Raw genomic sequence first — 72,089 nt, forward strand, 5'->3', positions numbered from 1 at the left:
ATATATACATGTATATAGATTCGTAGGAGGAGCATATGACAGTGTGAACTCTTTTGCCTTCGTATCATCTTAGACGAAGGAGTAGATATCCCTCACGGGATAGGAACTCCGACAACACTGAATTAGTCATATGACATTCTACTTAGGTAGTGGAATCTAATATTAAGAAATTTTTGGCTTCTATGCGACAAAATTGATACCATTGCCGACTAAAGTAAAAATTCTGTATCTTGCATTTGATTTGTCAGCATAAGACGCGATATTTCAAGTGGTCCAATCAAATTCAATGATCATGCACCTTCATTTAGTTGATACTTTTTTTAAGCAAGAATGTTCTTATTTATCAAAATATATCGCCAAGTCTACGATTCTAATTAGACTACGAAACTATAATCTTTTTTTTAAAATAATTCTATGATGTATATTGTAAAAGATAGCATTAATTAAATTTCTGTCTGACGTGGTAAATTTTAAAAGCTTTTATATTGTTTTGAAAACATATTTGTATAATTTGATAACGAAATAAAGCGGAACTATATGCAGTCGCTGATGATTATTTAAATCTAATACCGCAATGGTCTTTTCTTAACTTGAAATGGAGTATAAAATGAAAAATCTTTCGTACCAGGTTTTGCTCTTTTCTGTTTTGTTATATAGACCTTCAGCCGTGAACGTCATTATAAACACGCCAGCAAAAAAAGTCTGAATAAATGCAGCGATGTCAACTGGTTTTGTACTGATGGTTCATAAGAAATGATACAATACACCATGACCTTAAAATAGATGCAATAGACAAACATATAGCTAAATTAAATATCAAATTCTACGGAAAAGCCACCTCTTGCTCTACAGCAAATTTCAATGAAATATTTCTATTTGAAAATTTAACTGATGACAAGAACATCAGACCAATAGCAGCATACTATTGCAGTGATGCATCATATTCCTGACATCAATAGCATATACATAACCTCATTTTTATCATATCAGCTTAGTTAATGTTCATACTTTTACAATATAGTCTTATCACCCTACTGCATATAATTACACTGTCAGAACCTCAATGATTACCATGAATACTCCTTTACTTCATTTGCATTCCACAACCTCATCGAAGCACCACAAAGATCAAGCTAAAGATGAATGGGAAAAGGGCCGCAAGTGGCCTTAGGCATCACCTCCTACATCAAGAAGCCTCCACACGGTCTTTCGTAAGTAGTCCGCGCAGACTGCTTAAAAAGCGAACCAGTTGTGCGCATGTACCCAAAACCTTTTATAAAAGTAATTGAGAGAAATTTATCTTATATATTTGAGAATTGAATCTGTAGTGGTTGACAAGTGAATAAGGCAAGCCAATAATATTCATAAATAAAATAAATTTTTAGTCATATATTTGCTACCAATTTCCTTTTTAAACTATATTCGGTATTAAATGACTCGTTCGGTAAGTGGATATCCTTCACAGTGGTCTGATCGGACTACTTATAAAAAACCGTATGGAGGCTTTCAGTTATAGGAGGCGTTGCCTCAGGTACCCAGATGTTTTATACAGTTTAAGTTTCAGGCTCTTTTGAGGTGAGATGAATTTGAGTCTCTAATCATGCTTACAGAACCAACGCCTCCTATAACTGAAAGCCTCCACACGGTTTTTTAAAGGTAGTCCGATCAGACCACTGTGAAGGATATCCACTTACAGAACGAATCATTTAATACAGAATATAGTTAAAATAAGAAAATGGTAGCAAATATATGACTAAAAACTTATTTTATTAATGAATATTATTGGTTTGCTTTATTCACTTGTCAACCACTACAGATTCAATTCTCAAATATATAGGATAAATTTCTCTCAAATACTTTTATAAAAGGTTTTGGATTCATGCGCACAACTGGTTCACTTTTTAAACAGTCTGCGCGGACTACTTATAAGAGAAGAGACCGTGTGGAGGCTTCTAGATGTAGGAGGTGATGACAGTACACATACATATATAACAACTTTCCTGCTTCATTCAAATAAAATTTATTCAAAGTTAAAAAGTGGTAAATTGAAAGAGTGACGCTCTTTACGGAAATATCAACGAACTTAGCAGCGATACAATTAAAGGTTTAAAAGAAAGCACTGATATCCAAACTATTTAGTTTTCTGTCTTTTTATTGTTAGGATACCAAAGTTTCAAATATTCACGATATTCACCACTGCCGTGGCGTCTAATGGGATAGGGCACTCCTCTTCCCATGAATGACCCAGATTTGAGTCGAATCAATGGTTGGTCGATACGAATTCTGCCCCCAGCTCTCACCAATTATAGTGCTGATGTAAAATATCCTCAGTGATAGACGGATCATGGGGTAGAGTCCCCTTTCCGTCACACTAACCATGGGAGGTTTTCCTCTCCATGTAGAGCAAAAATCAGGTTAGTTCTATTAAAAAGTCGTCCACGAAGGTAATTAGTCCCAATACTTCATCTAGGAGTTGCGCTGTCTCTTAGATTGGATTCAAAATTATAAAAGCTACGTAATTGAACATTAGTAGCCGTAAGCTCAAAAATTGGGTCGGCTGCTCAACAACGGTTATAAAATAAAATATACCTATACCTATATAAATTTGTTTACATAGTACATAACCTTGAGGGATAACTACTCCTTCAATCTAAGAGGTATGGAAAAAGGACACAGAAAAGGATGGAGGTTTGCGGAGGCAGGTCGATATTCGTGAAAATTTCCCTACAGTGAATTGTTATTGTTGAGAATAGATTAACTCCTCCCGAATATTATCTATAATACTGAAATAGTTCTTCTACCAGTGCTTTATCTTTTCCGTCCCGCTTTCAGGCGCAACACCCGGCGTGAACGTGTTAAAGGAGTAATTTTCGACAATGGTAGTCTAATAGCAATAAATAGTAAGTGATTTTTTTTCTTCAAAGCTGGTTTAAGCATCACCTCCTACATTAGAAAGCCTCCACATGGTTTTTTAGAAGTAGTCTGAGCAGACTATTTAAAAAGTGAACCAGTTGTGAGCATGAAATCAATTTCTATTTTAATAGTACTGAAGAGAAATTTATCATATATATTTGAGAATTGAATCCGTAGTGGTTGACAAGTAAACAAAACAAACCAATTATATTCATAAATTAAATAAATTTTTAAACATATATTTGCTACCACTTTCTTACATTTACTAGATTTTCTATTAAATGGCTCTTTCGTAAACTGATTTACCTTCATAGTGGTCTGATCGGACTACCTATAAAACGCGGCATGGAGGATTTCAGGCATAGGAGGCGTTGGCTTAAGAGAATGGACATAGCTCGAAATGCGTGTTTTTAAAAAAAATAAAAGTAGTTCTAAATGCGTGTTTTTAAAAAATTGAAGAGTGTTTAACCTCCTCTGATCAGATATTATCATTCTGTAAAAGTGGTAACTTCGTTTTGAAAAATATACATGCTATAAAGTATTCATATGTGCTAAAAAATAATTTCACTTCGTTCACTGTGAGTTGAAAAATTCAAAACTGATCTTATAAAATTAATTGGAAGTTAAGTTAATGAAATTTTCAGCAGTCTTGAGAAAAGTTCGCCACCACTCTTTAATTTTTCACAAGTTTTGGATACTTTGGATCTGAAGAGGTCAAAATGCATGTTTAAGAAAATGGACATTGCTTGAAATGCGTGTTTAAAAAAATTGCTCAAACTGCGTGTTCAAAGAAATAGACATCGCTTAAAATGCGTATTTGAAAAAATAATAATAAATAAACGTTGCTCAAAATGCATGTTTCAGAAAATGGACATCGCTTGAAATGCGTGTTTAAAAAAATTGCTCAAGCTGCGTGTTCAAAGAAATAGACATCGCTTAAAATGCGTATTTAAAAAAATAATAATAAATAAACGTTGCTCAAAATGCATGTTTAAGAAAATGGACATCGCTTGAAATGCGTGTTTAAAAAAATTGCTCAAACTGCGTGTTCAAAGAAATAGACATCGCTTAAAATGCGTATTTAAGAAAATAATAATAAATAAACGTTGCTCAAAATGCATGTTTCAGAAAATTCACATAGCTCGAAATGCGTATTTAAAAAAAAATATTGCTCAAAATGCGTATTTAAGATAATGGTCAGAATTTTAACTGTAATGTGTCTACCACTACAAAAATACAATTCCAATTCACTAGTATATAAGACATGTTAATTCGCGTTAAGTACCTTTCCATGGAGGAAAGCCGACATTGTCGATCACTACTATCCCCACAATACGTTAAGAAACTACCAACAGAAAATATTTATTCACAGTCTGGAGCAATCTCTGGTTTATGTTATCATGAAGTTTTAAATTAACCCCTTGGGGACGGGTGATTCAGAAAAGCATTCGTACAAAATCAGAATCAAGTTGCAATTAAATAAAAAACGGTAACTTAAATGTAGTCGTTACTAATTTGACAGACTTACTTTGCTTTTATTTTAATTATTGTTAGTGTAATCATATATATAATCAATGTTAATTCAAAGTACAACTAAATAGTTTTATTTTGTACAAAGTAATGGTGAATTAAATAAATCAAACAATTATAACTCCGCCCACAAATAAACTGCTAAAGAATTATTTTGATTACCAGTTTTATCTTCTTACCCTGATTGATACGGTTTTTTGCTGTCACGTATTTGTGACAGTCGGCGCGAAAGGGTTAATGTTTTTTTAAAAGTTAAAAGTGACGGGAGAGTTGTTTGTTTATTGTTAAGAAAATTGATATATTCGTGATTACCACAATTAATAAAAATCTAATATATGGAAGAAAAAAATACATCTAACATGCCTGTTTTAAACGGTTAACGCCCAGCGTCATATATATAGCACAGTTCCTTTTTTCAAAGACATTCATTGTGGTAGGAAACTTTTTTCAGCATTTTCATTTATTTGGGTGAATTAAAAGATTCTCAGATACCACAATGATTTAGCTATTTCTGATTAGATCTAGAATTATAAGTAGAAAGGACTTTTTGATCTATCAAAGACTTTTTGAATACTCTAACAGCATACCTGCCAACTCTTCCGGATTTTCCGGAAGATTTTATTTTCATATTTAATGTGGTAGTAAGTATATACTATTTTTTCTTTTATAAACTTAATTTTCAGATGATTTTGATCACCACTATTCTTACAAAAATTAAGCACATATATTAATATGCGTTACTACCATGGTTGTCAACTTAAGTTTTTTCAATTACAACGTATTTGTTTGTTTAAAATTGAAGTTTTAATTCCATTTTAATACCACTGGGAAAAATGATAATGGAAGGGCTTAAAAGTTGGCAGGTATGTAACAGTAGAAAAAACAATTAATTTCGATAATATATTATACCACTTTTTTCATAAAACCACTTTTTGTATCATTTCAATATATAAATTCGGGACAAAACGGGTTAATATGAAATTAGCGGCTAGTTTTAGAGAAGTAAAATTATTTCTCTCAAAAAACACTTCAGCAGGTCTGCTAACTACTACGCTTTTTGCAAAATATTTTTTAGAGTAGTAGACATTTAAAAACTATGGCTCTCAGAATTAGTGGCAATTGTGCCTATATTTTAAAACCCTCCCCTCAAGAGAGCTAGAAAAAAGCTTTTCTTTTGTTTACAAAACATTTGCATCATTTATGACAAGTGGTAAGGAAAACAGCTTTAAATCAAATTAATAAAATAAAGAATCAGACATTGAAATGCAACATATACTTAGTTTCTACTAAAAGAAAATTTTACAAAAAGTGTAGAAAGTTGGCAGCCCAGCTTCAGTAAACCATTCAGTTTCTTTTTATTTTATTTAAATTTAGTTAACCACTTTTTATTTAATTGATTTTTGGATTATTGATTTTTTGGATGTCAAAATTGCCGAACCCTGGTTAAAAATAAAAAGCAAAAAACGTTTAAAAATTTAAGATAATGTAATTCACGTGAATTACAATACATTATCCTCTTTAGTCGGTAGTCCCTTTCTCTTAGAAAAAACATATCTAATAAGTCTCTTTCAATATACCAATCTACCAACTTCCTACACTTTTCGTAAAAAATTATTCTAGTGGAAACTAAGTTTATGTTTTAATCTATCATTTTTTAGACATTTGAACTTGTTTTCCGCACCACTACATGCAAATGATTTAAAAGTGATGCAACTCCATTTCGTTCTTGCTCTTTCCTGGTAAGACTTTTAAAATGTTGGCGAAATTACCATAAATTCTAAAAGCTTTGGTTTTTGAACGTCTGCTACTCAATAAATTATTTTGAAAAAAGCTTTGTAGTTGGCAGGCCTCGAAATTAGTAGCTAATTTTTTTTTTCCAATGCCCACCTGTGTTAACATCCGTCAATTCAGGCAGAACTTGTTGGCCTCTCTGTCAGGGGGACCATATTAGGTGAGCCAACGTCGCTCCCACTGTGAGGACAGATAGTACAGAGAAGGAAAGAACATCCATGTCTTGCCCGGGATTCGAACCCAGACCCTTTCTGATGCAAGGATAGTTCCCTGCCCCCTACACAAGTCGGTCGGCCTAGAAGCTAATTTTAGAAAGGTAAAATTAGTAGATTCAACTACCATCTTAGTTAACCACTTAACTTGTGAGCTCGCGTTAATTCGAGCACGCTAAACAGGCCAAACTGTGCACAATCGAGATAATTAGAGTGGCGTTGTATTTTATGCTGCTATAATTTTTTCACACGCAAATATAATCGAGAATTGAAAATAACACGGTGAAAGCTAAGAAAAAAATCGCTTTATTGATACTTATCGTTTACATAGAATTGTTAGCTATGACACTTATTTATTCAAGAATAAAATATACAGAGATGCCAGATGGAAAATCCAGAGATGCCAATTTGCTCCGGACAGCAAATATATATTTTAAAGTGGTTGTTTATCAATTGCGATTCTTGGTTTAATAAATTCAATTTAGTAGATTTTAATCCACCACTATTTCTAAATAATTCGTAGGCTAATATTATTCACCACTTTATAGTACTTATGTCATGGGAACACGTGCCATACCACCAACAACAGGACAAAGGTTGGTTACAATAATTAAAGAATTGCAAGAACTTTTAAAAAATCAAGAAGTGCTTCAACTGCTTCAGAAGATTATGGGGGAAGCCACTCTTGTACAGTAACATCTTTTTTGACTTGATTTGAACTTCTATTTGAACTCTTATTATTATTCAGAACTCTAATTTTCCATACAGATTATTAAAATAAATACTGTATACTGCCCTTTCAAATTAAAGTTGATCATACTAGTTGGCACCACTAAGGCTTGACAAAATTTATGTAAAACCTTCACGCCTATGAATCACGGCTTTTGTATATATATAATCATCATTTATTCATGCTCATATTCAATTTTCTGTACATATTTATGGCAATTAATGTAAATATCTCTGTTCAAGTTGTAATGTTTTCTAATGAAGGTTATATTTTCTATACATTTTTTCATGGCAACTACTGTAAATATCTCTGTTCAAGTTTGTATTTTCTCTAATCATGGTAATATTATTGTAAAGCTACCACAACGACTGCTTATATTCAAAATGTTTTTAACTCATCTTTGTAGTTTCATGATGAATGGGATAGGGGCCGCTGCGCGGCCCAGGTGCCCAGCTGTTTTTAAATAAAGTAAGTAAGTAAGTACTTATGTCATGCTATATCTTTTAAAAAGGAAGCAAAAATAGTCAAACATTTGAAAAATTTACTTTGTAGTTATTTACCGTTTTTTAAATTATTTTGGCATGTCCGGAGCAGTTGGCATCTCTGATGAACGAATACATATAACAGTACTTACAGAGATGCCAACTTGCTCCGGACATCAAATATATATTTTAAAGTGGTAGTTTATCAATTGTGATTCTTGGTTTAATACGTTCAATTTAGTTGATTTTAATCCACCACTATGTCTAAATAATTCGTAGGCTTATATTATTCACCACTTTATGTTAGCAAAATTTACTTAGTAGTTATTTAGCGTTTTTCTTTAAAATTAGTTTGACGCATACCTGCCAACTTTTAATCCTTTCGAGGATGGTTTTACCCAGTGGTAGCAAATTCTAATTTAAATTACAATTCAAGGTGGAAACATGTGCTGTTTTTGTACAGAGCTTTGTGATTATTTATCGTTTTTTTTAAAAAAAAAATTTTAAATTATTTTGGCGCGTCCGGGGCAGTAGGCATCTCTGAATATAGCCTTTTTCCACGAAACAAAAGCACAGTATATCAAAATTGTCCACCAAAATAAAAGACACTGTTCTAAACTGTGTTTTTTTACATAAAAAAAATGTTTTTTTTTTTGACCGGTTTTTTTTTCAAAAAATCTGTGCGTTAAGGGGTTAACCACTTTAAGTTTTTTTTATTATTATTACTTAAGTTTAGTTAACCACTTTTTTTCCCAAAGGGCCCCTAATTAAAAATAAAAATCAAAAAACGTTTGAAAATTGAAAATAATGCAATTAACGTTAATAGCGAAAAATTTTTCTCCTTAACGCATCAGTCCCTTTCTTTAAAAAAAAAAAAAATCATTTTAATTTAAATCGATACTACTAGGAATAAAACAAGAACAACACACGCTGCTGTCTAAATCTATTTTTTTAATGTCTTGCAAGGAGATTCTTTACGGTTCTCATCATTTTTATCCAGGATTCTCTTTTTCTCTTTGGTCTGCTGGCCGGGCACCCCCCCCCCCCTCCATTTAGCGCATGCGCATCATCTTCTTCTTCACACAACAGCATAAAGTAAGTGGCCTGTTTTGTTTACCGTCATTCCCTATGTGATGCTTTTGCTGCAGGGATTCAACACTTCTACTGTCAGTGATATTCAGTAGCAAGGTAAGTGATTTCTGACAGTTTATCACTGTTTTATACTGTGTTCAATCAACAACAAATACTGACAAACGTGACCTTATCGTCAGTAGTTCTGATATCTCGTTTTTACAAGAGAAAGTGATTGGCCTGTGTTCCTCTGTAAAGGTTAAATCGGCGAGTTATTAGGCTGAAGATAACTTTCGTTTTTATCTAACTTTCACTGAAAATGTTTATTTAAAGTATGTCATACAATATAAACAAACTACCGATAAAACAATCAAATTCTTCGAGATGTAGTCTCACTTATAAGGATTTTTGTATTATAAAATTTACGTCATCGTGTTAAATAATGAGTGTTAAATATGTGAAAGTATTTCACACTTCTTTTGGACATCTGGCGTTATGAAATTGAATCGATTTTCACATGGGTTATAGAAATTATTATAATAGGGGTTATTATTTTTTAAAAATTTAAAACATTATACTTTTTTAGCATAATAGTTGTATTTACTATAATTATACTGAAATAAAAAATAATTTTAATAATCATTATGGACATTTTTAAAACAAATTGCGAAATCTTAATACAAAAATTTAGTTTAAAGGATTAAAAAAAATAAACAATCCACACAAGAAAGTTGAAATTCAATAACAACACAGCCTCATTGTTAGACAAAAATTATTTTATTGCTTTCTGACAATGTAAAGATGATTTTTAAACACTTCTTGTTAGCCACAAAATGAATATCAATACTTAGTTAAATTAGTTCATAAGTTTTCAAAATAAAAAAGCATAAAAAATAAATAGGTTTTTCATTTCGAAATAGTATGCACTAAGATGAAATACAATGGTACATTATACCATTGTATTTACAATGAAATACAATGGTATATTATACAAGTACTTCTACACGTATTATTACAATATACAGTTGTAAATTTAGTACGTGAATATATAACTATTCGAGATAATATCACCTCGATAAGGTTTTGGAAAAAAGAAACTTAAAATTTCCAATGGAAAAAATATGAACACTCTGTATTGTATTATTTATAGAAAAGTATTGATAAATAATTTTGTTTTGCATATTGTTTTGTATGTATTGTTTGGTCTGTGTGTTTTTGTAAGGTAAACTTAAAAAAGACTTTTTAATCTGTAGTTAATCCCATAATTTATGATAAAAATGTTTGTATTTTTTATAACGTATGTATAATTAGGCTGCGTTTGACAGATTTTATGCTTATTCAAATTATATATTATAAATTTTCTTTCTTTTTCATAGAATTAATTTAACCTTTTGTCCTTGAAGATCCCCTGTGTGGGAGTACATAGATACTGTTTCGTTTTGTGAGGAAATTTATTTTCCAGTGGTAGCAATATTTATGTTTAATATTTATTTCTCGGTTCAGTTAATTTACGGATAATTGATTTTACCCGCACTTACACATAAATAAAGTAAACATACTTACAGTATGCCACTTTCTTTCAATTTTATATAGTAGTTAGGTTTTTAAAAAATTTTCATAATAAACCCATGCATGAATATTGTTGTGAAAAGGCAACACTTTGTAGTGTTGTAAGAAGTACTTTTTTAAAAAAAAAGTGACAGGACATCAATGCTCAAACCATACCTTCCAACTAGTACAGAATTTCCAGAATTTCAGGAAATATTTTTACTAGAGGTAGCCAAAGTCATAAATTTAATTTAAAATATTTTTGTTCATCACTTCACATAAATAATTTAAATTTTTATGTAAAAGGTCATATACACAGATGGTTGCACTCTTAATTGTGATGAAAGTTTTATAAAAAAATTTTGTTTAAATATTTCTTCTTTACTTTAGTACCACTGGAAAAAAATTTCACATTATTCTCAAATGTAGGAGAGACTGGAGTTCGATATTTTCTAGTGTTGGCTACCATTTAGAGAAAATCTTAAGAAATAGTATTTTAACCAAATATAACAAGATTTAATAACATCAGTGTATTTTTTCTTTCCTTCTTTTAATTATGGTACCTTTACTATTTTAAAGGTACTTATTGTACCACTACAAAATGTTGCGATTTCTCGTTTATGTTTCGTTATCACTTTATTCCATTGCCAGTGTTTTGATTCCATGGGAAGTATGATTTATTTTTTATGAATAGAAAATTTAGAACATACAGATAAGATATATTCGAAGTAAAGTAAAAGCAATAATGATTTTGTTATACCTAAACAAACACATAGTATTTTTATTTATTTATTTATATTTTCTCTGATTGTCGCTGCTTTAAGGTGGCTCATAACATTGCTGCTTATTTTCGGAAATCAGAATAAAGTTATTCGAAGCTCATTTCTAACTTTCTCTTAAGAACAGTAAACAAACTGTGATTACCATTACCCAGTAACAATTATAACATATACAAGCCTGTCTACTACTACGCATTTCAACATTCTATAGAGTGGTAAACATTTTAAAGCCAAAGACTTCAAAATTTTTGATAATTTTGCCAGCATTTTAAGAGCCTTACCACGAAAGAGTTGGAACAGTGGAGTAGCATATGAACTCTTAAATTATTTATGTGCAGTGGTGTGGAAAATAAGTTAAAATGGATAGAAAATAATGCATTAAAACATTAACTTAGCTACCACTAGAATAAATATTTACAAAAAGCTTAGAAAATTGGTAGCCCTGCATATAGGCTTATTCATGAATGCCAGGGATGCCAACTGCTCCACTTTCAGCAAAAGTTTACTTAAATAGTAAAATATTCAAACATTAAAACTTGCAAAATAAGGATAGTTACGCCTACTTCAGAGATTCCAACTTGTTCCAGACAGAAAATAAGTATATTCGAGTGGAAGTTTATTAATGTGTAACTCCGGGTTTAATAAATTCAATTTATTAGGTTTTTATCCACCACTATTTCTAAATAATTCAGAGGCTTATATAATTCGCCACTTTTGTTACTATTACCTGCCAACTTTCACTCTGTCCGAGAATGGATTTTCAGAGTGGTTGTAAAACAATAAACGAAAAACAATCTGACTCAAAAATATATTTATATTTTGATCCCGTTGAAATTCGCTTGCGCAAGGATTATTATGCATTCATATATATTTATTGTAATTATTTATACGTAGTGGTGGTCAAACTCATTTATAATTATCATTATAATTCAAAAAGTTAATTGGAATAACCCGAGTATTGCTACCACTTTAAATATGATGTTGTTCGTTCTTTAAATATGAAAATAAAATCTTCCGGAAAATCCGGAAGAGTTGGCAGGTATGCTATTAAGGCATGCTACATCGTTTAGAAAGTAAGCAAAATTAGTCAACAAATATTTGCAAACTTTAGGTTGCATTTGTTTACCTTTTTTTAAATTGTTGTGGCCCGTCCGGAGCTAGAGCCCCAAAATTAGACAGGCCAACTTATCATTTATTGTTGGAGCAAAGAGCTAACATAAGCACAGCGAATAAATATTTTCAAGTGGTAGTTTATTAATTGTAATTCTTGGTTTAATAAGTTCCATTTAGTAGATTTTAATCCACCACTATTTCTAAACAATGAGTTGGCTTATATAATTCACCAATTTATAGTACTTATGACAAATATTGCAGCAGAACAGAATCGATGAATCGGTTAGTGGCGCTTCGCGCCAAACGCCGAGATAACCCCAATATTGCTTGATAGGTCAGCTCTGATAGTATAGGAGCCTTATCCGGAGCAAATGGCATCTCTGCTACATCTTAAAATAGTCCCCATGAGGTAACAGGAATGCCAACTGCTCCGGTTTCAGTAAAAGTTTTAATAGATTGGTAGAGAATTAAATAGTAAATTTTGAAAAGTAAAGATAATTACGCCCACTTTTAAAAATAGTCACAATGGGATCGTAGCAATAAAGTTGCATTTCATATGATACTTTGAACATTTGATTTGTAGTGGTTAAAAAAATACTTAAAATGAAAATTACTAAACTAAAAATAACTTACATTTCGTCACCACTAGAAAATAATGTTTTACAAAGGGGAGCAAATTGGCATCTCTGAGGTAATTGGAATATAGTTGTGTTTAATATAATATTTCGAATTTTTGATTTGTAGTGGTAGAAAAATTACATGAAAAAATACAGAGCTAAAAATAAACTTCGTTACCACTAGAAAATGTTTTTTTACAAAGCTGTGAAAAAAAAAGAGCAGTTGTTGTAGAAAGCTGAGAATTCAACATAAGATTATTGATGTACATGGCTTTATAGTACGTGGCTACACAGTGCAGATGAATTGGTTGATGGCGCCAAACACTGAGTTAACAATAATATCCAGAATGCTAAGGTACCAACAGCTCCGGATTCCACTCAATATTTTAACCCTTTGCTCCCGATGTTCTTTTTACAGTTTAGGAAACAGGCGCCTCACTAAGAGTTTACGAAGCAAAACCGACTGTTTGCACAGTTACTATAAATTGTATATTATTTCAAACAAAAAACTCTTTTACTGGATATGCCAATTACCATTTCTTTTTAAAAAAAACTGATTTCTAATCCTCAATATCAGATTCGTAAGAGGGATCATGCATCACCTCCTACATCAGAAAGCCTCCACACGGTTTCTTATAAGTAGTCTGCTCAGATCATTAAAAAAGCGAACCACTTGTGCACATGAACCCAAATTCTATTTTAAAAGTACTTGAGAGAAATTTATTATATATATCTGAGAATTGAATCTGTAGTGGTTGACAAGTAAATAAAACAAACGAATTATATTCATAAATTAAACAAATTTTTAGACATATATTTGTTACCACTTTCTAATTTTTAATAGATATCATATTAAATGGTTCCTTCACTACTTGGTTTACCTTCATAGTGGTCTGATCGGACTACCTACAAAAAACCGTGTGGAGGCTTTCGGTTATAGGAGGCTTTGGATCATGTCTAAAAATTTTTTTAGCTCAAAAATCCTTAAGAATCACTGAATTAGGAGTAAAGGCACGAAAATTTTCATGACCGGGTAGACACCATTAATTAAAATGGTTATTAAACATTAAAGTGTACAAGTTTTAACATTCAGAGTGGTAGATAATTTATGACTCCGGAGTGGCGTCTTCGAGTGCAAAGGGTTAACAAACCTTAGAGAACTATAAACTGAAATTTGGAAATTTGCAATTTATTTTGCCAACTTTTTAAAGGGATTCACACGAAGCATTATCAGAGATGACAACTGCTTCAGATTCTAGAAAAACGTGTTTAAAAAAACGGTAAAGAACTTTAAACTAAAATTTGTAGTTTTTTGGTCTATTTTGTCAAATTTTTAAAAAGCTCAACACGGTATTACCACAGCCAAGTGTCGATTTATATAAACCTTTGAATTATTTAGAAATAGTGGTGAGTGAAAATCCAATAAATTGAATTACTAATCCAAGAATCATGCATTAAAGCATAAATATTGCTACCACTAGAAAATGTTTAATCACAATCTGGAGCAAGTTGGCATCTTTGTATACATATTATAATTTATAATAAATAGTGGTTGTCCCGTATTATTTATTTTTTACTGAGAAGAAAGTAGAAACAAACTGTGCTTGTTACTAATTTTTTGTTAATTTTCCCGAAAATATGCATCTGTGATTAATATTTGAGAATTTTTTGTAAGTAATGGCAAAAGTTCTTTTAAATTCAATTTTTTCATCAATGAACAAATATTGGAACATGAATTTAAACACTTCCCGACTAAGGGATGCCAACTTTCACTCTTTCTGAGAACGAATTTTCCAAATGGTAGTAAAAACACTGCATATCTGCCAACTTTCACTCTTTCTGAGAATGAATTTTCCAAATGGTAGTAAAAACACTGCATACCTGCCAACTTTCACTCTTTCTGAGAACGAATTTTCCAAATGGTAGTAAAAACACTGCATACCTGCCAACTTTCACTCTTTCTGAGAATGAATTTTCCAAATGGTAGTTAAAACACTTCATACCTACCAACCTTCACTCGTTCTGAGAATGAATTTTCCGAGCGGTAGTAAAGCAATTACCGGAAAACTATCACACTCATAAATATATGTATACTTCGACCAAATTGAAATCAGCTGCCTCATTAGACTATTATGCTTTTATATATTTGTTATAATTATTTGCATGTAGTGGTGGCCAAACTAATTCATAATTATTATTATAATTTAAAAAGTTTAATGGAAAAACATGAGTTTCGTTACCACTTTCAATATGAAAATAAAATATTCCTGGAAAGCTGGAAGAGTTGGCAGCTATGCATTTGCTGTGCTTTCTGCAAACGTTTTAATAAATTGGTAGCAAAATAAGTAGTAAAACTTGTAGCATAAAGATAATTACTCCCACTCTTTAAAAGTGTCACATTGAGATAACTGCATTAAAGTTACATTTCATATGATACTTCGAATTCTTGATATGCAGTGGTGGAAAAATTAATTAAAATGAAAAATCCTTAACTAAAAATTATTTAAATTTCGTTACCATTAGAAGATATTTCTTTACCAAGTGGAGCAAATCGGCATTGTAAATATGCAAGAAGTATGTCTCATTTAAAACTTCAGAAGTTAGTTTGCACTCACAAGAAGTTAGTTTACATACTCGCCAACATATACGGTCGTTAAAAAAATTTACAAAGTGGTTGTAAAACTACAATTAAGTTAGGAAGAATTTTCTATGAACGTAATTATTAAAACAGACCTGACTACTACTACGATTTTTGCAAAATATTTAATAAAATGGTAGACATTTAAAACCCAAAGCTTCATAATCGTTTGGTAATTTTACTAACATTTTAACCTTTTTGGGACGGGTGAGTCACATATTTAGTCTTACGTAATCAGAATCGGGATAGTAAAAAATAAAAAGTGGTAGCTTAGGTTTGGGCATAACTAATTTGACGGACTTATTTTTGCTTTCACTTTAAATCTAGCACATCCAATCTCTGTGTGTTAAAAGTGTAACTATACAATTTTTAATTCGAACTAAGCAGTGGTGAATTAAATAAAGCAAACTATTATTACCCCTCCTTCAAATAAACTGCTATGAAAATAGTTAGCTACCACAGGGTTCCCACGGTCCTTGAAAAATTTAAAAAGTGGTAGTAAATTTAGGGTGGAGCTACAATATATTTTTTTGTTTTAATGTGCTTTTTCATCGTAAATTGCTGAAATTTTCGTGAATATATATATTTTTTAGAAAACAATTTTTAGTGGTGGCTACACAGAATTAAAAATATCAAAACTTCTTTAATTTTTATTACCACTTTTTAAAATTCTCAAGGACCGTGGGAACCCTGCTACCAGTTTTTTCTTTTTTTACCCTGATTATCGACGCCCTGAGAATGCATACATGACAAACCCATCTCGAAGAGGTTAAAAGCCTCACCAAGAAAGAGTTGAAACAAAGTGCATACCTGCCAACTCTTACGCATTTGGCATAAAATTTTATTTCTATGTTTAAAGTGGTAGTGAAATGTGTGCTTTCTATATATTCCTTGCATTTACAAGCTTAATTTATAAGTTTTTTGACCACCACTATTTTTAAAAAAATTAAACGTATATATATAAATATGCAATAAAGGTGTGGTAATCCGCATAAGATTTTTCAAAATCCTGCATATGTTTCTGCCTAAAATTGTAATTTAAATTCCGTTTTTCTACCACTGAAGAAAATCATCCTTGAAAGGATTAAAAGGTGGCAGGTATGAAAGTGATGTTGCTTATGAACTTTTAAATCATTTATATGTAGTGGTGTGGAAAATAAGTTTAAATGAATAAAAAAAATTCATTAAAACATAAACATAGCTACCACTAGAATAAATTTTTACAAAAAGCGTAGAAAGTTGATAGCCCTGTTAAGACATCTATAAGCATAATTAGCCATCAAATATTTTTCCATCTACATTTAAGTTTCTACTAGGAAATGTTTTTTTCACAGAGAAGCAAGTCTGTTATTGGTAGAATAACCCAGAGACTCCAACTATTGGACGCTGTTTCGAATTATTTTTTTCGGTGATACTGAACTAAAGCAGAATTTTATGAAACAAAGTGTTTTACATTCGTTTAGTGGTGGACATTATTATTTTAATTCTAATTAATTAAATTAAAAATACACAACCCATACTAAAACTAAGAAAAATATTTCATGAAATTCCGTAGTAGTTGGAGAACATTTGTTGGTAATAGGTAAGTTAAATAGAAACTTATAATTATATTAAAACAACTTATTTGTATTATATTAACCGGAATTGTCAACTGCTCCGGATTCGATAAAATATTTGAAACAAATGGTAGAGAACTACAAACTAAAATTTGCAGATTTTTAGTTAATCTTGAGAACTAAAAAAAGCTCAACACGACTTTACTGTAACAAAAGGGCGTATTACATTAAGACTTTTAAGTATTTAGACGTAATGGTAAATAAAAACCCTAAAAATTAAATTTACTAAACCAAGAATCGTATATCAGACCTGCCAACTTTTAATCCCTTCCATTATCATTTTTCTCAGTGGTATTAAAATGGAATTAAAACTTCAATTTTAAGCAAACAAATACGTTGTATTTGAAAAAAATTAAGTTGACAACCATGATAGTAACGCATATTAATATATAAGCTTAATTTTTGTAAGAATAGTGGTGATCAAAATCATTTAAAAATTAAATTTATAAAAGAAAAAATAGTATATATTTACTACCACTTTAAATATGAAAATAAAATCTCCCGCAAAATCCGGGAGAGTTGGCAGGTATGGTATATGAATAGATTACCACTCGAGAAACATTTATTCGTTGTCCGGAGCTGGTTGGAACCTATGTATTAACCCGTTTTATAATGTCCTTTTAAAAGGACAAATCATTTGAAAGGATTTGTAGCGTAACTAGCGTCCTTTTATAAGGACAGTTAATTTTTTCAAAAAAAGAAAAACAAATTGGTAGCACAAGTGGTTTATTGCTAGGATTAATTTCGCCGAAAACAGGGTAGCTCAATCTACCGTATTATATTAATAATATAAATATTTATAACTGGATCCGAAGTCAAGTAAACTACCATTTTGAAGTCAAAGGTAACTTTAACAAATACCCACTTGGTATAATTAAATATGCATACCTGCCAACTTTTAATCCCTTCCATTATCAATTTTCCCAGTGGTATTAGAATAGAATTAAAACTTCAATTTTAAGCAAACAAATACGTTGCATTTGAGAAAACTTAAGTTGACAACCACATACCTGCCAACTTTTACGCATTTGGCGTAAAATTTTATTTTCATATTTAAAGTGGTAGTAAATATATACTATTTTTTCTTTTATAAACTTAATTTTAAATAATTTTGATCACCACTATTCTTAAGAAAATTAAGCATATAATATTAATATGTTATACCATCATTGTCGTCATCTTAAGCATTTTCAAATGCCACGTATCTTTTTGCTTAAAATTGAAATTTTAATTCCATATTATTACCACTGGGAAAAATCATTATGAAAGGGATTAAAAGTTGGCAGTTATGCAACCATGATAGTACCGCATATTAATATGTGTGCTTAATTTTTGAAAGAATAGTGGTGATCAAAATCATTTAAAAATTAAGTTTGTAAAAGAAAAAATAGTAACTACCACTTTAAATATGAAAATAAAATCTTCCGGAAAATCCGGAAGAGTTAGCAGGTATGAATATGTATTACCACTCTTTCAGATTGCAGTTTTTCATATAGAGACCGCTTTTTCTGCCTGGGTTTAAACGGATTGAAAGCAAAGATCCCGATTTCCTCCGCTTTTTGTAAAACAATATTTAAGTGGTAGCCGTCTTTATGTTTTTAATATATAAAATTTTTTATTCACTTTAACTTATATTCCACACACTATCATACCTGCCAACTTTTAATCCCTTGCATTATAAATTTTCATAGTGGTAGCAAAAAGGAATTAAAATTTCAATTGTAAGCACAAAAATACGCTGTATTTGAAAAAGCTTTAGATGACAACCATGATAGTACTACATATTAATATATATGCTTAATTTTTTTAAGAATAGTGGTGGTTAAAATCATTTTAAAATTAATTTTATAAAAGGAAAAATAGTATAGATTTACTATCAAACATAATATCAAATATAAAAACAAAATTTTACGCCAAATGCGCAAAAATTGGCAGGTATGCACTATATATAAATGATTTAAAAGTTCATATGCAACGCCACTTTCTTCCAGCGATTTGGGGCCTCCGTGGCAGAGCAGTATTGCCCGTCAAACGCTGAGCAAAGCATGGAGGTAGCAGGTTCGAATTCCGCTATTACTCTGGATGTATCTTCGTGCTGTCCTTCTATTTGACAAAGGTTTATAAGCCTAAATTGAGCGCGAAAGCCTGCAAATGTATGTAATTCCAATAAACCAATCCAGCGATTTTGTGGTGAGTTTTTTAAAATGTTGGCAAAATTACCAAAAATTCTGAAAGCTTTGGCAATTCAATGTCTACACTCTATAAAATGTTTTACAAAAAGCGTAGTAGTTGACAGGCCTACAACTTCCCTCGCTATGTAAAAAAATATTTTCTTCCGTTGGGGGAAGTTAAAGTTAGAGTATATAGCTTAGTAAATATGATTTTAATTTTTTTTATACTACAACATTTCAAAAATACAAAGCCTGATATAAAATGTAGCTTTGCTGTAGTCATATGGTGGTGGGACTTTCAGAGAGTTGGCCCAATTATAAAAACTTTTGCAGAAAGCGGAGCAGTTAGCATTCTTGTAAAAACATACGAATTTGAGTATAATTTTATGAAATAAAGATGAAAAAGCGAAAAAAATCAGATGATCAGTTATAACGACATCATTATCTGAAGAAATCCTGTTAATGATATAGAATGAAAAAGATACTAGGAGGCTTAAAACAAACGATAACAATATCTTTGGACGGTCTTTAATTATTTTCGTATTTTCTACCAAATAAAATAAATAAATCGTAGTTTTGAAAGAATTTAGAAGCTTGTTTTCTCGATTGAGAAAAAGCTGGAAATGATTTACCTTATCTGAATACAAACAAAGAGTGTTTAACCAAGCCTAAAGGAGTTTAAACATTCTCCAAAAGCGACGAGTAAAGATAAGTCTATTTATACAAAAAGAACTTATTACAATAGTAAAATGTCAAGGTATCACGTGCTCAGAGAAATATTTCTGAATCGTTCTTTTTTTCTTCCTAAACGCTAAATGTTGTGTTTTTATGCCTCAGTCGAATAATATTATTCGAATTCTGGAACAAAATCAGTTTATTTATCATTTTTACTTGTAACGTGTTTATTAAATAAAAGCTCAAAAGCAGAGCTTTTTTTCAGAGTTCATATGTACCAAGATGTCAAAATATGGTATTAATATTAAAATAATCAAAAATTGCATTGTATTATAATTTTATAACCGTTGTTGAACAGCGGACCCTATTTTACTACGAATGTTCAACTCCGTAGGCTTGTAATTTTGAGCCCAATCCAGAAGACAAGGGAACTTTTGAATCGGGTATTTTATAGCCGTCGTTGAACAGTCAGCTCAATTTTATGGCTTTACCACTAATAATGCTCAACTACGTAGTCTTGTAATTTTGAACCCAATCCAGAAGACAAGGGAACTAATGGATCAAGTTTTGGGAGAAATTTGCCTTTGTGGTGGATCTTTTGATGAAATTAACCGGTTAGCGCCCAGCGTCATATATTTAGGACAGTTCTTTTTTTCAAAGACATTTATTGTGATGGGAAACTTTTCTCAGTGTTTTCATTTATCTGGGTGAATTAAAAGATTCTCAGATACCATGATGATTTAGTTATTTCTGATTAGATCTAGAATTATAAGGAGCAAGTACTTTTTGATCTATCAAAGACTTTTTAAATGCTCTAACAGTAGAAAAATCAATTAATTTCGATAATCTATTATACCACTTTTTCCATAAAACCACTTTTTGTATCATTTCAATATATAAATTCGGGACAAAGCGGCTTAACCCGTACTTGCGTTACATATAAAGGAAAACCATGAAAGCCTCCCACGGTTAGCCAGACGGCAAAAGAACTCTAACTCATGATCCGTCTATCACTGAGGATATTTTACGTCAGCACTGCGGTCGGTGCGAGCCGGATGTGGAATTCAAATATTAAAATAAAATTGTAAATCTTTAAACTTACTACGAATTTAAATTTTTAAAATTTTTTTTTATACCGAGAGTATAAGCATGCCTGTCTCTGCGACGTGCCTATATGCGTGTGCAGGCTTTCAGATGTAAGAGGTGATGACTGAACTTTTATCTACTGCAATGTATCATTATAATGAATCATTCTTTTGGGTTTTAAAATAGACGCAAAGTGCCTTTTTAAAGCTAATCTGGTATATAAAAGAATTAAATATTTACTTAGTTGAAACATATATGCATAATCAATTTCTGTCGAAAAGGTCCACTTCACCTTATAGCAATATCAGACCTGCCAACATTCATTCTTTCCGAGAATGGATTTTCCAAGTGGTAGTAAAACAATTACCGAAAAATAGTTTTTCTCAAAAAGATATTTATATTTTAACCAGGTTGAAATTCGCTATTGCAAGGACTAATATTCTTTTACATATTCTTGTAATTATTTATGTGTAGTGGTGGTCAAACTCCTTTATAATTATTACTATAATTCAAAAAGTTCAATGGAATAACACGAATTTCGCTACCACTTTAAATATGGAAATAAAATCTTCACAGAAAACCGAAGAGTTGACTGCTATGCAATATTAAAATTCTAGTATTAATGTGTTAAACCAAATTGGTCGCAGACTGGAAAAAAAGTGGTAGCAAATGTTTTATGAGGCTGTGAGAAAGTTTATTAAATCCCTTAAATTTGTGAAATTTACTTTTTTTTGTTGATAAGGATTAGTTAAGAAACTATGTTTTCTCGATCTGTTTTTATCCCTTTTAATTTTTTCCTAATTGTTGTTGTTGTCGGTCATTAAGGCAGAGGGGTTGCGATTGTTCTTGTTTCAAGGTGGCGCCATCTGTGGCCAAGAATTTCACTTCCGCCACACCCGTTTATAGGGAGGACTCAATCATACATCCATTCATTCCTCCACAGATCGTAATTTTGACCTAAACCAGAGAACGATCAATCTCCAGTTCAGTAACCCCTGAGGCATAATTTGTTATGGGAGCATGGAGGACTTTGTTACCCAACAGATTCAACGTTCACCAGTCACTATTTACTACACGGGGAGACTTCCGCTGGATTCAAACTCCCGTTCTTACAAACGTGAGTCCAGCTCCCTGCCAACCAGGCTTTCCAAACTGTGGTCAACTTGCTTAAACTTTACTTCTCCACTTCGGCGGGAGATTTTTCTCAAATCTATAAAGTTGTAGGAAAAATTATATTTTACAATTTTTATTTTGGTTTAATAAATTTGATTTACAATGATTTTGACTCACCACTTAAGAGAATCCCATGCTGCGAGAGAAACGTTTCATTGTGAATTCTATTTCGCCTCCATAACTGATTTAAAATGTTAAAAAGTTAGTTCCGAAAATCTACAGAGATGCCAACTGCTCCGTACACGCCAAAATAATTAAAAAAAAACGGTAAATAACTGCAAAGTGAATTCTGCAAATATTTGACTACTTTTGCTTGCTTTTTAAAAGGTCCCCATGACTTAAGTATTATAAAGGGGTGAATTATATAAGCCTACGAATTATTCAGAAATAGTGGTGGATAAAACTCTACTAAATTGAATTTATTAAGTCTCGAATCACAATTGCTAAACTACCACTTCAAAATATATATTTGCTGTCCGGAGCAAGTTGGCATCTCTGAATCTAGAGAAAGCCATAAAGTTCCAATTGCTGAAAAATGCTTAACGTATTTCTTAACATTTAAAAATAAAATTATTATCTTATTTAACACGTTGAATGCGTCTAGCGCCTCTAGGGTCACCGGTGACCGGTGAAGCCAAGATTATTAGAAACACATAATTCAAGAAAATTTTTAATTTTTTAATATTATTATCGTTACTAAAATGGTTTGAAGAAATGAATGCAATATAGAACATACAAAAATAGTTTTATTTATATACTTAGAGATACTAACTTGCTCCGGACAGCGAATAAATATTTTCAAGTAGTAGTTTATTAATTGTGATTCTTGGTTTTATAAATTCAATTTAGTAGATTTTTATCCACCATTATTTCTAAACAATTCGTAGGCTTATATAATTCACCACTTTTTACAGATATGCCATGCTAAACCTTTTAAAAACCCAGCAAAATATGTTTAATATTTGAAAATTTAGTTTGTAGTAATTTACCGTTGTGGCCAGACGGGCAAGCCATTTAAAATTAGCGTGGCATTCAACGTGTTAACTATTCTTGGCGAAAACTATGCTAACGTTCAATTGACTCTCGCATTTTTGATTCCTCGGTGAACGGAAGTGTCCTGTGGGGCTTAGTCCTGCAGCCACACCCTTTTGGCAATTTTTTAGAATTTATTATTTTGAACATTTAATATGTACATAAAAATTGATGAGTCCTTTTTACTTTGCAGCTCCATATTTTCAAAAATAAAATAATTTTTATTATTTATCATAATTTGATTCTTCACTATATTTGTTTATCTTCACACTCTGGACAATATAATTATTAGACGAATGGATAGTAATAATTTCCTACAATGATCCATCAACATTCTTCAGCTAGTGTTAATCGTCATCTTCAGGATAAATATTCCACTAATACTATCTTCCTCCAATTAATGGTAAATCATCCAACTTCTTCAGTCAGCCTCTACACGGGATTTTATAAGTAGTCGGCGCAGATTATTTAAAAACCGAACCAGATGTGAGCATGAACCCAAATTCTATTTTAAAAGGACTTGAGAGAAATTTATCACATATAATTGAGAATTGAATCTGTAGTGGTTGTCAAGTAAATAAGACAAACCAATCATATTCATACATTAAACAAATTTTTAGATATATATTTGCTACCTATTTCTAATTTTTTATAGATTTTCTATTAAATAGCTCTTTCGTAAACTGGTATACCTTCATAGTGGTCTGATCGGACTACCCATAAAAAACCGTGTGGAGACTTTCAGTAATAGAAGGCGTTGCTCCAACACCTGCAATCACCAATGATTTTCTTGACATAACTTATAAAAATATTACAGATTATATTAATGATTTTTATTTATTGAAAAATGATTAAATTAGATAATTTTGGTTTTCAAATGTTAGGAAATATGTTATGCATACTTCAGTATTAAAATGCAAACAAAATATTGGAAGATAACTTACACATTGAGTGATCCTATCATTGTCTCATAATTTATTTTCAGCTTGATATTTTGAAAATTTATTTTCAATATTTGAAACTTCATGCCTTACTCTAGACTTGTCTGAACTCATTTTTTGTATACTATAAATTTTAAATTACTTATGGAGGTAAAATAGAATTTGCGTTGAAAAAATTGCCCTTTATGTAGCGTCCACTAAATTAAAACGCGTATTGTGCAGCTTTTATGAGCTAAAAATTAAGCAAAGCGTATGCACCTTAATTGTTTAGTCGCCACCACTTTAAATATTGTGGTGAACTAGTATTTCCATGGTATGTATTGAATAATGGGTTACAACCAACACTAGTAGCTTAACTTTTAAATCACGAGGATTAAGTACAGTAATATATTTTCTATAGTGCAAAATTTTCCCTGAGAATAAAAAAAGTAGCTTCACAATATCAGTTGTTGATATTTTTTCACTGACATGGTTTTTCGGAACTCTGTCCCCAAGAAAAGTAAAAAGGCACAGCTTAAGTGCCTTTCACTTTAAGCAAAGCTATAATTTTAAACTATATATGCCATCTTGTAATATAAAGAATCATGTGGGATTAAAACGGACAAATGACTGAAATATTTTAAAAGTTATCGAACTTTTTAAAAGTCGCCAATTTGGCGACACTTTTCCATCTAAATGAAAAGTACGAAAATCATTTCCTTTTTCTCCTTTTTTACAAATTTTTATGTGCCCAGATAAGACAGCATCGAAGTATGTTTTTAAATATTAAAAAATTAGACCACAAGCGCTTTTCATTTTCACAAAACTGTGGCTTTTCTCCATCTTGTCATTTTGCTCCATTTTCAGAATGAGCATAGACAGCGCTAACTTAAGCTGAGCTAAACTTGTCCTAACAGTCATGAATAATTGTTGCAAACTCACATTGATAAAAATAGCGTATTATTCGCAGGAAAGCGTAATTTCATATGACAACGGAGCCTTTAAAAAACAGCCTTAAATTAAGTTTGAAAATTTCTAGTTTGAACGAAAAATTTTTGTTGCTTCTACACAAAATTTGTACAGAATTTTTTGTACAGAATTTATGAGTGTAAAAGGAAGTGATTCAAGTAACTAATTTTAGGTTCTTTTTTTATATATATAAAATGTAACTTTAAAATTTTCCTTTTTCTTTCTCAAAAACATTTCTATTTCTTCCCAATTTTATTTATTTACCTGTTTGTCAATGTTTCAACTAATTATTATTAATATTAAGTTGAGTTTCATTTATTTGTTTAACTTTAATATTATGATAATTTTTATCATTTATTTATCTTTTCAATGTGTGTATATTTTGATTCTTTTTAGAAGTTCTTTGACGGGTTTTAGAATCCCTTTTTAACGTCACAATAAAATCGAGAAAAAATTGAATTACGGCACTATACTATGTCAAAATATTACAGTATCTATATTAAGGCGTCTCAATCTTAAAAATTATGGCACTATAAGTTGAGTAGGGAATCAAAAATTCCGTAAGCTGTTTAAAGAAAATGTATTCAAATAAACAATTACAGTTGTAAAAATCATTACTTTTTATTATGAGTTTCACATTTCAATGGGAAAAGTGAGGTGTTTCCATTTAAAAATAAAAAATTTGAAACTATGTCACTGTTATCTTAACCGTGAGAGTTGCGTAATCCTTTGGGTCAGTTTTGGAACTTTTGGATCTCGCTCCAAACTCTAAACATACAATCGTTTGACGCTCAATTTTTCAAACGATTCAATTCGTGGTTTACTCATGACGTCATTATTCTTTATTTAATAATAATTCTTTAATCAACATTTTAAATAATTCTATCAGAAAAAACTACAATGAAAATAATAAAATCTTAAAGAATAATAATATACAAATCACGATTTTTCGAAACTTAGGGAACATTCTTACTAAATCTGGTTTGATCGTTCTGCTGAAAATGCACCAATTAAATTCTCAATTTATAAATGTTTCATATAAATTTTTATTTTGATGAAAAAAGTTGCAAAAAATACTGCTGGTGCTGAGTTGGAAATCATTTTATATTTAAATTAAAAGTTTGCTTTCAAAGCATTTTAAATCAGCACAAAATTATTTGTATATAACAAAAAGTGAAAGATGAAATATCTCCACTTTTTTTCTCCAATTTTTTTCCACCTGTTTTTGTGTCGCTATGACTTACATTTCAAATTATTCATATATAAAGCAAAAACATTCCATACATCTATTTTCATTAGCTGACCTGCCAAATTTTTAAGTTTTTTTGGAAAAAATTTCTTCGAGTGGTAGTTAAGTTCATGTTTTAATACATTATTAATTTGATTTAAAGTTAATTTCCGCACCACTACATGTAACTAATTCTAAAACTTATATCAAAAGCCACTTTGTTTTAGCTTCCACGGTGAGGGTTTTAAAATGTTTGCAAAATTATGAAAAATGTTTACAAATTTAGTTTTTAATTCTCTACCGCTCTATAAAATATTTTGCAAAAAGTGTAGTAGTTGGCATCTTTGCATTAGTAATTTGAAGAAAAAAAAATTAATATGTTGCAAATTTAAATCTCTTTTAATACGATTTTGAATTTCATTAGTCACCACTTTTTGCAATTTTAGTCGCCCGTGACAACCCTGCTCTGTGTAGTTATAGACATTTATAATTGTAAAATTCCATGTATAGTCATAAATGACCATTTATGGGATTTTATTCCACTTATGGAGAAAAAAATATATTTAAAAAGAGATAGAGATAGAGACTGAATAGGAGATTCAGTATTTGTTGCGAAACGCTCACATAAAAGAAGTGGCAGTTTAAAAATAAATGGAAAAGTATAATCTGCCACGCAATAGAAAAATCAACGTTAGCGAAAAAAGATTTTTATATATTTGGCATTTGTGTATGATAAACTACATGTTGCAAAACAAATTTCTTTTCAAAAGTAAATTTTTCTTTATTGTTTTCTGAAAATCTATTTTAGCGTCCATATCATTAGCAATAGAAATAATTCATCATCATCAAACTGTTCTTCTTAAAGATACTGAAATTGTATATTTATAGCGAGTTAATTTCTTTAGGGAAATGTATTTTCAGCTGGTTAAGTGAATAATATCATGTGAAAAAATTTTTTAAATGGACGTATTTATTTATTTTTGGTATTAATAAAAAAAAAGCGAAAAACGAGAATCGTTTCCTTTTTATCATTTTATCCTATTATTTTTAAAAAGCAATCTGTGCGACAACCGGCTAAGTTAGTTTTCCCAACAAAAGATAAGTTCTTCGGTTATTTTGAGAAATCCCGTCACGCCGTCTATCTATCATGACCCTTTATTTAGTTTCTTAATAGTTTACTATTGAAATCATCATTTACTGTCATCAATGACATCAAAAGGTTTTACAGTTAATTTCATTTTCTTCATGCATTTTGCTGTTGTTGTTGTAGTTCATTTACGTCGCACTAGAGCTGCACAATGGGTTATTGGCGACGGTCTGGGAAACATCCCTGAGGATGATCCGAAGACATGCCATCCCAATTTTTATCATCTGCAGAGGGGATGCATGCGAAGGCGAGCACTTTACGGTAGAACAGTTTAACGAGGACCAATATCTCACACCCTCGGTCCCTACGCAGACTGATCTAAGTGGTCACCCACCCGCACGCTGACAGCAGCCAGGGATGCTTGACTTCGGTGATCTGCTGGGAACCGTGTCTGAACGATCAGTCCATTGCGGGACTCATGCATTTTGCAAAAATTTGTAGCGATTTGAAAGCTGGTTGTTCAAACATACCTGTCGTACTTGTATGCCTGCATGTCATACAGGTAATTCAGTCTAAAATCTGTAGGCTGAAGCAATTTTCTCTCTATGTAATTAAAATAGTTGTTTAAAATAAGAAAATAAGGATTTCTACCTTATTTTATAATCTTTTTATTGCTGTTTAGGCATTAAATAGGGGTATTTTACTAATAACACCAAGCTCGCTATAACGACTATTTCATCTGCTGTTATGAACTGCCGTTATATTGAGCTTTTGCTGAAGCTATAACATCAATATGATATTTAATCTATTTTTGACTTGAGTCTTATTCAAAAAAAAAAAAAGAAAAAAAATGTGGTATCACAAGTATTTCATTACATTATGAAGTACCAAAATACTTCATTTCATCATAATACGAGTTTTTTTTTTTTTTTTTTTTAAAGTAAGGGCCGTTTTGTTGTTTATGCTACCGAAATCAAGAGAATGTTGACTTTCACCGGTGAATGTCAGCAATCGTATTGTCGTTTTGGTGAATGTGCGAAATATTTGTTATATCTGAATTGATATTAATTTATTCGTTGATGTTATTATATTTATTCTATATTTTAATATCTGTTAAGGATATATTAAGAGAAACATCAGTGTTCGAAGTACCGGGCAAATTTATATCAGGCAGTGGCACTGAACCTTAAAAAAACATCAGCGTAGGGCAGGGATCGCCAAACTTTTTTGATCCTCGACCCCTATATAATTTTTCGAAATCTCCATCGACATCCCCACAAAAGTAATTTTCTGTTAGTTAAAATAAAACTCTATTAGATACTGTGTTTGTACACTTATTTTATGATTTCAAACATTTATTAAAGTAATAGTACATTGTGTAACAATAGTTTTACGAAAAATATATTAATATTGAAATTTAAATACCTTATTATTAAATAATAAGTAACTATGCATAAGTAGATATAATAAGTAAAGTAACTAAAGATTTACTGCTTCTTGATCAATGAGATGGGTGTGTCTGGTGCCTTTTTGCAAGGTTCGCTACATTGGGTTCAAAATTGGTCAATTTTAATTTTCGTCAAAATTGGTCAATTTTGTAATTTTTTGTAAAAAAATACAAAGTTTGCTATAGTTTTGTCGCGGGCTGTACTGATCCATATTATTAATGCTTACCTTCTTTTTTGTGCATTGATAATTGAAATTGATATCTAAACTAAACGAATGGTTTTATCGAAACAATAACTAATTATCCAAAACTATGAAACTTTTAATTATGACACTTCAAATATTCAACTCAGTTTGCAAAGATAGCTGAAACTGCGTATGATATTTGCATTTGTAACGTCAATGCTCGTCACACGTGACATTTGGAGAAGCGCACATGGCCATATGACTTATAAACTGCGCGGTGGTACGTAAATACTTGTTTCACCCCAATAAATATACGTTTATTAATTTATGTTTTATAAAGAAACTGATATTGAGTTAATTATAAAAAAAAATCGAAAATTTTACATACTTAATTAGGTATGTGTGATTTGCGTATTGAGAACTGTTTTTTTTTTTAACCCGCAATCGACCCTTCCGATTCGGATCAACCCCCATTCGCCCCTCTGCCGCAGATCGACCCCCGCTTCTGTTAAATAGACCCCTGGGGGTCTATATAGACCACTTTGGCGACCTTTGAGTTACACTTATTAATATCTTACAGACAGCAGTGTACTTTATAGACATTTGCTCGGGGAAAAAAGTGAAATAGAAATTCATCAAATCTTGAAAGCCAGGAAAATGACATGTTAGCTCAGAAGTTTAAAAAACAGTCATTATAAGTTAATAGTAAGAAACTCAACTTAAGCCTTTGTGTTAGATGGACCATAAATTGCTTAAATTAATTCTTTTTATCCACTATAGAAAGAATCAAAAAAAATTTTGTTGCTAATATGTACAGAATAAAATTGTGGATAATAATCAATCATTAAATAAATAAATAACTTTGATTACGTCCAAGCATATTACAATCATACATAAACTTGGTATTAGGTTAATATCTGCTTTCCCTCCTTACAGTATTAGCAGTTTAAAAAAATTCTGGTAGCACTTCAATGTCCTGACATTCATAAGCCACGAAAATGACAGCCAGGATAATGACAAATTCGCCATTTTATAGCATATAACTTTACTTTAATTAAATATTTTGGCCTAAGACATTTATATTCTGTAGAAAACAACATGATTTCTTAAAATAACTCAGATAAATCTATGTAGTTTATGTTCTTAATGGTTTCAAGAAGTCAGGAAAATGACAACACAAAAACCTACTCACCTTGAAAAATTTTTTGAAATAGATTTTGAACCAGAAAATTGGTTCTTTATTCATGCAACAAGACATGTTCATATAGGAGGGTATCTAATCAATCTATTAACATAACATATTGATTGCTGGCTCTATCCATTTTGGTTATAAACCACTGAATAAAAGTAGCCAGGAAAATGACAGATTTTCTTGGGACAAACAAATTATTGACAGAAAAAATTAATTTAAACAAAGTTTTTGTAAATAATACCCTCTGCGTATATTCTAGAAATGCTTACATCGATTGAGATAAAAAAAAATTAGATATTGAAAAATTTATAGGAAGTTTTGAAGCTAGTTATTATTAGAAACATTGTTTGGGACATGCCAGGAAAATGACATTTTGAAGTTCAATTAAATTATTTAACTATACAAAACAGTCAATGCTAGTGCAAAGTTATTTTAAAATACTAACAGCAATGCTATTTATTGATTTTTTTAAAAAAAGTTCTTTTAGTATTATAGTATTAGATCTTGGAGCAAGGGACAGTGAATTGTAATATTTCGTGAGAATCACCCATATATGTTTTACACTTTAAGTTCACTTTTTGTGGCAGGGCATTAGGGCAGGGGGGTGCTAAAGGCATACCTGAGAGTGAGATGAACAATAGAAAAAACTGGCAGTAAAATCATTTTTCAATTATAGACGGTTTTCAGAAGGAAAAAAATAATCTCTTAATTAACTGCACCGGGAATCAATTTTTTTTGTTGCATTTATACTAGTACCTGATTTTACTCAGTTTAGGTATGAGGGATTTCAAACCTGAAATTAGTTTTGTTCGAAAAGCTACAGATTTTTCTCAAACAGATTTTTTTTTGTCTCAGTGCACAAGTTTATAAAATACGTTTATATAGAAATACGTTTATATAGTTTATAAAGAAAGGTTTATATACATACATATACACTTCTCTGTTACACCTACGACAAAAAAAATATGATATTAACATATCGCATCATAATCTGAAATGCATTATCACCTTCTTCCTACCACTCCTTACGCATCAGAGAAGCACTGAATTTTTTTAAAAAAAAATCTGGTTATAAATATTTCTAAATTGCATAAAAACTGTAGCTTGTTGAAAAACAGATTGTAGATTATAAATCAGTGACGCGAAAATATATAAGAGCCGCTCAAAAATCTCATGTAACAGGAAAAAAATTATTTTCCAATGCTGTTCATCACTAATTACTTTTTCTTGGTTAGAAGTGGTTCTATAAACATGCTGTTAAGAAATTTAGCAGTCAGGGATATTTTACTTTACTTAAAAATAGGCTGGAGCAGTTTCATTGTTGGGAAAATGTGCAAAAGAAAATGCTGGTGGTAAAACTATTTCATATCTAGCAGAGAAATAAAGAGCCAGGACTAATTAAAAGTTATAACGTATATTTAAGACTGCTTCTTAGGAATGAAAATGATTGTTAATAAGCCTTGGTATTTAAGGACATTAATTTCATTCATAATTTCATTAAGGACATTAATTTCATTCATAATTTCATTAAGGACATTAATTTCATATCAAGCGGGTTAAATAAAGAACCAGGACAAATTAAGAGCTATAACGTATATTTAAGACTGTTTCTTAGGAATGAAAATAATTGTTAATTAGCCTTGGTATTTAAGGACATTAATTTCATATCTAGCTGGTGAAATAAAGAGCCATGACTAATTAAAAAATATAACGTATATTTAAGACTGTTTCTTAGGAATGAAAATGATTGCTAATAAGCCTTGGTATTTAAGGACATTAATTTCATATCTAGCTGGTGAAATAAAGAGCCATGACTAATTAAAAAATATAACGTATATTTAAGACTGTTTCTTAGGAATGAAAATGATTGTTGGTATGATTGCCTTGATTGCCTTGGTATTTAAGGAGATTAATTTCATTCATAATTTCACTAAGGACATTAATTTCATATATGGTGGGAGGAATAAAGAGCCTGGACTAAATAAAAATTATAAGGGATAATTGAGACTGTTTCCTAGAAATTAAAGTAACTCTTATTAAGCTTTGATATTTAGGGACATTTGTTCTCGCTAAAGTAAACTGGAAAAGAAATTTTTTTTAATACCAGTTTTTCTCTTTCCCAGTGTACAATCAGACCTTCATCAACGACATTTCGTTTAAATAGCTTACATTTGGGGCCGGGATAGCCTGGTCGGTAGGGCGCTGGGCCCATGTCCGAGAGTTCGCGGGTTCAAAGCCAGCCGGCCGAAGACTCCCCGTGTAGTAAAGTGACTGATGCACGTTAAATCTGTTGAGTCGCAAAAGTCCTCCATGTTCCCATAACAAATCAATACCTCTGGGAGTACTGGATTGGAGATCTATCGTTCTCTGATTCAGGTCAAAATTACGATTTGGGGATGAATGAATGGATGTATGAATGGGTCCGCCCTATAAACGGGGGCGACGTATGGTGTGGTAGAAGTCGAATTCTTGGTCATAGATGGCGCCACTGAAAAACAAGAAACGCACACTCTGCCTTAAATTTGCTCGGTTTCACCAAGCAGGCTTGCCCGCGTGGCGAGTGACATTAGAAATAACAACATAACGTACTTTTATGTATATCATTGATTTAGATGTAAGAGTAATGATTTTAAATTAACCGTTCACTGTTTTTTTGCACTAATGGAAAAAGTACTTTTATGAAAACACGCTAGCAAGTTTGCATGCAAATTAAATATCAGTTTTCTTCCGTTATCTGCTGATTTTGTTAAAATTTCAACAACAGTTCGGTTTCAGAGCAAAATATGTGTCACAGAATACATAATTTTATGTACATATAGTGGGTTTACTAATATGTAATTATATACTTAATTTTGTATACATAATTGCATATTAGTAATCCCATTCCAGTCTGGTATCGCAAAAACGGGCAGTTTTGTAGTTGTAAAAAATATCTTAATTGCTTGTTTGCTTACTTGCTTGCTTTCGTATGCGATTGTTCTGGCTTTCCAGTGGCCACATCTTTGGCCAAGAATTCGACTTCTGTCACACCCATTACGTCACGCCCGTTTACAGGGCGGACCCATTCATACATCCATTCATTCATCCACAGATCGTAATTTTGACCTGAATCAGATAACGATCAATCTCCAATTCAGTACCCCCAGAGGAATTGATTTGTTATGGGAACATGGAGGACTTTGAGACTCGACAGATTTAACATGCATCAGTCACCATTTACTACACGGGGAGTCTTTGACCGGCAGGTATCGAACCCACCACCACTTGGACATGGGCCCAGTGCCTTACAAACTTGGCTGTCCCGGCCATGCATATCAATGATTTAGATGTAAGAGTAATGATTTTAAATTAACCGTTTGCTGTTTTTTGCACTAATGTAAGAAGTGCTTTCATGAAAACATGCTAGCAAGTTTGCATGCAAATTAAATAGCAGTTTTCTTCCGTTATTTACTAATTTTGTCAAAATTTCAACAACAGTTTGATTTCAGAGCAAAATATGTGTCACAAGCTACATAATTTACATCCCCGGCCCAGACACCGGATTTTCGGGATGCAGAAAATCCTCAGCGGCCATGTCGTATGATTATGCGGCATGTAAAAGATCCCTGGAGTGCCTTATTGGCTCTTGGCATTTCCGGCAAGATTAAATTCCTTGTGCACTTCAGCATCCAAATAGAGTCTCGGTGCTGCCATCTAGTGTGACAGAAACTAGACGTCCAAATTAACAAGACCAACGGTATCTCACCCATTGTGGTGGTCCTGAAAGAGTGGATACCACCTCTGGAGAACGCACTAGGTCTGCTCATCGGCAAGACCGATTGTGCAGCTCATTGGAAATAAAAAAAAGATACATAATTTTATGTACATATAGTGGGCTAACTAATATGTAACTATGTACTTAATTTTATATACATAATTGCATATTAGTAAACCCATTCCGGTCTGCTATTGCAGAAATGGGCAATTTTGTAGTTGTAAAAAATATCTCAATTAAAAAGGGTTTACATTAGTCTAATTTTATATTTTCACGTGTTGGGATTTGTCGCTTTATTTTATTTACCACTATCTAACTTGAAATAGAAATCAAAAATTGCCATGGATTAGTTATGTCAAAACTTGAGTGAAAGCAAAATTTTCACTCATCTACAACTGCAACTAAAGTTTTTGAAGCAAACCTAGTTTAGAGTAAGCTGCTTTTATTATTTCCATTTGCTTGAAGTGCATACACAGCAACCTCACTGCCTGCTGACCGTAAAGACTCAACACAAACTGAACTTAAATTCACGATGAGTGGGAAAGGGGCCAACATAAATTGCACCACTATGACAGTTTAGCCAACTCGAGCCTTTTAAAAAGTTGGCAAAATATGGAAAATCTGCAAATTTTAGTTTGTATTTCTTCAGCGTTCTGTAAAATATTTGGTCGAATCCGGAGCAGTGGGCATCTCTGCTCTAGCATGCCTACTATTGGTACTAGTGCATGCCATACTATAACATGCCATACTATTGGTACTAGTATGAACAAAAATATCTATTTTTCTATATGTATAAAAATATATAAAGTGTGAGTATATATAAAGTGTAAACATCCAAATTCGCGAATGTATCATTCGAAAGCAAGAAAAACGTTCAAATTTTGATTAAAAAATGTTAGATGAGTTCAAAATAGTAATAAGCAATTTTTTTTGGGGGGGGGGCAAATTTAACAAAATTGTCCACAATAGATTTTATATAAATATAAATGAGACTAGTGTGAACTAGTCTCATTTATATTTATATAAAATCTATTGCTCAATCTGCCACTACATGCTTTCGCTGTGATTTAATTTTCTTTCAGAAAGCTTAATTTTAATGAGTAGACTAAAGGAAATAAATGTTGCCTTTTAGTCTTTTTAAGGCTGTTGTAGCTCTTTTTCTTCAAGAAAAATAAAAATAGACACAGCTTAAAAGCCTTAAACACGAAGTAAAGCCTTAATTTTAAGCCGAGTTAGTGAAAATAATTGACTAGTAAATGGATAAATATCTTAGGTACTTAAAACGCTATGAGAAAAGGAACCAAAATAAAAACATAATAGGGGAGAAGGGGCTATTGCTGACAATTTTAATAAAATTAGATTATTAATCATATTAAGCTTACTAATCACTATACTATTTGGAACATATCTTGTATTTTCTTCCCAATAAAGTTTAATAGCTTAGATATCATTTCAAATGATTGATAAGCTAATTTGAATTCATACTTTTTAAATAATCTTCTTTTCTTAAAAAAAAGGAAGTTGTTTTTATCCACATTAACCCCAAATCACTGGGCTATTTTGAACTGGCTTTAAGAAGTTACGGAGCTGCCAACTACTACGCTTTCAGCAAAACATTTTATAAAGTGGTAGGCAGTTAGAAAACTAAAGCATTCGGAATATTTGCTAATTTACCAACATTTAATTTACCATTGTTTAATGTGTGCATTATAATAAAGTTAGGTGATAAGCTGTGCTAGCGATTCCAAATTTTGTGCACAAATTTTGTGTTTTGATAGGGTTAGCATACCTGATGCTGCTTGTCTTGTACAACGGCATAACATTAACGAGTCAAATTGCATATACATATTTTCCAACTACAAAAGTAGAATTTCTGAGGTAACTATCAAAAAGAATTCGAATCACCAAAATCAACCCTTGATTCTGACCTTGATCCTACCCTGTAAGAGTCACTCTTATTAAAAAAATTAGAGTGTGATGGAATTAGGTGTCATTAGATTTTTCAAAATATTTAACACATCCATTTTTATTTTTGCAATCTGACACATACTTTCCGAGACATATCCATTTTAAACAATCTTTACCCCATTAGAATTTTGTCATTAAAGAGTCAATAACCGAAATCGAATTCTGATACCTAAAATTGACTCCCACTTTCAACCTCGGCCTTGCCGCATAGAAATTAGTCTTGTTATTTATATTTCTCGAAATGTTAAACCCGTATAATGTTTTTTTTAATTTTCGGTTTGACATTTATTTTTGGAATTGGAGACATCTCTATTTAATTGTATCCTATTGTTATTTTGGAATTACAGCACCATCTGTTAACAAAATGTAAAGACCTGTTGACAAAATGAGTCTAGTTAGGTGTTATTTATATTTCTCGAAATATTAAACCCGTATAATATTTTACTTAATTTTTATTTATTTTTTATTTTCGGTCTGACATTTATTTTTGGAATTGTAGACACCTCCATTAAATTGTATCCTATTGTTATTTTGGAATTACAGCACCACTTGTCACAGAACGTAAAGACCTGTTTGCAAAATTAGTCTAGTTAGGTGTTATTTATATTTCTCGAAATATTGAACCCGTATAATATTTTACTTAATTTTTATTTATTTTTTATTTTCGGTCTGACATTTATTTTTGGAATTGGAGACATCTCCATTAAATTGTATCCTATTGCTATTTTGGAATAACAGCACCACTTGTCACAGAACGTAAAGACCTGTTTGCAAAATTAGTCTAGTTAGGTGTTATTTATATTTCTCGAAATATTAAACCCGTATAATATTTTACTTAATTTTTATTTATTTTTTATTTTCGGTCTGACATTTATTTTTGGAATTGTAGACACCTCCATTAAATTGTATCCTATTGTTATTTTGGAATTACAGCACCACTTGTCACAGAACGTAAAGACCTGTTTGCAAAATTAGTCTAGTTAGGTGTTATTTATATTTCTCGAAATATTGAACCCGTATAATATTTTTTTTAATGTTCATTTTTTTTCTCCGGACTGACATTTATTTTTGGAATTGGAGACATCTCCATTAAATTGTATCCTATCATTATTTTGAGATTACAGCACCATCTGTTTGCAGAATGTAAAGACCTGTTAGCAAAATTGGAGTGTTTTTTTTTCTCAGTGGAATCGAAATCTGCTGTAAAGAAATAAAAAAGGGTTTCTTCAAGGTATTTTGAAGTTACCAAACACCTTCAAAATTAATGTTTTAACTCATTTAAGGGTCTGCCAACTTCTACACTTTTTTTGAAACGTTTTATGGAGTGGTAGACAATCAAAAACTAAAGCTTTTGAGAATTTTGATAAATTTTGCCAACATTTAAAAAGCCTCTTCTCGAGAAAGCTGGAACAAAGAGCATGTTTAAATGAAATTATGAATCATTAGTATGTCATCATCATCAGAATTGGCACGACAGCCCTTTGTGAGCCTGAGCCTTCCTCAGAAGCTTTTCCCATTCTGTCCTTCTCCCAGCAATTGTTTTCCAGTTCTTTACTTTTAGGATGGCAAAATCCTCATCTACACAGTCCTTCCATCTCTTTTTGGGCCTTCCTCTTGGCCTTTTATTGGAGGGGGTTGCATTAGAGACTCTCAATGCTGTTCGTTCTGGGCTCATTCTCACTACATGCCCGGCCCATCTCATTCTACTTAATTTAATAGATTTAATGATATCATCGCCATCAAAGATCCTATATATTTCAAAATTATATCTTTTCCTCCAGTTGTCGTTATCGAGTATAGGGCCAAAGATGGTTCGTAGGACCTTCCTTTCGAAGGTTGCTAATAACTTTTCTTCCCTTTTTGTTAAAGTCCATGTCTCTGAAGCATAAGTCAAAACTGACTTGATTAATACCTTATAAAGTAAGATCTTAGTCTTTCTTTTTATTAAGTGAGATTTCAATAATGATCTTAAACCATAGAAGCAGCGGTTGGCTGCGATTATTCTTTTTCTAATTTCAGTATTGATGTCATTTTGATTGATGTCATTTTGATCATTATTTTGAGATTACAGCACCATCTGTTTGCAGAATTTAAAGACCTGTTAGCAAAATTGGAGTGTTTTTTTTCCAGTGGAATCGAAATCTGCTGTAAGGAAGAAAAAAAGGGTTTCTTCAAAGTATTTTGAAGTTGCCAAACACCTTCAAAATTAATGTTTTAACTCATTTAAGGGTCTGCCAACTTCTACACTTTTTTTGAAACGTTTTATGGAGTGGTAGACAATCAAAAACTAAAGCTTTTGAGAATTTTGATAAATTTTGCCAACATTTAAAAAGCCTCATCTCGAGAAAGCTGGAACAAAGAGCATGTTTAAATGAAATTATGAATCATTAGTATGTAGAGGAGTAATAACAAATCAAAGTTACCAATCCAAGAAACATATATTAATATATATATATATATATATATATATATATATATATATATATAAATAAATAAATCTTAACACAAAATAAATCTTAGTGAAAAACTTGTGTTACCACTTTTTTTTTTGGAAAAAGGTATTGTAGTCATAAATAGAAGTTTGGCACATAAGCATGCCTGCCAACTTTTAATCCTTTCGAGGATGATTTTTCCCTGTGGTAGTTTAATGGAATTTAAACTACAATTTTTGGCAGAAATTATACTGTATTTAAAAAAAGTTTTTGTGGACTATCAGGACGGTAATGCATATTAATATATATGCTTAATTTTTTTAAAAATAATAGTGGTCAAAAAGATTATAAATTAAGTTTTTAAATGCAAGGAAAATATAGAAAGTACACATTTTACTACCACTTTAAATATAGAAATAAAATTTTACGCCAAATGCGTAAAAGTTGGCAGGTATGCATAAGGGTATAATGTTTTTAATTTTGTGCACTGAATATTAAAATTGGAGATAGCTATTTTACCTCTTTGTTATTTGAATAAAAGCAGTTGATATAAAGACGATTATGTTAAAAAGATAATAAGGAAAAAAATTTAATGGCTTGCAAGTAATTAGAACACATTTATCCCAGCATAATACGAAAAATGAAACAATGCCTTCATGAATTTTAATACTCATAATATTTAAGTTAAAAAACAGTATCTTAAATTTATGATATATATTAATAACTCTTTACTTTCTTTGAAAAGCATTAAAAATGTGTAGTTTTTTATAATAATTATTTTAAACAAAGCATTTTTTGTAAGTAATCTTTTATTCTGATTTAAACAAATATTTTACATTATAAAAAAGTTAAAAAACGCCTTGAAAATTTAATCTGTTACTAACTATTTGATTTTTCAACGGTGTGAATTTTTTTATATTTTGTCAGAGAAGAAAAAAACGAAAAACAAAATCAAAGAATAAAAGCTATTTCATGGAACTCATTTGTATATATCATTAAAACTTATTATAGTTTTGAAAAAGAAGTACACATGGTTTAACTTTTAGAAAATGTCATGTGTTACAAATTAATCTTAATTATTTTCGTTGAGAAATATTAATTTTCTTTTTTCCTGGCGCAACTAATTTTAATAATGTTTGAAAAATAGAGTAATTTATTCTTTTTACATTAGTTCTTTAATATAATTAAAAACGTTTCAAAAAAATAAAATGGATGTTATACCTGTTTGAATTTTTAAAACTGCTGATGCATAAAACTGAAAGTTTACTTTTAATTTAAATGAATAAAGAACTGTTTTTTGCTTTAAGCGAAAAAGTTAATTCCAGAAATGAATAGAGATAAAAATTATCAAATTTCTAGTGAAAGTGAATTATAATTTGCTAAATAAACAGTCAAATCTAATTAAATTTATCAACTTTCTTATATTAAGTTTTCATTTGAATTTTCATGGATGTTGTGCAAATTAAATATGTTTAATCCATTAAAAGAATAGAAAACAACTTGTAATAAATCTGTATCGAATTGCTTTTTCTATTTGTGAAGTTGCTTTACTTGCAAAAATAATTCATTATTTAAATAGCCCCCAACATTTCAACGTTTCAATATATTAAGAATCAACATTCTTAAAAAAAAAGAGAAGTTAATTTTTTGAAAAAGGTAAAGAGTGCGTTTGATTTGATTTAATAGGTAATGTTATAATAAATTTATACAAATATGCTAACGGCGAGAAACTGATATATATATATATATATATATATATATATATATATTTTGCTTTGGCTTTATTGATACAATATCAGAAAGCACTCTGTTTTGCGGATATAATCGTGTGGGCTGAAGAAAAGATTACATCTTTTTTCCGGTTTTTTAATTAACCTTTCTTTTTTTTTTTTAATAAACTGTTGTATGTCATTTTTTTTACTTATTATTCCCCCCCCCCTTTTTTTTTCCCAATGTTTCCGAGTAAAAAATTCAGCTCCTTAATGTTTATTTCACCTCTTGGCATTTCCGGCAAAATTAAATTCCTAGTGCACTTTAGCATCCAAATAGAGTCTCGGTGCTGCCATCTAGTGTGGCAGAAACTAGACGTCCAAATAAACATGACCAACGGTATCTCGCCCATTGTGGTGGTCCTGAAAGAGTGGATACCACCTCTGGAGAACGCACTAGGTCTGCTCATCGGCAAGACCGATTGTGCAGCTCATTGGAAATAAGAAAAGAAATAAAATAAAAAAATTTTATTTCACTTTTTGGTAATACCTCAAAGGCGATAGCGCAATTCAAAAATTTTTTACATCCACCGTTGAAACTTGTTTACCTTAAGATAATTTCATGGAAAAAATAATTTTTACTAATAACTCAGTGTAGGAATGTAAAGAATTTTGATTTTATTGAAATTAAATTTATGGCCAAGGTTCTTTCAATGCGCGGCAACCGATGAATTATTGAATTCTTGAAGACGGACATATCTATCGAGATCTCTTTCAAATCGCGTCGGGCTTAGTCGTTGAAGTCAAGGGTGCATTCACAAGGTATGTGGTTGGACCGGTGTAGCCTAGCTGGTAGGGCGATGGGCCCATATTCTAGAGGTCGTGATTTCGATCCCCGTTCACCGAAGACTCCCTGTCTATAAAATGGTGACTGGTGCACGCTAAATCTGTTGGGGTCACAAAGTCCTCCAATTTCCCATAACAAATCAGTGCCTCTACGGGTACTGGATAGGAGATTAATCATGCTTTGGTTCAAGTCGAAATTACGATCTGCAAATGGGTGGATGGGGGGTGAATGCGTAGTCTCTGCAAAACGGTATGTGACATATGTATTATCTCCAGATCTTCCTCGCGGCTGTTTCAGAGCGCCAATAGCCCATTGTGCAGCTCTAGTGCGCCGCAACTAAAAGTACCATACCCTTCAAGGTATGTGGTAATTGCCCTAGAGCGTTCAATACTGATAGTATCTTTAAGGGGCTTAAATAGAATTTTTAATAAATCTGAAAATACAGTCGCTCCAAAGAAACTCGTGGCGATTTTTGTAATTTCTACCCAAAATGGATCGTTTTACTTCTTTGAAAAATTTCTGATAGGGTCACATGTTTTTTTTCGAGTATCTATACAAATTTTTTGCTGTAAATGGAAGAGTTTAAAACGGAAAGAAACGTGTTAACAATTCAACCTCAATAAATTTTGAGGTTAATTAAGTTCTTACATTATCAAGTATACTAACGATAGTGTAGATGCAGTCGTCAAACTAACTTCAAAATTACTTGGGTTTTTTATTGGTTTATTGGAATTACATATACATTTGCAGGCTTGTGTGCTCAATTAAGGCTTGTTCCGCAGTGGACTGATCCTTAAGACACGGTTCTCAGCAGATCAGCGAAGTCAAGCATCACTGGCTACGGTCAGTGTGCGGGTGGGTGACCACTTGGATCAGCCTGCGTTGGGACCGAGGGTGTGTGGTATTGGTCCATGTTAAACTGTTCCACCGTCAAGCGCTCGATTTCGCGTGCAGGTCGTTGGGCTACCGAAGCGGGGGTGCCATCCCTACTGCAGAGGATCAAAATTGTGATGGCATGTCTTCGGATCATCCTCTGGGATGCTTCAAGTCGCCATTAGCCCATTGTGCAGCTCTAGTGCGACGTAAGTAAACTACAACAACAATTACTAGTACAAAATACATTTGTAGGCCTGTGTGCCCAATGAAGGCCTGCTTGTAAACCTTAGTAGGAGGACAGATAGCACAATACTGAGAAAGACAGCACAAAAATACATGCAGGGTAACAGTGGGATTCGAACCAGCTACCTTCTTGCTACACACAGCGTTTGGCGGCCGATACCACTCGGCTAGGGAGGCCCCTTATGTGGGGTATTTTTTGTTTATAGTTATACATAGATAGGAAGAGTCGTGTGCATAATACGAAGAACGGAAGCCGAAGTGGCTCAGGGGATAGAGCGCTTGCCTCACAATGTAGTGACCCGGGTTTAAATCCCGGCAATATTTGGTCAATACAATATTTTTTCCACCTCGCACCTACCACAGGGCTGACAAAAAATATTCTCAGTAGTAGGCGGGTCATGGGTAGAGTCCCCTTGCAGTCAGGCTGACCGTGGGAAGTTTTCGTTTATTTCCTCTCCATGTAACGCAAATGCGGGTTAGTTTCATCAAACAGTCTTCAACGAAGACAAATACTTCCCAATACTTGCTCCTTGACTTTTATAGGAAGCATCTTTGAGGAGTAGCAGAAGACATGCCATCACAATTTTGATTCCTCTCAGAGGAGATCTCATTTGTGAGGCCACTTCCTCAATTTACCCATAGATCTGAAGGGGAAGGAAATTTTCTCCAGATCCCTGTACCAATTTCACTACTCAGTGATCGACCACAGGACTTTCGATACCTCAAATTTTACGAGCACGTATGTACTCGGTGGGTCTTAGCGGAACCGAGGATCGAACCCTGGCCTCTCTGGACCGGAGTCCAATTTTCTAACAACTGTGTATGTGCAACAACAGCCTCTTCTGACATGATACATTTTGATTAAGCAAGGTCTGGAAATTGTTTTATAGTTGTAGCAAAATTTTGAAAAAGATATATACTTTGAAGTATTCATTGCTTCTAAAGTCAATTTGATTTAGCTTGTCGTGGCGGGAAAATTTAACAACTAATTTTTGGAAACTAAAGTTGTTGTTGTAGTTCATTTACGTCGCACTAGAGCTGCACAATGGGCTATTGGCGACGGTCTGGGAAACATTCCTGAGGATGATCCAAGGATATGCCATCACAATTTTGTTCCTCTGCAGAGGGGATGGCGCCCCCGCTACGGCAGCCGGACAACCTGCACGCGAAGTCGAGTACTTTACGGTAGAACAGTTTAACGAGGACCAATACCGCCCTCCCTCGGGACCAATGGGAGGACTTTCAGCGACGCCAGATTTAACGCGCATCTTTCTGCGTAAACACGTCGGCTGTTTTGCAGGCTGCCATGATCGAACTCACTACCAACAGCTCTCCAACCAGCAGTGTGGGCGACACCTCAACCGATTGCGTCAGCGTAACGACTATGTATATGCCTTTGTATGATTGTATATGGGGGCCACCCTGGCCAAGCTGTATCACCCGCCAAACTCTCTGTTAAGAGTGGAGGTGGCGGGTTCGAATCCTGCTGTTACCCTGGATGTATTCTTTGTGATGTCCTTCTCTGTATTGTGCTATCTATTCTATTGTGTGTATATATATATATATATATATATATATATATATATATATATATATATATATATATATATATATATATATATATATATATATATATATATATATATATATATATATATATATATATATATATATATATATATATATAATAAATATAATGAGGGAGAGTGGAAAATATTCTCCATATATTGTTTGAATCAATCATCCAAAATTATTTCAGTATTATTAGAATAGACAAAACAATACATAAGCCAATAGAATTCATATTAGATTTTAACCATTGATGCTTAATAGCAGAATTCAATTCTCTTTAGCGGAAATTCAATCATAATAAAATGAACCTGTATTCAAGCGAGATCGATTGCCGAAGGAGAAGTAAGCGAGCAATTTGTGACCGTCCCCCCAATTTCTCAGCATTCAGAGTTAACGTTAAGTAGACAGCAAATCAATGAAGGGGACGTCTCGCCAAATGTTCAGCGCACGCGCCTTACTAGAAGAAGAATGCTATGTCTAACAACCCACGCTTGTTCGGCGATCGATCTCTCCCCCACCTTTTTAATTTTTTTTCTTTTCTTTTTGTAATCATATGTTAAGTTTATTTTTTAAATAAAAATTGAGCTATCCTTTTTTTTATTCTTCTGATCATCTAAGATCGATGTGGGAAGCATCAATCGTAGCCTTTGACCTTATCCAGACCTAAATAAGAGACTGACCTTGAAAAGATATAGGTTTACATTGACGGGGATAGTGTCACCTTGACCTTTGAAGTAACTTTTTATTTATTTTTTTTGAAGAAATAACAAAACAATTAGTGACGATTAATCCAAAATTAATTGGCAATTAATACATTTACCGCATTGCACTTAGCCAAAAAAAAAAAAAAAAAAAAAGGAAGAAGAAATAGTGAAATGAAATAAATAAATAAAAACTAGCAGTTTCCTCCAAAGAACAGGTTGATGATTATAGTATTTAAATTGGGAAAACAGTACAAACATATCTACCCTGACATATTAGTATTCTAAAAATACTTAATTCAATCATGTTGTATGTGTATGTGTTGTTGTATGTGTATGTGTATGCGTCATGTATAGTGGTGGATATAGCTTCCCTAGTAACCTTTCATCGTCCTTCTTCTCCCTTTTGTTTTGTATTACATATATAGTTAATTGCCCGGTTATGCATATTTTCTTAAGTATTTACAACGAGTTTGGTGCAGCATAATATGCATCCGACTTTTTTGAGCAAAAATTGATTTTCGGGTTTCCTCTCTTTCTATGGCCATTTGGCCCCCAATTGACTATTGTTCATGTGAGATCAGACAAAATTGATGTTTCGTTCTCCAAATCAGAAGTTTCAAAAAAAGTTTCTGAAGGCATTGACTTAAAATAATAATAATAAATACGATTTATACCACAAAATCGACAGTTGCTTTTAATCTCTGAAGATCATGAAAATAAATAAATAGAGATGTTAAAATTTAATCTGTTTCATTTTTCCAGTGAAACGATATGATTTTTAAACAGCGATAATCGTGCTTCTATTATTTATGCTAATGATAAACTTCAGAATTAAACCGCTGTACCTCAGAGGTTTACCTCCCGATGATGCGCACCAGGTTCGAATCTCAGCTGTGGCTGGTTGATGCGAATTCTGCTCTCGGTTCGCAGTGCTGACGCAAAATATTCTCAGTTGTAGACGGATCATGGGTAAGAATCCCTTTGAAGGTCAGGCTAACAGTGAGAGGTTTTCGTGGTTTTCCTCTCCGTATAACGTTCCGATTAGTTCCATCAAAAAGTCGCCCCAACAGGGCTATTTTGTCCAAATGCTTGATCCAAGAGTTCTCTTGTCTTCTGGGTAGAGTTTAAAATTGCAAAGTAAATGAATTAAACATTAATAGTTGTAAACTCAAAATCGGGTCGGCTCTTAAACGACAGATGTAAAATAAAATAAAACCTGGCAATTAAAAAACAGAAATAAGCAGCTGTGCCCTCGGCGAGATATGAACCCGCACTCGCATAGACGTTATATATCTTTAATCATTTAGCTGGAATGAGAATCAAATTGATTTCAGATTCAAATATTGTCACTAACTTAAAATAAATAAATAGTGATAGCTGATTGATTTTTTTCTTCCTGATGAAATTAATATAATACTTATGCGTATTTTAATTTTGAATATAAATAAAACTAAAACTAGCAAAACACGGAATTTTTTTTTAAAAAGTAGAAAATAGCAAAGAAATAAAATTTAAAAAAACTCATGAAAATAAAAAAAAATTTTCAATGAATAAAAAAATTTAAAAACGGTCAAAAAAAAATTTTTTTTTTATTTCCAAGAAAAGCATGGTACACGATAAAGAAAATAAAAGCAAAGGGAAATAAAAGTAAACAAAAACATAATTTCAGATAACAATTTAATTGAACTGGTTTCGATTCTAAAAAAAAGTTTCAAATATTTTATTTTAACTATGTATAATTAGCAGCTTCATAGTGAAATAATAACAGTAAGAAGCTGGCAGAAGCATTGGTCAACTGCAATAAAACATTATTATTTTTTTAAGTGAAAAATAAAAAAGTAATAAATAAAAAATCTTGACCTTTGACAAAAATAAGCCTTAAGCCGTGGTGGCTCAGGGGATAGAACGTTAGCCTTCCAATAAAGTGAACCGGGTTCGAATCCCAGCAATAGCTTATAGATACGAATTCCGCACCTGGCTCGCACCGACCACAGGGCCCACTGGTAGACAGATCCTGGGTTAGAGTCCCCTTGCCATCAGGCTAATCGTGGGTGGTTTTTCTCTCTATGTAACGCAAATGAGGGTTAGTTCCATCAAAAAGTCCTCCACGAAGGCTAATTTTTCCCAATACTTGAACCAGGAGTTCCCCTGTCTTCTGGATTGGGTTCAAAATTACAAGGCTACGGAGTTGAACATTAGTAGCCGTTAACCCAAAAATTGACTGTTCAACGACGGTTATGCAATAAAAATAATAAGCCTTAGAAAATTGTGCTAATTTATAGCTAGGAGAAATTGAAAGTTTCGCGTTTAAAAACCACTTCACTTGTACAACATTTTACTTTAATGCACATTTTATTTCGACATCGCCTTTCCATTTTTCAGAAAGTATAAAATCTTAAACTTATTATTGACCTTCAAATTCGAACGTCAAAATGGAAGAAGAAAATCCGACAAATCGTATCGAATAAGTATCAAAACCGATGTTTTACAAAATATCTGATCTAAACACGCTTTCATAGCTCAAAAGATAAAATCTAAAATGACAAATACCAAATAAGATTATATCCCTTAAGTTTTCCAAGGCATTAAGAAAGCATTAATGTATCATAAATATAAATTTAAGAATATCCCTGCGTCAGAGATCGCCATCTGGCACTATTCACAGGCTCAGTGTCAGCACAAATAAACCCAAGAAATCAGTATTTTTCCTTACTGCATCAGTTGATATTAAGCTCTACTTGTCAAAATCAGATGTGACGAAAGAAAAATATTGTCCTGTGATATTTGTAATATGATGATGTTTCCAACTTATGTGAAGAGTTTTGTTTTGTTGCAATAAGACTTGTATTATTGCAACATGTACTAAGTATTAAGATTAAACATTTTAGTTCTTTGAAAGTTTTGTCATTAAAAAAAAAAAGGTTTTCTTGTGAAAAATATGCTATTTTTATAATTGTTGTGAACAAATAAACGACTGTTAGGTTAAGTCTTGTAAATCAGCGTCTTTTGTGCCAGTTATAAAAATGGAGCATAATGTTAATATGAAGTAAAACCACGGCTTCCTACTTGACATTTTCTACTTATGTGGAGAATTTTATTTTTGTTACAGTAAGACTTAGTTCTTATTAAGTATTAAAATCAATTTTCGTTAATTTCGTTTTTTGAACACATTGTCTTTAAAAAAAAAACTTTTTCAGTAAAAATTATATTATTTTAATAACTGTTGATTACAGATAAGCATGACTGTTAGGTTAAGTTTTGCAAATCTTAAGGCAGCGTCTTCTATCCAATTTATGAATATGGTACATAATATTAATATGAAGTAAAGCCACGGCTTCCTACTTGTTATTTGCTAATAATGTGGAGAATTTTATTTTTGTTGCAATAAGACTTAGCTCTAATGAAGTATTAAAATTAATCATTTTCGTTCTTTGAAGACTTTGTCGTAAAAACAATGCTTTTTATTAAAAATTATGTTATTTTAATCATTGTTGATAACAGATAAGCATGACTGTTATTTAAAGTTTTGTAAATCTTAAGACAGAGTCCCCTATGCCATTTATGAAAGTGGAACATAATGTCAAAATAAAGTAAAGCCACGGTTTCATGAAAAAATAAACATTTATGATCAAATTTTTTAATATTTAAAACGTGACCCCATTGCATTTCATGGGCTCATCAAAAAAATAAAAAAATTGAGAACAATTTACTGAATTTTTTGTTGTTTTTCGTTGACTTTGTCGTCAGATAAAATAACGCTGTTTTGCAAATAAGATGCTGTTTTCATAACTGTCTAGAGTTAGCAACAGTTATTCATCACTGTTAGGTCAAGTTCAGCTTATCTTAACCCTGCGCTCTGTAAGTTAATTGTGAAAATGGCGCGCATGTCAATATGAAGAAATGACACTATTTTCTAAAATTGAAAAGCTTTTATGATTTAGTTTTTAATACTTAAAAAGTGACATAAAAATGGCGCAAAATGTCAACATAAAGATGAAAAGAGTTTGTAATTCAATCTTCTCAAAATTGAAAAGATATCCAGCATTGTTTCTGATGATAAAAATTTGTGAAAATTGAGAAATATTTATTGGTTTTAATAATTTTCATTTAGGGGGAAAATCTCGCACAATTTGAGGTTTTCAGAAAAAAAAGTTTAATATTCTTTCAAAATGTCCGTTCTAAGGCCTGGATAATTTTTTAGGGCAAGATGATATCATTAGTTTGAAATTATAATTTCACCTCAAGTGTAAGGCACTATTCTATTTATTTATTTATTTATTATATATTTATTTATTTATTTATTTATTTATTTATTTATTTATTATTTATTTATTTATTTATTTATTATTTATTTATTTATTTATTTTACTTTGCGAAAGAGATTCGAAAAACACTTAATGATTTTTATGTAAAGGGAAAAATTTCATCAAGTCGGTGTTTTCTTTTTAAAAAAAGTTACATTTTTTAATTATTTCGTTACAAAATATTTTTTTTATTAGTACGTTATAATGTCTTAACAATTGTTTTAAATAAGATGGCATATATAATTTTGCTTCGAATATAAAAAACTAAAATAGTGTTTTTTTTCCCTTCGCGAAAGAGTTTTGAAGAATACGCTTAGATCTAAATAATTGCAAATAAGTGCAAATTTAAAAAAATACTGCTTGGAAATGAGCCGTGTTTAGAGGATTTTACCTTTAACGCAGAAAAAGACACCGGTGTCTAAGGTTGTATTTTGTAACCATAAATTATTAAAGTGCTAAATATATTACTTTTCAGTTATTTTGACCTTAATTAATACAAAATAATGGAAAAAAATGCGAAAAATATGTTTTAGAAAAACTCAGCGCCGAAGAGTTAAGAAAAAAATTATCCTTACTCTAAATAACAAAACTCTAATTTAATTATTATAAATACTCTCTTCAAATGGGCCGTGACAAATTTTATATCATTAAATATCCTAATGCATAATCTGTGCTTCAAATTATCTTTTGTAGTATTATTTTATAACCAACTGACCTAGTCCGTTTTTTTTTTTTTTTTTAAGTATTTTTGCTAAAGTATTTCTTTTGAGTATTAGTTGCTTACGCCTAATTAATTCAACTTAGTACCTGACTTAATCTCTACATCCAAAAATTAAGAGATGAGTTACTTAACATAATTAATTATAAATTTATAAATTAAAGCAGCTAAATTAATCCCGCTTGATGAGAAAAATCCTAATTTTTGAAAGCTTGGCAAACAAAACGTCATACTTTTAAACAAAAATTTTGAACTTTCTTGATTAATAGAGCTATTAAAAAAACATGTCAATAAGCTACCCTAAAGGGAATGTCAAGCAAATTTTAATTAATTGATGTTTCATCGCTAACATTATTTTTCCTTTTTTTTCTATTTTATTTACTCCCATTTTGTTTCTTAATAGCTAAACTCAATTTTATTTCCATGCAATATTTGGTCTTAGAAAAATATTTTACACATAAATAAATTTAGGGAACTAGGTTGACTGTTGATGAAGTATTGATTTTATAATGTAGTGGATACTTATTTTTATTATTTTTTTTATCCTACTACCCACCCCACTTAAAAGGGGGGGGGGGAAATCCATCTATTTTGAGAACAAGGCATCATTTTCTTATAGTTTAAAGGTAGCGTTTTATTTATTTATTTTTTAATCTTTATTTTTTATGCTTAAGAAACTTATGTTTCATCGCTTACATTATTACGTATTTCTTTTTTTTTTTCGATTTTATTTACTTCCATTTTGCTTCTTAATAGCAAGACTCAGTCTTATTTTCGTGCAATATTTGGTCTTAGAAAAATATCTTACACTTAAATAAATTTAGGGAACTAGATTGACTGTTGATGAAATATTGATTTTATAATGTAGTGGATACTTATTTTTATTATTTCTTTTTTTACCCTATTACCCACCCTATACATAAAAAGGGAAAAAATCCATCTATTTTGAGAACAGGGCATCAATTTCTTTCAGCTTTAAGGTAGCGTTTTAATTTTTCTTTTATCTTTATTTATTTTTTATGCTTAAGAAGCTTATAGATTTGTTGAGGATTCTGTAACAGAACTCTTTTGCAAAGGGAAATAGAAAACCCAGCAATTTGAACAGAGTTAAAGAATCACCTAAATAAATTTAGGGAACTAGATTGACTGCTGATGAAATATTGATTTTATAATTTAGTGGATACTTGTTTTTATTAGTATTTTTTTATCATATTACCCACCCTACATAAAAAGGGAAAAAATCCATCTATTTTGAGAACAGCAGGGCATCATTTTCTTTTAGTTTTAAGGTAGCGTTTCTTTTCTAATCTTCTTTTTAGGATTAAGAAACTTATAGAACAGTGTGTTGAGGATTCTGTATACAAAACTCTTCTGTAAAGAGAAATAGAAAACCCGCAGTTTGAACGGAATTAAAGAAAGTTTTAATTTTAAAATATACTATCTTATACAGAAGAATAGTCTGGACAATTAAAAGGGGCAATAACTTCAATATTCAAAAAAAATTATTAAACTTTTTAAAAAGCCTTTAATTTAAATTCTTTACTTTTTACTTTATAACTGGCATTGAACAGCCCACCCAATTCTGAGCTCACGACTATCAATTTTCTACTCAGCCTTGCAATTTGAGCCCAACCGAGAAGACAAGGGAATTCCTTATCAAGCATTGGGACAAACTAGCATTCGTGGAGGACTTTTTGATGGGACTTACCCGTATTTGCGTTACATGGAGAGGAAATCCACGAAAACTTCCCACTGTCAGCTTCACTGTAAGGGGATTCTTACCCTTGATCTGTCTACCATTGAGTATATTTTACGCCAGTACTGTGGTCGGTGTGAGCATGGTGCGGAATTCTTATCGAATAGATAGAGCTGAGATTCAAACCCGGGACACTTCATTGGAAGGCGAAAGTTCTATTCTCTGAGCCACAATGGCTCAACCTCATTTTTTTTATAGCCATCGTAACTACGCACCCGATTTTGGGTTTCCAATTACCAATGTTCAATTCTGTAGCCTTGTAATTTTGAACCAAATCTAGAAGACAAGAGAACTTCTTAATAGAGTATTGGGAGAAATTTGCCATCGTGGAGGACTTTTGGGGGGAACTAACCCGCATTTTTGTTACAGGGAGAGGAAAACCTACCATGGTTTGCCAAACGGCAACGGGACTCTAATCCATGATCCGTCAACCACTGAGGATATTTTGCGTCAGCACTGTGGCTGAAGAAAGCCGGTGCAGAATTCGTACCAACCAGCCACGGGTGGGATTCGAACCTGGGCACCTCATTGGGAGGCAAACGCTCTATTCCACGACCCTCCGTGACTTTAATTTCTCTTCTTAGATGAAGTTCATAACAGATTTTTTTCTAAGTTCTTTCTCGAAGGAAAATAAAAGAATCCGCTGTTTTACAATCTTAAACGCGAGGCAAAGCTATAATTTTTAACTATGCATACTATCTTGATGAGAATTATTTAAACCTTAAAACATGCAAAGCGCTTAAATATTTATTAAACTTTTTAAAAATTACCAATTTGGCGATATTTTTCTACCTAAAAGAACATCATTAAAGTAAATGAATAATTTTCAATGTTGAAATTCTCAGTGTCGAAACATAATTGTGTATTTCGACACTGAAAAATGAACTGTATTCTGTATTTCGGCACTAAAAAAAATACTTGATATTGTATCAAAACGATCATAAGTCTCTTTATATAACGTTATTTGAGCTATTTTTCATATTCTTACATCTTTATTTTATTTAACCCATAATATTATACAGGTGATTATGAATTAACTGCAATTTATATACATTGTTTAAAATCTCTCCTTATAGAAAATTTTGTGCAAAAATTGCACATTCGAGTCACAAACTAATATTTAAGAAACAAAACAACAGGAACATTTTTAAACTATGGCCAATTATTTTTTAAATCAGTTGCACCAAAAGAGGGGTTAAACACATTGAAAACAAGTTTATTTGAGAGCAAAACTTAAAAACTGTCTGTAGCAGAACGTGAATACTGTTCAGTACCATTTACAAACTAGTGTTTTATAATTTTAATTTATCCTTTGTTCTTGTCATTCTCAATATTTATATGTTAGAGTTTAACAAGCTTTTCTTATCACAGAATATTATTTTCGAGGTATACTATGCATAGTATTTAAGACTTAATTTCTATAACATTGTCCCAAAATAACCAGTAATTTGAAAAATCGGTTATAAAAAAGTAAGAAGACAGAAGCCAACTTTCTACGCTCTATGGTTGTACCGTCTTGCTGGTTCAAATAGTGTTTGTTTTAAAAGCATTATTTAATAGTTTTTCTCACTCAGCAGCGACATCTTTTGGCGAACTTTATAACTAGTTTACAGAGTTAGTGATAAAGAATTATTTTTCTAATCAGTTCGTCATTTTGGAGACATCTAGTATAAACACAGCAGCATGAGCATGACGTCAGCATGAGCATGACGAAACCTTGCCCTAAAGTGTCAATCACAAGTAGCCATATGAAGGGTTTGAGCCTTATTCGCATATTGCAGTAAATAATTAATTACCAAAAATTGTTGATAATTAGTCAATGACAATCAAATAATTCCGGAAAAATATATGTTAAAGGTGGTTATTACGGAACACCCTGTATATGCAAAGTGTGAAATTTAAAATTTGCTAACACTTTGTGAAGCTCTCCCATGTTATTATTGTGTAAACCTTCCTTTTATTTGTTTTCATTAATTAGTTAATGCAAAATAACTTCAAAGTCTAATTTGTACTTTTTTTCTATTTTGCAGTGTTTCATTGCCAGAAGTTTTGCAACTGAAGAGATGACAGCCATGAACACACTATGAAAAAAATGAAATATATTTCATCAACTTTAGAAACCGTAGTCTTAGGATCCAATTTAAAATTTTACCTACCTATTCGCAACTAAAACTAATGACTTGAGAATTTATTATTAAATTTACAAAGTTATGTAACATTAGTGAAAAAATAGCTTTTATTATTTACGTTATACAGCATGAGTACTATGTTTCGTTAATCGCGTCATGAGTAAAGTCAAGTCAGATAATAATAACGAAACAGTATCGTATTCACCAGTATCTGTACCATCGATTCTTCCATTGGGATCTTCATCCCCTCCTCCGACAAATTCTTCCAATTCTGGAATACCAAGATCTCCAAGCCACGAATCTTTTGCGACAGATTTATCACTCATGTCTTTGTCAAGTCTTGGATCTGAAATAGGCCGATTGCGTAGCAGTATGTTTCGGCAAAAGAACCATTCATCTGCTGATAGTGCTGATTCTGGAGAAGATCGTCGGAGCCCAATTATTATGGATGGTGGTGTGGGTAATTGGGTAGCAAGGAAAACAAAACTTACTCGTGGGAACAATGCTAGTCTTCTTCAGGTACCTTCAGAGCAGTATGGAACAAAAAGAGGAGTAGCAGATGATGTATTATATGAAGAAGAAAACGAAGTAATTCGCAATTGTGGGGCTTTGTCTTCCATGCTAGGTTTGATGCGAAGTTTTAGTACAAGTGATTTAGATCAAAATGTAGTTATAGGAGGTGAAAAAGAAAATTTAAGGTCGTCCGTATCTGAAATGGTTCTGAATAGTTGGAAACATTATGATATGTCTTATGGAAGGCTGGAGTATACATCTCGTTCTTGTTCAACCTGGGTAGCAGTTGGCGATATGTCAACAACCTCTCAACTTCCATCACCTCAAACCCTCGCAGGCTATGCCACTGAACACCCTGAGATGACGGCCATAGATTTCGTCCGTGCCATCAATAAAAAGGTCCGCCAGATGTATATTCGAAGGCGTCTTGAGTCCACTTACAAAGCTTTAGAGCGTTTAACCCGTAGTGAACTTAGTTTGGATCTGCCATCGATAGCAGTTCCTGTTCCAACCTCTTCAACTAGTGGAGTTCCAGGGGATGATTCGTCCAATTTAGCTACATCGGGTGCCCCAAATATTCCTTTACCACAATTCCATATTTCTACTGAACTTGGTCGTTCTATTAGACATGAATTGCAAATTTCGGCTGTGGGGTTCCATGGAGCTAATAAAACACTCAGCTTAACAGTGAAAGACATTGAACGTGATAAAGGCAAACCTCTGTCAAAATATGAAAGAAATATGATGATTTTTAATTGGTTGCAGAGCTTGGATGAAAATGCTTTTGATCAGCTATCATGAATTTCAGTTTGCATTTGATTTCAGTAACTCCATTTCAGTATTTAATGCCGTTTCAGCTCAAATATGTGAGATGTAAACTTTAAAATCAAAATCAGTTGAATATAGCTGCTACTGCAGACATAAATAATTGCTTTAAAACAACTTTTCTGGTGACTTCTAAGCGATTTGATTTTGTTGTTTCTTTTTATCAGAAAATTGTTAATATTTCCGAATTTATTTGATAAGTTAAAGATTCTAAAATTTTTTAGTTAAGTATTTTTTAGAGAAAACAATACTTAGCGGAAGTGTTATAGTTATTTTTCGAAAAATATTTTTGAAATGAAAGAATATTTTGGGAAAAATTAGCACTTCGAAAAATCACAAAATTAACAATAACGTAGCTAGAATAAGTAAAAAAAGTGGCTTTACGATTTTCAGCTTCTTCTTGAAAGAATTTTTTTTTTCGTTATTAACCACACTTTTGCCGTAGTTAAGTAATCTTGCTATGAAAAACATGGCAAAAAAATTTATAAAATTCAAGTTATTTTGCTATATAAAGCATGGCAGAAAAATATAAGTAATATTCCTTGTAAAGCATAGTAAAAAATAAATAAAAATTAAATATATTGAATTTTTGTTCAAATGCGGGCTACATGATTTTCCAACTGTATAAAAATTTAAAATCATCTCTTCTAGTCAGAAATTTCTATCATGAACTTATTTGCCCATTGAACAAAATTTCTAACGTCCATTTTATATTTAATTTTCAAAAAAAAAATTTCAAATATTTAAAATAAGCATATTTCTATATTTTTTTAAATATATATAATTTTCCTTTTAATTTAAGAGCATATTCTCAAATATTAAATTTTCAATTTATAGTGATAAAATACTTAATTTATTGAAAAAAAAAATGTTCTCTCTAAACTGAATTTCAACAGTGGCATTTTATTCTATAATAGTGTCGTAGGCAACTGATTTTGATTTTGAAGAATATTTTCTCCCAAATTTCGCTTTCAATTTTTACAATTCTTTACTTGTTTAATAATATTTAATTCTGAGCTTTTTTAAAATATTTTCACATATATTATTCAACCCTCTGAACGATCTATTTTGTTAGACTCTGACCTTGAAATTTATGATTAATTGTTTTGTTCAAAATTTTAAAAAAAAAATTCTTCTACTACTAGAAATAATATTTTCAATAATATTTTCGTTACTGCAAGAAAAAAAAGTGCGTACGTATTTCAATAACTTAAGTAAGTATTTCAATAACTAAACAAGTTACTGTTACCGTAAGCATAAAGCAAAAGGTGGTTTATTTCCTTAAATGTTAGAAGACAAATTTAAATTTATTGAGATACGCTATAAAATCGTAGTACGTGATTAACGAATAAATTTTAAGGCTTTTGAATGCAGCAATTAAAACTGAATACAAATAAAAGTTTTATTTTCGAACTGCAGAAAATTAGTAATTGATGACGTAACTTTAAATTTTAACTTAATTCCTAATTTATGAGTACCATATTAGCAACAAAATTTCAACTATTCGCTCTTCCTCCAAAAAGATTCTTCCACCTGTAACACGCTTCCTCTATAGAATTTATTTGTTACTTAATTTCTTTTAACAAATCATTCGTCTTATATAGAATTTCTTTATATGCTACTTAATTTCTTTTAACAAATCATTCGTCTTACATAGAATTCCTTTATTTGTTACTTAATTTCTTTTAACAAATCATTCGTCTTATATAGAATTTCTTTATTTGTTACTTAATTTCTTTTTACAAATCATTCGTCTTATATAGAATTCCTTTATTTGTTAATTAATTTCTTTTAACAAATCATTCGTCTTATATAGAATTCCTTTATTTGTTACTTAATTTCTTTTGACAAATCATTCGTCTTTTATGAAAATTTCTTTATTTGTCACTTAATTTCTTTTAACAGATCATTCGTCTTTTATAAAATTTCTTTATTTTTTACTTAATTTCTTTTAACAAATCATTCGTCTTATACAGAATTTCTTTATTTGTTACTAAATTTCTTCAAACAAATCACCTTTTTTCAATAAAATTCATTTATTTGTTTCTAACTTTTATTACAAAACACTCTTATATATAATTCCTGTATTTGTTACTAAATTTTCTGAAGCAAGTGTACTCTTTTTCTATAAAATTTCTTTATTTGTTACTAACTTTTCTCAGGCAAGTGACTCTTACTCTATAGAATTCCTTTATTTATTACTAAATTTTCTCAAGCGAGTTACTAAATTTTCTCAAGCAACTGTACTCTTCCTCTATAGAATTCCTTTATTCGCTACTAAATTTCTTTAAACAAGTCATTCTCCTTTAGTTTTGGAGTTTACTGGGTAATCGCAGTAATCACACATTATAATTCTTCTAACATAATCTTCTTGACTATACCATATTAGAAACTGCTCCATTTATAATTTCACATGCTTACAGCAGTTAGTTTTTCTGCTATAATCAATGCTTTTAAATCTTCCTCATTTAAAGCACTATCTAAACATGGACGTTTAGTTATATTTTTTTTAGCTCCAACCAATCCTTCATTAATAATTTAAGGAAATATTGAAAATGCCTAGTCAACCCCTTTAATTTGTGTTATTAAATTCTTCGTGAAAAATAAGTTTAAAAAGTTTACATACTAGGGATCATAAAAAATTATCTGAAACGGAATCGAAACAAAAACGCTGTCAAAAATTTTCGATTTACAAATTAAAAAAGGCGTGATAAAAAAAATTTAAAGTTTGATCGCCTGGTAAAACTTGGAGGTGTTTCTAATAGTATCCTTTTAACTCTTCTGTACACTTTGTCAATCAAACAGATTTCAAATTTTTTGACCTCACCTTCCTCAAAATTAATTCGTTAGATTCGATAACAGTTCTGTTTCTTCTATTCTTTTCTTTAATATCAATCTGTAACCCCAAAAATGTATATTATTTAGTATTTTATTTGGGACAATGAGCCTATTATTCTCATATTCTATTATCTTAGTATTTGTCGTGGCAGAATGCATTATATTCACTTCAATTTCTTTCGAAAAAGAAATTTTCTAGCAAATAATTTAAAAGATGTTATTGGTTAAAGAGTCCCAAAACAAGAAATGTTTATAAGAATAAGTATCATTTCTAATCATATACAGGTCATATTTTTTCGAAGTTTACTCATGAATATTTAAATAAAACAGAGTGCTTAAAAAATTTCACACTTCTGTTAGTAACTTAAGATAAATCTATAAAAAAATGCTGAAAATTGCAATGGTTATTATCATTTTTTTAGCTACTCATTAAAAATTATATATATATATACTATATTATTCCGTTATTGATCACTCAGAGGGTTAATATCATTGCTTGAAATTCATTTATGCTAATCATCGGTGCTATGAATACGTGTATGATGTAAAATAATTTTGCTTACATAACGAAATTTTTCAAAGTGAGATCTTGAAGGTTATTAACAAGCCTTAAAGTAAAAAGGCTTTCTGAGATCTAAAAATTTAAAAAAATATTTACTTTTATAATTTGCATGCTAACTTCACTAAAAGTGATCATTATGAAACTTTTTTCATGTTTTATTGTTTATATATGCAGTATTCTTAAAACATATATAACCATAACCTTATTGCTTACATAATGTATTATTTTATACATATCATGTATTTAAAATATCTATCTGTTGTCGTACAGTGTTGTATTTCAAACTCCTAAATGAAGAATGACTTATTGGATGTCTCAAAACTGACCGGCAATTTAAAAAATAAATCAAAGAAAAGCCAAATAAAAGAGTAATAATCGTTTATTGAGCTCTGCTTAAGCAATTATAAATCGCTAACGCCAAATTTAAAAATTAGTTTCAATGTTGATCAACAGATGGCGCTACTGAATAAAAACTATGGAATCATGCTTATTGCCATATATCAGATCATTGCAACTGAAATATATATGAAAGGGTGTGATAATTTTGTCTTCAGATTTATGAACTACGTTGTAACTATACTATAGATAATGGTTAATTTAAAACCATTGTCTTATAGTTTTTTTACTTAGCAGCACCATCTGTTGTTAATCTTTGTAACTAATTTTTAAACTTTAGAGTATAAGCAACTAGTTTCTTAAGTATAGCACTGTAAACCATGCATTTCAATCTTCTTCCTTTTTTAAAATTCATTTTTTAAATCGTCGATCATTTTTCGGGCACCCAGCATTAATTCAATATGCAAGAAGCCCTATAAGTAGTTTAAATATGCAAATATTTTAATTAAAATGATTATACCATCTCCCTAACTAAGTGATGATTAAAGTGAGAACATCTAGATGTATAATTGTCTTTTCAGCACTTATTCCAACTATATGGGTCAAACCATATTTTGTTTTAATGTTTTATGTAAATTTGTGTGAGAAACATGATTTGAAATAACCAACTTCCATATTACTTGAAATCTTTTAAAAATTGTAATATACTGATATTCCTATCAGGTTAAAGATTGGGGCGTAGATATTTGCTCACTATATTATTCTCTGTTTATCATTATAGGGTTTAAGAGAAATATAATACTGGCATCATACCATTATCACGTAACGGTCAATTCCCAAAGTGGTAAATAAATTTGTGGTTTCAGTGTGGTGCTACGATCTGAATGGCATAAATATGTTAGTCTACACTCTGAATAAGCTTTAAACACATTTTAGAGCTATCAAAAACATAAGTTAAAAATTTTTGGAAATTTTATTTTTATTTTTATACATGTTATTTGATAAATGAAATATTTTAAGATTTAGTTTAGTTATGCTTGACGTATGCTAACGCAGGTGGGCATTAGAAAAAAAAAAGTTTAGTTATGCAGAATTTCTTTTAAGAAAATGTAATTCCGAATTTTTTTTTTCCTTACCGAATAAAGTTTTCATTTAAGTACTTATCAATACAGTTATATTTTTCGGTGAATGAAGCGTTCTTTACACACTTATGAACAAAAATTAAATTTTTCATTTAACGGACCCTTACATGGTTCGGTCATTTCTAATTGTAACTTTTGTAATTGTAAATTTTTACATTTTGTTTGATAATTATGATATTTTTATTGAAATATTATAATTTTTAGCCAAACTTAATATAAAACAAATTGATTTAAATTTGCAAAATAATAATATTTGCAAAATAATAATAATATATAATAAATAATAATTAAATCTGATAATAAAATAGTTTTAAAAAAATAATTTTACTAGATTATAAAATAAATTGATTTAAAAAAATAAAATAACCTGATAACAAAATTGATGGATTTCAATTCCAAATATTACCACTTAATAACAAAATAAATTAATTTCATAATATATCAAGAGTGTAACTATGAAATGAAAAATTACAATTTTGATTCATGTTATTATTTTCTTAGAGATGCACCAAAAGATTTTTGTTGACGCTTTGTTAACAAATTAAAATAATAGCAAATTAGAAAAAAAAACTGAAATTAAATTTGTTTTAGAGTTTTATAAAGCCATTCAAGTACACGTCTTGAAGAAGAAATTCCACAGAATATCTAATTCAATTGGAATCACTAAATTTCAGCTTTTTTCATTTATTATATTTTCTCTCAACAATTGCACTGTAATTTAAGCAGGATGATTCAAAACTCCTAGGACAAACTTTAATGCATTAGAAGGATTGAGAATTGCATGGGAACCCATAACCGAAAATGTCATCGTATGCCACAGGAAACGCTTCCCTATTATAAATTATTTCCCTGTGCTGCTTTGAACAGGTACTTTTATTTATCTAAATTATCCTAATTTCGTACTATTTTATGTTTTCTATTAAATATTATCGGAAATTGCAATCTTGTCCTCCAGAGCCGCAATGGCTCAGGGGATAGAGCTTTCGCCTTTCAATGAGGCGAACCGGATTCGAATCCCAGTCGATACGAATTCCGCATCTGGCTTGCACTGACGTGAAATATCCTCATTGGTAGAAGGGTCATGAGTTAAAGTCCCCTTGCTGTCAGATTAACCGTGGGAGATTCTTGTGGTCTTCCTCTCCATGTAATGCAAATGAGTGTTAGTTCCATCAAAAAGTCCTTCACGAAGACAAAATTTCTCATAATACTTGATCCAGGAGTTCTCTTGTCTTCTATATTGGGTTCAAAATTACAAGGCTACGGAGTTGAACATTAGTGGTCGTAAACCTATGAAATTGGATCTGCTGTTCAACGACGGTTATAAATAAATCGATTGCAATCAAATAGCTTTTGAGCCGCGATGACTTAGGGCAGGGTTTCTTAACCTGTTGTTCATGAACCCCTAAGGGGTCCATGAGTTATATTTTAGGGGTCCGCTGACTACTCCTAATTTTTAAAACGTTTGGAAGCCTACCCATTGCTTGTAAATCGAACTATGTCAGCTATAATTCCGTTTGCTACAGTGTATCTTTGCGAAGCGGAATTTTCCACACTTCTGACAATAAAAATATAACATCGAAATCGATTGAATGTTGAACATGATATATACGTTGCTTTGTCGAAAACCATCCCCCAATTAAATTTATTAATTAAGGAAAAGCAGCAGCACCCTTCACATTAAAAATTGTAATTTTAAAAATTTTGTATACTATTAAAATAATAAAATTAAATGTTTTCTAATAATTGATGTTTTTTGCAATTATTTTTTTTCACAAGAGGGTGGTCCGTGACTTCTTAAAAATTTTAAAAGGGGTCCATTATATCAAAAAGGTTAAGAAACACTGACTTAGGGGCATTCGCTTTTCAATGAGGTGAACTGGGTTCGAATCCCAGTAATGACTGTTAGATACGAATTCCGCATCCGGCTTGCACCGACCACTGTGCTGACGTAAAATATCCTCAGTGGTAGACGGATCACGGGTTAGAGTAGCCTAGTAGTCAGGCTAACCGTGGCTGATATTTGTGGTTTTCCTTTCCATGTAGGGCAAATGCAGATTAGTTCCTTCAAAAAGTTATTCACGAAGGCAAGTTTCTCCCAATACTTGATCCATGAGTTCTCTTGTCTTCTGGAGTGGATTCAAAATTACAAGGCTGCGGAGCTATTAGTTGTCGTAAACCCAAAAAATTGGGTCAGCTGTTCAACGACGGGTATAAAATAAAATTAAATAGCTGTTTAATTTAATGATTGGGCAACTAGCTGGAGAAGTAAGTCAAATCATTAAATTACGGTAAAACAACTAAAACTAGACCAGTTTAAATGCAATTTTCCACAATAATTATTAGGCCGAGTGGTTAGCGTGTCTGACTGCGGAGCCATTGGCCACGGGTTCGAATCCTGCTCAGGGCATGGAAGTTTCTTTCTCTCTCTGTGTTCTATGTCCTTTCTTTCCTCTTTGTGTGAATGTGACCCGCTCTATAAACTGGTTTGTAGTTATGTGACGTGGGCGACGCTGCTCCACCGCCGTGGCTTCACCACAGGTGCCCACTGGGTAACGAGAAGAGAGTAGCAGTTCTGGCATTTCTGTGGCCAATGGGACAAACCCTAAGTACCCGCTATTAAAAGAAAAAAAAAACAATAATTATTAGAAAACATTAAAATAAAAGTGCCTATTCAAAGAAATATGTCATAATAGGGAGGCTACAAAAGAAGCCCCTAGTGGCATACGATGACATTTCCTGTCACGGACTTCTATGCAATTCTAAATCCTTATGATACGCCTTACCTCCCCTAGAAGTTTGTTCCATGATTTTAGAATCATCCTGTCTTTGTTCTTTATTTTTGATTTTATGTTGCATCAAATCAGATCTCATACTAGGATATACAGGGGTTCTGTAATCACCACTCTTAATATATATTTTTTAATCTTTAATAAAAATGAAGTCAAAAAAAATATACACATTAATGGTTGCGAAATTAGAGCTTGGAAAAAAAACGGCTATCGAATAACTAGAGAGAAAAGGGGGTGAAATCCTCAAAACATATCTGATTGCCAGAGGAAAAGAAGTTAACTTGGAATTATTAGGAACACCTCTAAATTAAGAGTGGTGATTAGAGACCACCCTGCATCCTAGGTAGAATCATTCGTAAGTTCCGTTTTGAAATTATGTTATTATAATTTGCCAGGACATAAAAATTAAGTTGTATAATAACATAATTTATGTCGCAAAATATGAGAACGGTGCTAATTTCTCAGAAAAACATGTTTTATTTCAATTTAAAGAGACAGCGACCTTTAAAAACCACAAATTTTAAAAGAAATAATAATTCTAAAGTGCAAAATTTATCAGAACATGTAAATTAAGTTTAATTATAACATAATCTATATTTTAAAAGATGTGGAAAGTGTTACTCTCGCTGAAAAACATATTTAATTTCAATATAAAGAAACATAGAGCTTTAGAAGAATAATTATAACAAAAAAAATTATAACATGCAAAATTTATAAGATCATGCAAACTAATTTGAATAGTAACAAAATTTATATCTCACAACATGAGTAAGACGAAAGCCAAACAATTTTTGAAATACCTAAAATTTACAGTAAGTAGTACTGTGGTCTTGTTGTCCAGTACCATTAAGAGTCTGCAGCTTGGAAATGGAGCCAACCTTTACAACTGTCTGCATACCCGTGGGCAAGTGATACCCGGATAGGAATCTCTTCATATACAAAAATTTGTTGGGAAGTGTTTGATTATCCACCTGACAGTCCTGATCTTGCTCCAAATGAATAGGCAATATGAGAAAATCAAAATAAATATCTTTAAATTCTAGTTATTATATTTATTTTAACAGTCTTGACGCTATGACTGCTGTAATTGTATATCTCTTTTAAATTAATTATATAAACAAAATCATTATTTAATAAATCCTTTGTTAAAACTTTATTTAAACTCCCCTATAAACACGCTTTTAAAATGTGTTTATTGATGAAATAAAATATTCTATGCTAGACCTGTAGATTCAAGTCTACTGGGTGTTCTGTTGTGGCCGCTCATATTATATAATTTTGGAATCTTTGTCAAAAAGTGAATCAGAGTATGCACATTAACGATCGCAAATTTGTACTTAAGTGCGGAAATAACATAAACGCTTGGAAAATCATTGGAATTACTAATAAAGAAGGCAGAATTGATGACGTCAAAATTTGTTTAACTGCCCAAAAAAGCTCATAAGATTGAAAAGGTTTCTAAGAAACACCTTCAAATTTAATCAGGCAATTAAACTGATTTTGGCGTTCTCAATTCTGTCTTTTCTCACCAGTGATTCAACAGGTTCGTGTTTATTTCTTCTGTTAATTTTCAACCTCTAATGTGCCTACTTTTTCTTATTTTTGATAAGAATTCAAAAAATATATGTTAAGGTTGGTGATTACAGAACACTCTGTAGTTTAAACCGTTCTCTTCAAACCCGACAATGAGCTCCAGGAAATATCAGAAGTTATTTTTTACTCAAACTAATTGTTTTTCAAAGGTTTCAAGTTAATGGATTATTTTCTGTACATTTTCTTAAGTTTTTTGTAGTTATTTCTTGTACAAATCTAATGTAGTTAGTTGCAAAAAAATGTTTTCTTTTGATTATTTACATCCATAATAAGAATAATTCTTTTTTCAAATGTCCCAAACAATTCGCAACCAAATTCATGTCTTTTAATCGCTGCAGAAAATTCAATAAAATTAATTGCTATTCACTTTTTGAAAAATATAAAATTTTATAACTTTGAAAAAATCCTGTTGTAAGGTGTACTTACAAAATTATAGCACTAATTTGGGTTGAAAATATCAACCTATATTAACCTATGATAATATTACCTATATAAAGTTTTAACCTATTTTTAGCCTGTTACGTTGATATGAGAAATGCGTTAAATTGAAATAATTATGCTATAAGTTAAATAAAACATCGCAACTAAATCACTTTTAGAACATCGCAAATCTTTGAAAAACTACTCAATCTACAAACATTAAGTCTGTTTGTCCTGAAACGAAATTGAAACTTTTGCTTCATAATTCGATTAAAGTTGACAGGCACGAGTTTCACGACATTGTTGGAGACTTTAACCAGTTAAGAGCGAAATTCAATTTTTGAACTCCCCCACAACGTGCGAAATTAAGTCGTAGAATAGAAGAATATATCCCCTCCCCCCAAGATCAAGTAAATGGTGATGAATAGCTTATAAGTAAAAAAATAAAAGCTTATTTTACTCTTCACAAAAACTAGTTATAAGTTAAATGGTTTTGTTACGAGTTTTTCTTACTTTCAACCCTGCTTCAAAAGCGAGAAGAAAAAAAAGAAACTTTGGAATGAAATTAAATTTTATTTTATTTTATTTCACAACCGGTCCAATTCTGAGTTTATGATTATCAATGCCCAACTCCGTACCTTTGTAATTTTGAAATTAACCCAGAAGATAAGTTGTAGTTAATTTACGTCCCACTAGAGCTGCACAATGAGCTATTGGCGACGGTCTGGGAAACATCCCTGAGGATGATCCGAAAGCAAGCCATCACAATTTTGATCTTCTGCAGAGGGGATGGCACCCCCGCTTCGGTAGCCCAACGACCTGCACGCGAAGTCGAGCACTATACGGTAGAACAGTTTAACGAGGACCCATACCGTACACCCTCGATCCCTACGCAAACTGATCCAAGTGGTCTCCCACCCACACACTGACCGCAACCAGTGATGCTTGACTTCGGTGATCTTCTGGGAACCGTGTCTTAACGATTAGTCCACTGCTGGACCCCAGAAAAAAAACGTACTCCTTAATCACACAATGGAAAAAAAACTAGCCGTTGTGAAGAACTTTTTGATGAAACCCTCCTTTAAGTTATATGAAGAGGTAAATCACGAAAACCTCCCACAATTAGCCCTACTGCGAGGGGATTTTAACCCATTAACCGTCTTCCACTATAGATAATTTAAGCCAGCACTGTGGTCGGTGCCAGCCGGGAGTAGAATTAGTATCAATCGTTGGTATTCGAATCAGGATTACCTCTCATTCTGAGGAGAAATCTGCATTCCTTGAGCCACCGGGACCCCTTGTATTCAATTCAATGTCTCAATTTTCATAAAGCAAAGGTCAAGTATTGTCCTTGCTAATTGTTCAAGCAAAGCAATGCTCACTATCCAAGTTACGGCTTGAATATGTAATTGGCTTCAGGGCAATAGCCCCCTTTAATCCCGCAATATAAAATGCTTAGCAGATGCGTTGGTAAAGAAAGAAGACACACCACCAAATAATGTTACTATATTTTATTAAAATTGCTAATTTTTATTGTCAATTGTAATTTTTTAATTTACACGACGAGTTTACACGTCATAATAATGTAATAGAGATTTAGTCAGACGTGTATACACGTCAAACGTTCTTAACTGGTTAATAGTGTTCTTCAAAGATCTTTTGCCAAAAATAAAAATGCCCCAGGTGCAGTGCCTTAAACGAAACAAATCTTAAATTTTAAACAATATGTATTATTTTAATGAAAAGAATTCCACTGAAGACTTTAAAACCAGTAAATAAATTAAATATTTCATTTTTAAAAAATATTAAACTTTCTCAAGAACAGCAAATTTGGCGATATTTTCCCACCTAAATCAAAATCATTAAAATTTACGTATATTCTCTATCTTCACACATTTTTACTACCACAAACAATGTAGAGTAACTCTAACTTTTAAAAAAATTAGATTACAAACGTTTTTTATTTTTAACAAAAAAATCCTGGTTATTCATCATATTGACAGTTTGTGATCTTTCCATTGCTAAAGATGAACAAAATTTAATCCAACGCTCATAAATTTGCTACTAACTCAGAAAAGTTCAAAGAATAACAAATTTTTTGCTAAAAAGTTTTATTTTATATGACTTTCGAAGCACAACCAGCTATGATGAACTAAACATAACACATGAAATTTTAATAGCCCAAAAATTAGCTCGAATCTGTTCAACTCATACATGTAGATCAGAGTTGCACAAAAATGTAATCGGTTTCAATTAAGATTTACAGGAAATTATACTCTTTTTAAACATAATAGGCGTCTCAAGGTTATGCGATTTTTCCACTCTCCACATTTCCCCCCTCTCCGCTACCATAGTTACGGAAAATCTTGCTTTCCCTCCCCCCGTGGTTTCAGCGAGAAGCGAGTATATATTGGCTTGGGGAAAAGATTTGCAGATGCCATAATGCTAACGGTGAGGGGAAAAGAGTGCAGGCTGGGAAAATCGCGTAACCTTGGGATGCCTATTATATTTACAAACTGTATAATTACTTGTAACCTTGATAGTTAAGTGAGCTATAATTAAACACATTTGTAATCAAAGCCTAACTCTGGGGTAGATTAGGATTTCTTGGATTTCAGATATTATCAATCACTTCAGTTTTAACTTAAAATATGTGACTATGGCTCTGTACTACTCCTCAATTTTTTAAGCCGTACTAGGCTAAATTTATTGTGCTACTAGATAAACTTCTAGATAAACTTTACTAGGGGACTACTAGATAAACATTAACAGGGGAAAAATTTATGGAATATAGTTCATTTAGAAATAAGTTCATGTGAACTTAAGCTTCACAGAATTCTTCTCAATTGAATTTTATTTGTCCTTAGATAAATACGAGTTCCACGACCCACATGTTTTCTATTTATATTTATTTGCGTTAGGCGTGGTCTATGATATGGTTTAATTTTGTTACTTAACCAAAGTTGTGAATCCAAAAGTTCTAATTTAACTACATTATTTTTAGAGGTAATAAAATAACAATTAAGAAAAAAGTTTATTTAAAATTTAGCGCTTAATGTACCACAACATCTTAACCATGAATTTTAGAAATACAGTAACTTTTAATTAATAAATTGCTGTGGAATTATAAAATAGCTTTAGAAAAATCTCTGGCTCTTAGCCAGAGAAGTTAACAGGTTCAGATTGCAAGTTATAGTAAAATGTTTTATCTTAAGTTTAGCGCATCCGACTCTTGTGCAATCCAGCAATCAATCAGACAAACATGATTTTTTTTAAAAATTGGTATAGTTTTAAAATAGAGTTTTTATTTTAAGGTTGCCTTTTGTTTTGGACATTTAGAAATTTCTTTCTCTAACTGTTTAACTTTCTTCTTCCGCAGTGTAAGCGTAAGCATTAAGTAATTACTTGCAAGGTGAAGCTGGTTAAACCGGGTTGATTTAATTAAGCGGAAGGAAGAAGCTAACCAGATGGATAGGTATGCAAAATCTCTCTACCCTAATTTTTTCAGCAAAAGTAACAAGAGTTTTAATCGCAACAAGAACTTGAAAACAGTTGTCAGAATAGAATCATTTTCACTGCAACCAAGAATATTTACCATTTTTTTTAACCTTGTTTAACCAAAAACGAATATGTTTTGATTTGGAAGCATTTTCTTTAACTTTCTTTTTGTTTACTTTTATCAGTGTATCATACTTATTATCCATGAAATGCAGTAGTGTCTAATTAAGATAATAACTTTTTAACTACTAAGCTGTTTTTGTATTACTGTAGAAATCTAATTAGAATTAGATTCATTGAAAGGAATATACAGAACCAAAGCTTAGTGTTGATAATAGACTGTAGAATAATATAAATATATTAATTTTAAAGCATCTCTATATTTCAAAAATCGCAAATTAGTTTAATTAGTTATTTTAAAGCATTCCTCATAAAAGGGAAAATAATTTGCCGCTATTGCAATAAAATTTTAATAGTAAGTAAGCTAATGATAAAGAGTGTTTTTAAAAACTTAAAAAACTACAAGGGTAAATCAAAAGTAAGTTTTCTTAGTTTTTCAGAAATACAAAAATTCTTGATTTTCTATAATATTTACATCACTTTAAAGCTTAGGTTCCACCCTTTTATGGATTATCGCTCATTATATTAATTAAAATATTTTTACTGTCCCCCTTAAAAACTGAAAAAAAAATAAAAGAAACATAAATAGATAATTTATAAATTTGTTCGTGCCATAAGTCTTAATATTTTTGCTGTGTTACACTTCTATAACTATATGTCTTTTAGTTTTTTAATATATGCCTATTGACTAGCACATTTATGTAGGGAAGACAATATACTTTAGCTTCTAGGTTCAATACTAGGTAAAAATAAGATTTTTTTTTAATTCAATTCCTCAGAAACTGTTCGACCAATTTCTCTCTAATTTTGTATTTTGCCATGCAAAATTTCATTCTTTAAAACGATGTCAAAAATTGTATACCTTATAATTCAAAATTTTACTATTACTAAAGTTAATTATTCAATTAATTCAAACAATCAATCAATTTTTCAATTCAATTATTAATTCAAACTATTATGAAATAAAATAATAAAAAATTATTTAATATTTACTAAAAGCTATGCTTTGCGTGAGATTATCTTAGGCTAAACAAATTTTATAATTGTGCGCAAAAGTTTTTCAATTCGCTTGAAAAAGTTCTCCAGATAGAAGAAATACGCAAAAAGTTAAATTAACATTAAGAGGTTCAAACTTTGGACCACTTTCCTTGCCATAATATTTAGACAAATATTGTATGCTGAGTTAAAAATTAAAATAAATTTTTAATATCAAATGAAAACATAAATTTTGCTGTTCACTCAATACTAATTTCATCGATAGTTGTTAATAAAACTCCAAAAATCCCTGTCTTACTAACGATTCCTGTAGGAAACTGACCAGTTGTCTGTTTTTCTACATAACCATTACTTTGACCAATGCATTTTTGTAGACGCTGAGGTAATTTTTGCATGCCCGTGTCCTTGAGAAAGCATTAAATCTCATTTTTCACCTAGTCGTCAAAAAATATGATGCTCATTGCTTTTTCGAGAACATGGTGGGGAGCTAGTGTGATATGAGCTTTCAAAGATGCATTAATCTTTAAAATGATGTAAATATTATAGGGAATTACAAGTTAGTATTATATATTTTGTCAGAAGTCAATGTCTCATAACACCTATGCAAAAATATTTAACTCGTTTTAAAGGATAAATCACTTTATAAAAATGTATAGAAGATTAGTATATTTTGTTCGGGACTCGATATAATGAATATTGAATATTTGCATTAATAATCATATTCTTGTAACATAATGAAGTGTTTTTGTTGTCTAATATGTATATACATACATATATATATATGCTACTACATGTATTTTTAAATTCCGGATAACAATTCATTAAAATTTTAAGAACGCGAAATGATTATACTTTATTAACAAGCAGAAGTGTCTTAGAAGTTATGATAAGAATTTCGTACAACGCAAAGAAGGATGATTTATACAAGAAAAGTATATTTGTGTAATAGAATATAAGTCATGTAAAAAATATTTCGTCCATAAAATATTACATTTAAAAATTTTATAAGAATTTGCCGATATACAATTATTAATTTCCATTTAAAAACTGATATTTTTTAGTACTTTCGGGGAAAAATTTTTCCATTTAATTTATTTGAATGTTATAACGAATATTTAATTCAGAATTAAATATATTATTTCGATACTTATTTGCTTTCATTATTAACATTTGTGAACATATATTTCGTTAAAATCATGACTGAAAGCTTTTGGAATGTATGAATTTTATTGTTTTTCCAGATAATTGTGTGATTTGTAATTTTTGGTCATGAATATATACCAATCTACATGAAAATAAATAACACGTTAATAAATGATTCTGTACTTTTCTTTTGCTCTAACAGAACTTTAGAGTTTCATCAAATTGTCAATTAAGATTTTAATTCTTCAAGATCGAGATCACATATGAGCAGTGGTCGGAAGTATCATACTGCAAGTAGTGAAACTACTGTAATCGCTACTATTTTTAGCAGTGGTCGGAAGTAGCATACTACAAGTAGTGAAACTATTGTAATCGCTACTATTTTTAGCAGTGGTTGGAAGTAGCATACTGCAAGTAGTGAAACTACTGCAACTACTATTTTTAGTAGTGGTCGGAAGTAGCATACTGCAAGTAGTGAAACTACTGTAATCACTACTATTTTTAGCAGTGGTCGGAAGTAGCATACTGCAAGTAGTGAAACTACTGTAATCGCTACTATTTTTAGCAGTGGTCGGAAGTAGCATACTACAAGTAGTGAAACTACTGTAATCGCTACTATTTTTAGCAGTGGTCGGAAGTAGCATACTGCAAGTAGTGAAACTACTGTAACTACTATTTTTAGCAGTGGTCGGAAGTAGCATACTGCAAGTAGTGAAACTACTGTAATCGCTACTATTTTTAGCAGTGGTCGGAAGTAGCATACTGCAAGTAGTGAAACTACTGTAATCACTACTATTTTTAGCAGTGGTCGGAAGTAGCATACTGCAAGTAGTGAAACTACTGTAATCGCTACTATTTTTAGCAGTGGTCGGAAGTAGCATACTGCAAGTAGTGAAACTACTGTAATCGCTACTATTTTTAGCAGTGGTCGGAAGTGCCCCTTTGACTGTGAGTTAGCAAGAATTGAGTATTTAGAGTTACGTATAACTAATATTTAAGCTAGCCATTGTGAATAATGGATAATTTATCTCTTAGTTCGCACTTTCCCATACGAATGTAGGCTAGTAAAACATTGATGATATTTCAAAGGAAAGAAACATATTTTCGATGCACTTAATTTGTTAGAGAAAATAAAAGAGCATTAAATACTTAACGAAATTACGAAGATTCGATAATTTCCCAGCATCTCTTAAATTAAATATTCGATGTCAAGAAGAGCACAAAAAGTTGAAGACTGAATGAACAAATTTGGAAGAAATGTTTTAGAATAACAAAGTAGCTCATGTAAACATGAATAAATGTTTCTAAATAATTCCCCATGTTTTATATAAGGCAATTTTTTAATCAAAACCATTTTGAACATAATGTGTAAATTAATTTCTTCATCGGAGTAAATTATACAGGGGTAAATTAATTTCTCCATCAGAATAAATTATACAGGGGTAAATTAATTTCTCCATCAGTGTAAATTATACAGGGGTAAATTAATTTCTCCATCAGAGTAAATTATACAGGGGTAAATTAATTTCTCCATCAGTGTAAATTATACTGGGGTAAATTAATTTCTCCATCAGAGTAAATTATACAGGGGTAAATTAATTTCTCCATCAGTGTAAATTATACAGGGGTAAATTAATTTCTCCATCAGAGTAAATTATACAGGGGTAAATTAATTTCTCCATCAGTGTAAATTATACTGGGGTAAATTAATTTCTCCATCAGAGTAAATTATACAGGGGTAAATTAATTTCTCCATCAGTGTAAATTATACAGGGGTAAATTAATTTCTCCATCAGAGTAAATTATACAGGGGTAAATTAATTTCTCCATCAGTGTAAATTATACTGGGGTAAATTAATTTCTCCATCAGAGTAAATTATACAGGGGTAAATTAATTTCTCCAGCAAAAATTCGGTCCCTTAAAGTAGTGAAGTAGTCCCTACAATTCCAATGTAGTTTGTAGTCACTACATTTAAAAAAAGAAACGCAGTTGTAGTTAACTACATTTGTAACAAAGTAGTTGTAGTTGTTGTTGTTGTCGTCGGCTATTAAGGCAGAGGGGGGGTGATTGCTCTTGTTTTCCTGTGGTGCCATCTA

General features: G+C 31.3%; 1 protein-coding gene across 1 annotated transcript; it reads left to right on the plus strand.

Annotated features, from left to right (window-relative positions):
* The first annotated feature begins 8,734 nt into the window (after positions 1 to 8,734).
* Positions 8,735 to 55,127, plus strand: LOC107445837 (uncharacterized). Its single transcript, XM_016060330.3, has 2 exons — positions 8,735 to 8,846; positions 53,119 to 55,127. Exon 2 carries the CDS (start codon positions 53,374 to 53,376, stop codon positions 54,529 to 54,531), a length of 1,158 nt encoding a protein of 385 aa, XP_015915816.1. The 5' UTR covers positions 8,735 to 8,846; positions 53,119 to 53,373; the 3' UTR covers positions 54,532 to 55,127.
* Positions 55,128 to 72,089: the final 16,962 nt, after the last annotated feature.

Source organism: Parasteatoda tepidariorum, chromosome 12 (genome assembly GCF_982258835.1).
Source record: "Parasteatoda tepidariorum strain Cologne lab strain chromosome 12, Ptep-v5.0, whole genome shotgun sequence".
Lineage (NCBI taxonomy): Eukaryota > Metazoa > Arthropoda > Arachnida > Araneae > Theridiidae > Parasteatoda > Parasteatoda tepidariorum.

Bases quoted from the DNA above. Each gene is read 5' to 3' on its own strand.
- LOC107445837 (XM_016060330.3), top strand. From the start codon at position 53,374: ATGAGTAAAGTCAAGTCAGATAATAATAACGAAACAGTATCGTATTCA.